General features: G+C 39.3%; 1 protein-coding gene across 1 annotated transcript; it reads left to right on the top strand.

The window, feature by feature from the left end:
* The first annotated feature begins 234 nt into the window (after window positions 1-234).
* LOC116507045 (four and a half LIM domains protein 5-like) lies at window positions 235-28,930 on the top strand. Its single transcript, XM_032214969.1, has 6 exons — window positions 235-363; window positions 16,155-16,333; window positions 20,474-20,648; window positions 23,729-23,898; window positions 26,871-27,057; window positions 28,694-28,930. Exons 2-6 carry the CDS (start codon window positions 16,175-16,177, stop codon window positions 28,843-28,845), a joined length of 843 nt encoding a protein of 280 aa, XP_032070860.1. The 5' UTR covers window positions 235-363; window positions 16,155-16,174; the 3' UTR covers window positions 28,846-28,930.
* The last annotated feature ends 43,159 nt before the right edge of the window (window positions 28,931-72,089 follow it).

Raw genomic sequence — 72,089 nt, forward strand, 5'->3', positions numbered from 1 at the left:
AAATGACTGTTCCACATGATCAGTTATTTTATATGGAAAATACAGGACAAGTTATTTTGCCAATTGTGGTTCCTCAAAATGCCTAGATCTTTGAAATGTCTCCTCCCTGCTTCTGAAATATAAGCCTGTTTAAGACCCTCCTACATGGATTTGCACTCCAATTTGCAAGCTGTGTGTAATGACAAATAGGAAGGGAGTCAGCTGTTTGAGATCTAAAGGAAACAGTGACCTTGGCTGCTTTTTCCAAAACCAAGAGAGTCTTGCAGAAGAAAAACGGCTGGCGGTTGGGGCTTGTTGCTTCAAGATTTTCGTTGTTGTTGTTCTCAGGTCCAAAGATAACAAGAAGCAACTGTTTAAAAAAAGGTGAGTATTGCGACAAGTTTTTCTTTTCTAATCAATTTTTGCCTGATTTCAAAATATTAATCAAATCTGTACTAAGTATCTCCTCCCATAGCTGCCCCTTATGAACCACAGTGTATAACTTTAGTTCCTTTTATTCCTGTAATCCTATTGACAAAATGTCTCGATTAATGTTCACTATGTGGATAGTGGAAAAACGTTTATATAAAAAAAGGTTCACTTTTAAAGAAGTATGCACTGGAAGGACTAATTAATGTTATATGCTTCAGAAGTTTTATTTGTTCTGAGAAAAACTATGGAATGGGAACATATCCAGAAAATTGAATAAGGAATAATGCTGCAAATTGTAAGTTGATCGTGTGTTAAAATTTATGTTAATATGCAGTTAGAAGTCATATTCTATTATGTATGTGCTTATTCAGAAATAAATATCTTTATGATGGTCTTTGACCAACTTATACAATAAAAACAGTATTCTGTGCAGTTATAAATACAACATTTTTAACAAGAGTGTAAGTCCCTTGAGACATTAAATAAATTCCTAACGAATTATTTACTGCTACCAAAAGGGATTTACCACCCTTGTGTGATATATTGCTAAATAAGATAAGTGGAGTACAGTGGAGTAAATGGCATAGATGCAAAGTTCAAGTAAAGTAAGGGCTATAAAAGGGTGAGCAATGCTCAGGTAGGTATAGGAGAGAGATATATTATTTATTTATGAGGGGGGAAGTATAAGATTAGTGTGTTTTACAGAGCACATTGTTCTCACAGTAAGAAATATAAGGGTTTCTTAGAAGAGCTTAACATCACTACATTCCTCTAAAGCAGTGGTTCCCAAAGTGGGCGGTACTGCCCCTGGGGGGATGACTTAGGGGGCGCTAAGAGGCAAGGGGGGCAGCAGGGGGGTACTAAGAGGGTGAGGAAAAAAAGATTGTGTATTGTGTTGGCTGCAGACAGCGTGCCCCTAGGTTGGTAGCTTCCCCTTAGCTAATTCTCAGATGGAAAGGAGAAACTTGCCAACCAGAAGATGGGCTGTTTAAAGGCGTGGGCAGAAGGACGAAATTACCCAAACAAACCTGGAAATAGCTACGGGTTTCCCTTTAAGCAACGTCACCACCCTCCCCTCCAATCACCGCCTTCCTCCCAGGAGAGGGGCACGCACCACTTCAATCACCCGCCCCCCAACACCACCGGCATCTTAACCGACCATCTTGGCTTTTTTCTTTTAAATGGTCAGTGGGCGGGAAGATCGTGCACGGTGTTGTTAGGGGGGGAAACCCCACCAATCAAATTCTAGTTGAGCTTGCGAGAGAGCTCTTTGCCACTGGTTTAAAAAACGGTCACATATTTCGTGCCATCCTTTTCCTTTGCATGGAGACGCTGCTGGATAAAAGTAACTGGGGGGAGGGGGTGATGAGCGGAAGTGTGGTCACTCCCTTTTGGTGGTGTGGATTTTGTCTAGGGAGGTTTGGATTACCAGCAGGAGTGAGCTCGCATTGCAATCTTCTGTTTCTAGCCTTGGAAATACGGGTGTTGTTAAACTCACAGGAGCTTTCTTTGATATAGGTATAATATACTATATGTATATACTACTATAGTATAGGTCAGGAGTCCCCAAACTTGGCAACTTTAAGACTTGTGGACTTCAACTCCCACAATTCTCCAGCCAGCATAGCTGGGAGTTGAAGTCCATAGCTGTCTGGAGAATTCTGGGAGTTGAAGTCCACAAATCTTAAAGTTGCCAAGTTTGAAGACCTCTGGTATAGGTTCTCCTGCTTGAGCAGGGGGCTGGACCAGAAGACCCCCAAGGTCCCTTCCAGCTCATTTATTCTAAAGCTTATAAAACTCTGACACCAGAGTTTCTTGCCATTTTTGGATGGGAACTGGATGAAAACAGTAATACAAATCTTTAAATTGAGATATTTTTTTAAAAAAAAGGAAAAATAGATTATACTTCAGTTTTGTTTAGATGTGTGATGTGAGTCAACCATTTTTGATATTTAGACCACCAAATCTTAAAGACTATGCAGATGGTTTGGAGGGGGTTAGTAGAAAAGCTAGTGTTGATATTGTGGAAATTAATGAAACTGAAAATTACAGTGATGTTATTGCAGGGATGTGACTACCCAGCTAAAGTTGTTTCTCTGACATTCTAAGACTTAGATGTCTGAATGATATCAGGATCTTTTTTTGATGGAAATTCCAGATTGGGTGATAAATCCATTTTCAGATACTGAGGAAGATGGGATAGTGGAGGAACATCTCATAGAGCTGCAAAATGACATTGAGCTGAAGCCAAAGTTTAAGATATCATACAAAGAGTTTTGGTTACAGAAAGAAAATTCTGATCGCTATCCTGCACTATGGAGAGTGGTTAAGAAGCTCCTTGTTGCATTTCCAACATCATATTTAGTGGAACGTGGCTTCAGAGTGGTCATCCAACTTCCCTCCAAACAAAGAAATCGACTCCAGATTACTGAACGTGGTGATTTAAGACTCCTCCTAAGTGACTTGAAACCAGACATTGGGAAACTGGTATCACTTCATCAAGCCCATCCATCACATTAAGAATTTATTGAACAGTGAAGTAGTTACTAAATTTTACTAAATTTACTAAGTTACTAGTCACTAAGGTTCTTGATAAATGACTATCAGACTTTGAAAACCTGGTATCACTGGATCATGTTCAACAATTTTGTTGAATTAACATTAACTAAAAAGGTTTTTAAATTGGATTTTGAATAAATGTGCAATTAATTGTTGCAGTTTTGAATTTTACTGTTACTATCTTCCTTCCGTCATGCAAACTGCCCAATCACATGACCCCCCCAGCCACGCCCACCAAGCCACACCCACAGAACCTGTAGTAAAAGAATTGAATTCCACCACTGGGTGGGGGGGCACTGAGGATCAGTTTGTAGCACCAAGAAGATGGTGGACTGAAAAAGTTTGGGAACCACTGCTCTAAAGGTTTCTGATGAAGCAAACAAAGCACTACTTTAATAAAGTATCTTCAAATTGGACCATATGTATCTCTCTCTGCCTGGGAATTTCACACACTCTGAGAATCCACAGAACAGGCCCACCACTGCCTGAAATCCAGTCATCTATGTAATAGGTGGGTCTATAAATTTATCAAATAAACAGATCCATCAATGTAACTTCACTTATTGATGGACTGTAATCATATCTCGAGAAGATCTCATGGCTTGCTCTTCAATATGTTGCTTTAGGGAGGAGCAGAGGTACAAGCTGGAATTTCTCACATCTGATTCCAATTATTAACAATTAACCACATCAATTCCCCAATACTGGAATCTGCTTCTGAATTTGTGCAAGCAGTGGAGCCAGAAATAGGGACCTATTCCAAATTAATCAAAACAAAATATATATTTTTTTGTTGCAAGCCCCCCTTTTTGACATAGCCATATCTATGTATCTATCTATTGCCTAAGCTTGAAATAATACATCAAATTTCACAGCATGCAAACCTCCTTAGCTTCAGCAAGGTAGTTATTTCCATTGGCCTTTGGACCAGATTACTTAAATCGTTTTAAAAATTATGTTATGGTCAATAATTGTGTAAACCATATGTAATGGTTTCAAACTTTTTTAAAAACAGAAAGAATCCATGTTTTGACTTTCAGAAACCGCATATATTAGAGACAGGCTAATATTTTAAATTTAAAAATGTCTCAATGAGAAGAACCAGCTAGGACCAAGAATAATACCTGGACATCAACCAATGCCTTCTGTTTTCTATTCTGCAATTATTCTGGTTGCATCCATACCATATATTTGTGGCACTGCATTACTGTGCTAAAACTGCTACTTTCATTTTTTGTAATTAGAATCAGAATTGGGCTCTTTTTTGCCCCAAGTTCAAATAAGCGCTGAAGTTCTGAAATGTAAGAGGCTATTTCATCACAAATGGTAGAGTCAGCAGTACAGGTAGTCCTTGACTTACAACAATTCGTTTAGTGACCGTTTGAAGTCATAATGGCACTGGGGAAAGCGACTTATGACCGTTTTTCACACATGGCAGTTGCAGCATCCCCAAGGTCATGTGATCAAAATTCAGCTGCTTGGCAATTGACTCATATTTATGACGGTTTGATGTCACGGGATCACTCTTTTTTGAAAGTGTGACAAGTAAAGTCAATAGGGAAGCTAGATTCACTGTGTGACTAACTTAACAACTGCAGTGATCCACTTAACCATTGTGGCAAGAAAGATTGTAAAATGGGGCAAAAATCGCTTAACAAATGTCTCGCTTAGCAACAGAAATTTGGGCCTCAATTGTGGTCATAAGTTGAGGACTATCTGTATTTCCTAGTCCCTCTCTTGTTATTCAACTTCTGCACAGCAGCCCCATTTCATAGAAGGGATTCCCAAGTAGTTTAATCATGAGAAGCATGCTCCTGAAGCTCTTTGGAGAAAAAGAAAGGAACTCTATAAGTCCTTTCCCATACCCCCATCATTTTGAAAAAAACTTTTTTATTTTTATTTTTTACTTCTGTCAAGCTTGAAAATCCTCCAGAGAGCTTCCCGGATGTGCCTTTTAGGTTGTAATCCCTGTGCTTCAAATTCAGGACTTTTAAATCTATTGCATATTCCCATCATTCCTGATAGGTTTTTCTTATGTAAAAAAAAAGAGAGAGAGAAATGATTAGGATAACCAAAAGCAGTATCTTGTGATTAGTAAAACTAGAAATCAAATATTTAAAATAAATAGTTTTTAAAAATTGAAAGAACCTAACTGTTCCATTTTAGGTATGGATCAGTGGTGGGTTTCAAAAATTGTTCGAACCTACTCTGTGGGTGTGACCTCCTTTGTGGGAGTGGCTTGCCACCCATGTGACCGGATAGGAGTGGCTTGCCGCCCATATGACCGGATATGAAATTATGAATTAGTACTTGGTTTGGTCCAAGTAGCTATTCAGAAACTGTGGCATTGAAGCATGCAAGTCTTAAAGCTGTCAAGTTACAAGACCCTTGCACCCCTAACGCTTTAGAAAAAAAACTAGGGGTCTTCAAACCTGACAGCTTTAAGACTTGTGGACTTCAACTCCCAGAATTCCTCCTCCAGTCATGTTGGCTCAGAAACTCTGGCATTGAAGCATGCAAGTCTTAAAGCTGTCAAGTTACAAGATCCTTGCACCCCTAACCCTTTAGGGAAAAAAACCCAGGGGTCGTCAAACCTGACAGCTTGAAGACTTGTGGACTTCAACTCCCAGAATTCCTCCTCCAGTCATGTTGCGGCGATGTCATCTGCGCGGATCTGCTCCATCTTTGTTTTTTTCACAGGGGGCAGGGCTGCCGCTGAAGATGCCAACAAGCGCCTCCCCCTCCACTCGGAGCACCTGAGCTGGGCTCCGCGTTATCCCTGCCGCCGCCACCTCCTCCACCGTGCTTTTGAGAAGTCATGAGGCTGTTCCACACCCCCCCCCCGCCACCTTCCTACTGGCTCCCGCGGCCTCATGTTTCCTCAAAAGCACGGCAGAGGAGGAGGAGGCAGGGGTAATGCGGTGCCCAGCTCAGGTGCTCCGAGTGAAGGGGGAGGAGCTGCTGCTACGGGCGGGGGCGCTGGCGGGAGCTTTGGCGGCCTCATCTCAGCCGCAGCATCAGGCAGCAAATGTGGTGGTGCTGTTGAAGGAGGAGGAGGAGGCAGCAGCAGTTATTCTAGTGGCGGTGGGGGCTTTGGAGCTTCACTTCAGCTGCAGTGCCAGGTGCAAGCGGCTAGGACTGGCCGCCCACAAAGGACCTCCCCGGGCTTGCTTTGCTGAACACGGCTGGCGCAAACTACCGTCAGTCGCCCAGTGCTCAACAAAACAAGTCTGGGGAGGTCCTTTGTGGGTGGCCAGTTCTAGCTGCCTGCAAAGGACGTCCCTGTGCTTGCTTTGCTGAAAACGGGGCGACTGACGGTAAAGAGCAGCGCAGCCATGCACCTTAGAGGGAACATTGCCGGCGTTCCTGGAAGTTAATTACTTCTGGGTTCACCAACCAACTGGTCCACAAGGACCAGCAAGGACCAGTAGAAACCCACCCCTGGTATGGATCATGCTGTATTTGGTTGATTTAGTCTTGTGGAACAATTCTGGTGTTCCAATGAAGCATATTTTTGCGTACAAATGTAAAACCAAGCTGATAGCCAGGAGACTGTCATGTTAACTGAAAGAGATTAATGTGGTACTATTTTTAAAAAATTCCTGGGTAATCTGACACTTAAAGAATTTTAAAAGGATGCAAGATCAAACAAAGGTTACCATAAATATTTTAAAAGTATTAAATCAACAAACTTCATGCCTAAATGGAATTTTCTCAGAACTAAGAGTCAGGTGGGTTGGTGTTTTTGCCCATCCACCTTCCACAAAATATGAGGGATAAAATTAGGAAATATAAACCTAGATGTTAATATACAGTATTATTATGGGGGGGGGGGATCTGACATGTCACTTAACTGTTTAACTGTTTAATAAATTTATAGGCCGCCCAATCCCGAAGGACTCCGGGATGATGTTTCCCATGTGATGTTTGTTCTAATTTTTTTATTGATATTTCATACCCTTGACATTTAATTTTTTTTATCTCAATATGGATAGAATGAATTTGTCTCTCAATCTGTTGTCATTGTGGTGTGTGAAAGCTGAAAAAATATCTGCAAAGGCAGATAACTTAGTTTTCTTAGTTAAGAATTGCTTTTTTCTGTTTAAAATCATATTTCTGTGCTAGCAACAGAAAACACAGCAAGCTAAAAACCGAGGATGATAAAAAGGTACTCTTTGGTGTTGTAGTTTAATTTCATAGGATACTGAAGAAGGAAGCAGAAGCTAGAATATGTAAAAATGTCAGGAACAGGGTAGTGCAGGGGTATTAAATTCACGGAGTCATGTTGTCATCACATGACGTATCGCAACTTTTTCTCCCCTTTGCTAAAACAGGGTAGGTGTGGCCCAGTGGTGGGTTGTTAACCAGTTTACTATCCATTTGCTTGTGCGAGCACACACGTGCAATGCTTCTGCACATGCACAGAAGCATCCAGGTGGGTGGACTGAGCCTCCCACCCCCACCACTACCAGTTCGGTTGAACCGGGACAAACCAGGAGCAACCCACCTCTGGTGTGGCCAGGACATGACATATCTGGGCCATGGGCTGCAAATTTGACACCCTTAGGATAGTGTGTAAAAAGGGGTCATTTTAATAATACTTGCAATATTGAAGGAATATAGATTGGAGTGAAAAAAGAATGAAGCAGCAGCTTCAAAGTTTGAATTTGGTTGATAACTTCTCTGTTGATATAAAGATAGGAGCTTTTCTTGCCATATACAAAAGTAACAAGTTATTCATGAGAGATATTTTTTCCCTTACAATTTTTTGCAAACCCTTAATCCAGGCTCACTCTGCTCGGAGTGGCTAGGAGCACAGAGATCCAGTTTTGTTGTTAAAATACCATACAAAACTTTTTTTCAGATCTCAGTTGTTGTGGTTTATAGTTCTGTGTCATGCATTGGTGTTTTCCCCATCACATCATATTGTTAAATCTGTTATTTCATTTCATTCTACTTCCATGCAAGTCACTCTAGGATAGTCTAATCTATGGAAGCGAAAGAACATATTGGCAGCATTAATGATGAACAGTGTGACTGAAAAGGGCTTTGGTCAGTACTGACATACTGTATATGTTTTTCTGTGACAGGAAAAATATCACTTAATTACATATTTTAAATGTACCTTCCATGACCAGTATACAACCTTCTTTCTAGCTCTATGGGTTGCTGTTCCCACCACCTTTCTCTCTGACTGACAAATTGGCATAATCTACATGAAGTCATCAGCCATTTATATAGTCCAAGTAGTTCTGTGGGGAGCCCAGACTGGTTTGAGTAAAACTGATCTTAGATTCCACATTTTATATCTGATATCTGATATCTGAGATATATATTGTATATATCGTAGATTTTCACGGGTACAGGTATGCAGGTTTTGGTGTATTCAAGTCTTTTCCCGTGTAAGATTGAGAGTATCTTGGTGACGTTTCGACGAGGTCCCACTCGTCATCCACAGGCTGGTGTCTTCGGCCTCGTGCCTGTGTGAGCAAAGCGTGATCGGAGCTGCTGTCCCTCTATAAATACTGGTGGGGGTGTGTGTCTGTTGCTGCAAGCAAATTGGTTGGCTGTGTTGTAACATCTTGATTAGTTGATGGAGTTGATGTTTGCAGATTAGTCAGCTGTTTCGTAACATCCTGTGTGGCTGAGGTACTGGCTGTGTGCCTATTGTTCTTTTGTATTGTAATGACCTGGGTAATGGGCTGTGTGGTGACCTCCTGAGCTCTATTGTAGTGGTATCCTGAGTCCTCTGCTGAAACCTCCTGGGGGGGGGGGGGTTGGCTGCATTGTAACATCCTGAGCCTTTGTGTTGTAACCTCCTGACATCTGGAAACTAGCCCTAATCAACAAATGAGTCCCAGCCACGAAAACTGACACCGGACCAAGAACAACACAGGAGGCAACCACCAATCACCCTCACCAGACTCAAACCCAAACCCATCCCATAGACCAAATGAAGCCAAACCATGGCGGCATCACCAACTGCTGCACCCCGCTCCGACCCACACACAAAGCAAACTGACACACACCATGAACACAAGGCTAGACCCCAAACTCAGAGCCAAACCAAAGCTCGGGATGTTACACCTCAGCCATCTGCTCAGGACATTACATCACAGAACTCAGGAGGTTACAACACAAAGCCTCAGAATGTTACAATGCAGCCAACCCCCCAGGAGGTTGCAGCAGAGGATTCAGGATACCACTACAATAGAGCTCAGGAGGTCACCACACAGCCCATTACCCAGGTCATTACAACACAAAAGAACAATAGGCACACAGCCAGTACCTCAGCCACAAAGGATGTTAGGAAACAGATGACTAATCTGCAACATCAACTCCATCAACTAATCAAGATGTTACAACACAGCCAACCAATCTGCTTGCAGCAACAGAGCCAGCATTCCACATACCCCCACCAGTATTTATAGAGGGACAGCAGCTCCGATCACGCTTTGCTCACACAGGCATGAGGCCGAAGACACCAGCTTGAGGATGACGAGTGGGACCTCATCGAAACGTTGCCAAAATACTCTCAATCTTACACGGGAAAAGACCCGAATACACCAAAACCTGCATGTGTTTGTGTGTGTGTGTGTGTGTGTGTGTGTTTTGGCTTCTACTGTACAGTGCAGTGGAATTGCCATGGTAACGACTTCACAGTACCCCACAAGAGGGCTCCCTTTGGTAAGGGGGAAAATCCAACATTAGAAATTATGCAATGCTGGGTTATCAGCTAGTTTAATTTAAAATTAGTTGTGGTAGGAAATGTGATGGGCACCAAGAAGATATCTGTGGGCATATGTTTTTATTTTATACTATTTCATAGTAAACATAATGTTAAAATGTAACTTTTTACAGAAGAACAAGAAAAGTGTGAAAAGTATTACATGTTGTCCTTGTAAGCAAAGTTGGGACCAGATTTTTTTTTCTAAGCAAAGAGATTGTCAAATGAATCATGTCTGATTTTACAACTTTTTCCCAGTTTTTAAGTGAATCATGCAGCCATTAAGCAAATCAATTGCTTAATCCCATTGACTTTGCTTGGGAAGGCGGCAAATAGTGATCACATGACCTCCGGCCACTGCAACCGTTGTAAATACATGCTGGTTGCCAAGTGCCAAAGTTTTTATCACATGATTGTGGGGATGCTGTAACAGTCCCAAATACAAGAACCAATCATAAATTGCTTTTTCCCACTGCCATTGTAACTTTGAATGGTCACTAAATGAATCGTTGTAAGTCAAGGACGATCTGTACTGTATCTGTAGGTTTAATATGTGAATATATTATTAATTCTATATTAATGCAGTCATGCAGTTAATAAATCTGCACACTGGGGAACCAAAGAAAATAGGACTTAATCTTTTAGTCCAGCAATGTCAGCAACAGCAGTTCTCTGTCTCTTTATCTGATGTAACCAAACACAAAATCTAACTTCTAATGAAATTAAAGTCAGCATGTTCATCTAAAGATTAGGCTCAAAGGGGCAGAAAAGATTCCTCTTCAACAAAGTAATGCATTCCCATATTTATCTTCAGAGGACAGAAGAAACAGGAGTTAAATCACTCTGATGGACTGTTTTGGGCCCATGAATAAACCTGGATTAAGTCACCCACCTTTTAACTTTTTTGTCATTTCTGGTTTTACCTGGCATTTGCTGCTTTTAATGTGGAGTCAAGATCAAAACATTTCAAAGAGGCCTCTTTTCTATTGATGGTGACAAACGTATAATTTAAAGAGCTGGCAGAAAACAGCACCCCAATGCAAACTTGTCTTTTCCAAGTTCACAAATTTGACTAAAATTTGACAAAATTTTAGGATTGGGAAAATGATGTAATAAAGTTCAAAGGAAGAATATATTCATATCCATTTCCGTTAAAAAAAAGTGTATGTTTATGGGATTATGTCAGTTATAACAAAGCTAACTAATATGGATAAGCACATCTAACTCGTAGTAGTTGTCATTCAGCTCATGATCACTAGTGGATAAAGGTAAAGACAAAGGTTTCCCCTGCCAGCCACTAGGGGATGGTGTTCATTTCCATTTCTTAGCAGAGGAAGCCAGCTTTGTCCCAGACATTTCTGTAGTCATGTAGCCAACATGACTGTACGCCAAGGTGCAAGGAATGCTGCTACCTTCCCATCAAAGTGGTACCTATTTATCTACTTGCATTTGCATGCTTTCGAACTTCTAGGTGGGCAGGAGCTTGGGCAAGAATAGGAGCTGATCCCATCACATGGTACTCCGGTCTCAAACCCAACCTGTCAGCTTTCCAACTGACAAACTCAGCATCTTTAACTGCTGAACCATCATTCCTATTAACTCTGTGGATCTGATAAAGATGCAATTTTTAAAAAGGTTATTTACTTCAAAACTAAAATTAAATTTGGAGAAAGAACTCTGATTTAGTCACCTTCAGTGGAACACCTGGCACTATCAGTTAATATAAAACAGAAAACACTGCATAGTTAGCATCTGTATAGCTTTTAAGTGTTCAAACTACATCACAGGGTTATCTAACTCTGATCCCTATCAGCTATGATAAATCAATGTTTTTAAGTCTCATACTACAGATCAGAGGTGAGTTCCTACCGGTTCGGACCTGTTCAGCCGAGTAGGTAGTAACTCAGTCGGCCACGCCCCTGAACCAGTTCTATTGGCAACATTGTAGGCATCACCATCTATTTTTTACTACTGTGCATGCACGCATAGCATGCACACGTGTGAAGCGTGCCCTGAGCGAACCGGCAGTAACAGAAGCCAAAAACCACCCCTGCAACAGATGTAAGGATTGAGACTGAAAGAACATACCTTGCTCCCTTGCTCTTTCATTTACAGAATTCATCAGAAAGAACAGGAATCAAATGAAAGACATTTTTAGCCAACTGTTGTCACAAATCGGGTATGAACAATGATCTTCCTTGGTCTAGCTAGGATTCGTAATTTTTTAGGTCCATATTGTTAATATAGCTACATGTTCACTAGGACCTGATTTGTTGGGTTCACACATTATGCTCAGACATAAATCATGACTTGCCAATTACAGGGGATGACTTCAACTAATATTCTAAGCCAAAACCAACACACTATGACCTAGAGTGATATGTGAACCCTACTCATTGAATCTGGGTATTTCTGCATGGTTTATTATCCTGTCACTCTCTCTCCATCCTTTAAATCCATAGAGGATAAAGTTGATACTGTTTAAATGATTAACTGGCAAGAATTCTGTGCTAAATGATTCCAGCTATGTACTCTTAATACATAACCATAAAGAGTGGTTTGTTGCAGCAGACTAAATTTTCCCCCATTTAGAATATTTTAACAGTTCTGATAGCCAGAAGATGATTTTTTTTAAAAGATGGTAAGTGATCCATTTTCTACCCAATGTTCCTTTTTAAATATTTATTAAACAAGCCAATGTAATCTATGCATACAGTACACTTCTGGAAATAAAACTCTTGAAATCAATGCTCTTTGAATCACTCTCTCTCTCTATAGGCTATAATACTTCTTTACCAAGCATACAGTAGGTAACAATGGCTATTTGTTTGTTTGTTTATTATAAGGAAATTTTACATAGGAGTTCAATATTCCTGCTTTAATTGTTCCAACGGAGCTGCTGACCACCCCCACAAATTGGATTTCAGTGTTGGAAAGGTTTCTACCACAACATTTATCTCTGTTCTTGGGGTTTATGGTCCTCTTCTCACTTATTTGATCTAAAACAAGTGAACAATATTTGTGAAAGTATGAGGCTTTCACAAATGTTTACACTGTGGCTTGTTTTAATGGGTTGTGTTATGTGTCATTTTGGAGAATGGAGAGCTGTGACACAGTTGGAGATGCAGCAAAGCACTTAAATGCAATGATTTTGAATGCTCTGAGTAAGAAATTTTCCACTGCTTATGCCAAATAAAGCTATTGCTATTTTTGGCCTAAGATAGCATTCCATCCTTGTCATACTCTTCTACTCCCCCACGCTGTCATACCATAAATCCTCCAGGAATAGAATTTAAAACTTCGTTCTCCATCACTAGTTCATTTTTACCAGAGAAATCTGCATTAGTAATAACTGTCATAGATATTCTTATATATTTAGACAATAATATCTGCTATTTGAATACCATTCCCAGTCCAGTTCAGCACAGATCTGCAGGCAGGGAGAACCAAATTTAAGCAGTTTTTTTTCTCAAGCAGATGGTAAACATCATGCAAGAAGTACCCCCCACCATTCCGAAAAAGATAAATTAGAACAATTGACCAGTGGAACGGTTTGCTTCCAGAAGTTGTAGGTGCTCCAAAACTGGAGGTTTTTAAGAAGAGAGTGGACAGCTATTTGTCTGAAATAGTATAGGGTCTTGTCAGAGAAAATGAGATATACAATGAGAGAGAGAAATGCCCTCTAATGACCACCTATATATATAGAGAGAGAGACTTGTGTTGACATCCCATCACAGTCTCATAAGGGTTATACCATAACTGCAATGAATCAGCCACACATTGCATCAACTTACAGTTTATAACCTTTCATCAGCTGGCAGCTATTAAATCCTCAGTACCTTTACAGGTCTGCTAGTTGAGCAGAAGGTTGGACTAGAGCACCTCCAAGGTCCCTTCCAACTCTGATGGCACTGAAAAAAAGTGATTTCTGACTGATCTTTGCACTTACAACTGCCGCAGTGACCCTGTGATCACATGATCAAAATTTGGGCACGTGGCAACAAACACATGTTTATGATAGTTGCAGCATTCCAAAGTCACATGATCACCTCTGTGCCCTTCCTAGAGGGCTTCCAACTAGTTAAGTCAATGCAGAAAGCTGGATTCACTTAATGAGCATGGTGATTATGCAACAACCACCTTGCTTAGTTACAGAAGCTCCAGTTCCCATGGTCGTAGGTCCATGGGATGTGCATGAAAGTTTTTCTTTTCTTCACAAAACATTGAATTATCTGTTCAGGAATAGGCCAACAAGGAATGATTAGAATATAACTTAAAATGCAGGTGAGGGTTCCTTGCATGCCATACCTTTGACAGAAAAAGAGAAACAAAGAAAGAATTGGACTTAACAAGGGAACTTAGAAATGAAATAGTAGTAGTGAAAAACATTGTAAAGTGTTAATTTGCAATAGCAATAGCATTTAGACTTATATAATACAATACAATACAATAGCAGTTTTGGAAGGGACCTTGAAGGTCTTCTAGTCCAACCCCCTGCCCAGGCAGGAAACCCTATACCATTTCAGACAAATGGCTATCCAACATCTTCTTAAAGACTTCCAGTGTTGGGGCATTCACAACTTCTGGAGGCAAGCTGGTCCACTGATTAATTGTTCTAACTGTCAGGAAATTTCTCCTCAGTTCTAGGTTGCTTCTCTCCTTGATTAGTTTCCACCCATTGCTTCTTGTTCTGCCCTCAGGTGCCTTGGAAAATAGTTTGACTCCCTCTTCTTTGTGGCAACTCCTGAGATATTGGAACAATGCTATCATGTCTTCCCTAGTTCTTTTTTCCATTAAACTAGACATGCCCAGTTCCTGCAACCGTTTCACAGTGCTTTACAGCCCTCTCTAAGTGATTTACAGAGTCAGCAGATCACCCCCCCAACAATCTGGGTCCAATAAATACCATACTAAAGGTCATGGCAGAAATGCCCACAAAATGAGAAGAGTTATATATTGTCATAAACCAGGTTAAAAGTTGCTGAATAGAATTATTAAAAGTGAAATAAAGTAGCACTGCAAAAACAGTGAATTTTGACAATATTTAGCCAGCACTAGCATGTGACCAGTGATTTAATGCATGGAGAAAAATATAGAAATAAAGAAGTATCAGTAGAAGACTACAAAGAAGGAAGAAAGGTTTTCATTTGGTTGAGTTCTTCTAAGACGTATTCCAGAGCAAACCCCTTTGAACCAATTTACACACCTATGCTAAAGATGTGAAAGGAGGGGGGGGGGTTCTATGCTATGCTATGGGTGGGAATTGCACAGTGATATTATAGTGGAGCGAATTCAATGAATCCAACAGATGTGTTGGTGATCAGCTTCACTGGGAATTCTTTTGGGTTCTGTTTATTTCTTCATTCTCAGGAACCCGTGACCTTTTAGCAAAGACTTTTAGCAAAGTTCTTCTGGTCCAATGGGCAAATAACGAGACTAAAATAGCTCGCCTACAAACCTCTGAAGATTCTGTCGTATCGTGAAGTTTGAATGTTTATCTAAAATGTGTTTTTCTCAGTTTGAACAGGCCAAAAATATACATGTGTGGGTGTGTTGGGATGAGGAAGATGTGCAATGGACAGAAAATGAATCTTTCTAGAAACACATTTCTGAAAAATATCCAAAAATGAAGGCTGATGTGTTATGCTACTTCTCCGAATAGCAATCTGCCAATCAGCTTTCTTAGAGTTTAGAGTTTTATTTCATTTGTATGCCGCCCTTTTCCCTGAAGGGACTCAGGGCGGCTCACAACTCAAGCAAGGGAAGGGGGATACAGACCGTTGACAACAACACAAAACAATACATAATTAAAAGCGCAACAATCATACCATTCGAGATAGGGGCAATGATTCTTTAGCCCCAGGCCTGTCGGAACAGCCAGGTTTTAAGGGCTATGTGGAAGGCCTGGAGGGTGGTGAGGGTGTGAATCTCCACGGGGAGTTCGTTCCAGAGGGTCGGAGCAGCAACATAGAAGGCTCTCCTCCAGGTAGTATCCAGTCGACACTGGCCGGCGGATGGAATTCGGAGGAGGCCTAGTCTGTGTGATCTAATCGGTCTGGTGGAGGTAATTGGCAGCAGGCGGTCTCTCAAGTACCCAGGTCCAATACCATGAAGGGCTTTATAAGTGACGACTAGCGCCTTGAAGCGTTTTGATCTTGGTTGGTCCTATTGAAGATCATTTAGCACTCATAAAGAATCCTCTGCTTAATGTTAAAAACTGACAAGTTGTTTAATTTTTATATTTTAAAGGGCTAGCGGGGCGGGGGATTGAAAAAGACACTAAATCTGCCAAAATCACCAATGAGAATAGTGAAGATTTATCATTGTTCCTTCTTCAGTATTAGAACTTGGGTGTTTTTCTTAAATCATTGTGACTGTGCAGAACTTCCAAAATTGGGAATCTTGTTCTTGCCGCCATATTATTTCATCGGCATGCACCTTGTCTTTCCATCTGCAGCAGCGTCAAAAGGCTTAAAAATGGCCAGTGATCAGTCAAACTGCTTTCACTGCAAGGATTCACTTTGTGGAAAACGATACATCATGAAAGAAGAAAACGCTTTCTGTGTGAAATGCTATGACAGCCTCTTTGCTAACTTTTGCGAAAAATGTCATAAAGCCATTGAATGTGACTCCAAGGTAAGCACTAGTTAGTTTCAGGACCATCTGTACTCCCTTTGGAAAATGAAAAAAAAAATACCCAGAGCTCAGCTATGCAATTATTATTTGTGATGTGAATCTTTTCTTTTCTAATAATTTGGAGATTCTGCCTAATGCTACTCTTATGTTTATGCAACTATAGAAACTGATCCAGCTTAGATTGTCTAAGGTGGAATCTTCCAGCCTCATGGGTTCATTTTCAGCATGTTTTAAGTCAGCAAGGAACAGAAGGATGCCATTACTTATTTAAAACTTTGGAAACATTTGATTTAATGTGGGTAACGAATTTAGCACCGTAGTACAGAATCATTTTTTGTGTGTGCTATCTGATGTAGATGTACTAAATGAAATGACCTACAGATTAGCAATCTGCTACTAGTGTGACCCGGGATACTTATCTTAGCACCTGGCTAATTTACCATCTGTTCTGACCTAGGCTTCCCAAGAGGATGAAGCAAACTCCTTATCCTGACAAAAAACCCTTTTATTAATTTACTGTGAATTCTGCTCATTCATATCCATCAAAGTATTTCAAGGGAGGATTTAGAGTCACAGACCTTATCTGGCTTGGAGAGCTGCCAGGCCGATATCTGCAAAACTTGGCAAGGAGTCTTGGAGAGTCACGAACCAATTAAGCAAACTAATTGTTTCCTGCAAACTCCATTCCCCTTTCATTCCTCTTTTATTTCTTCTGGGAGGGGCCATTCATTGTCCACCTGTGGCCTTACTCCCAAGTTGACTCCTGTTCTTTAGCTGTTCCCTTTGTCTGGCAACTTTGTGCATGCGCACACTGGGAACAGGCACCAGCTGTTCGTCTGTCTCACTGATGTCTGACACTGAAGGCAGCTGATAACTAGCATACTGCTCTGGCCCCCTCTCTACTTCTGACACAGAGCCCTCATCAGAGCCTTCCCCAGACTCAAAGGCTGGCCCATGTTCCTCCACAACCTCCTCACTGTTTGAAACTGCTGCCACCTCCACTGGCTGCTGGCAGGCCACAATACCATCCACTTTGGTTTTGTCGGCAAAAATTCCTAGCAACCTGATAATTATTAGGGAGTCATGCTTCTAATATCAGCTTTACTTCCAAATGTATCTCTGGACCACAGAATAACATATAGATGTTAGTACAAATAAACAATAAACATGGATGGATGTTTTCTTTGGAAGCCTTCAATCTGTCAACAAAGCAACAGAAAGCTAAAGTTGGCAGAAGTGATAGGGACAATCCTGGAAGAGGACAGGGCCTTGCAGGTAACAATTTCACCAGGTGTCTTTGAGTGAATGTGTTTTCTGATTAGCTACATCACAAAGACTACTGTATTTTGAATAGGCAAGACCTTTATGGCAATCATTCTGTGAGAGTACTGAATATCAACATCATCTTGATATTCCTAAAAGGTTCCCTGACTGCACAAGTCTGCTTATTCATAATTAAGTAGAAATTGGATAGCTGCAACTTTCACCTTTTTATTTCCTAGGTATTGCACCAATTGTCTGATATGATTGAACCCCAACCCTGTGTGGCCAATAATGAAAATAATGAAAGATGGAGTCTTTCAGAAGATCTATATCTAATATTTCTGGCACAGAGATAGGGCCTCATTGAGACCTGATAAAGACGCTTTTATATTCAGTAATATATAATCCAGTGACAGATTACTGTACAAAGAAAGGCAAAGATTACTTCCACTGTATACTCAAACATAGATTAAGATCTCTATATTTTATACAAAGGCAAAGTATGTGATTAAGCTTCTAGAGAGATACTGAGAATTTTAATGGTTTGTAGATTCCCTACAGATCAGATAGGATTGGTTTCATCCATCATCTGACTGCAGAAGCTTTAGAAAGATATTAGTTGTATTAACTTCAGTGCAACATTTTAGTTCCCTTAGTATCTCCCTTTCAAAAAAAAGAGTATTTGTTTTATTCTCACAATTTATTCCATAGTGATAACAGCATTGATTTTCTTTTCTATGCGTTGGCTTCATTCAATTGATAAGATCAACCAAACCTTTAAAATAAATTCCACTGACAAACAGCTTGTGAAAAATGATTTCCTTTCCTCTATATTACCAATGGTCTCCATTTAACTGCAAAGATTTAAAGGGAGTTTCACTAGAAAATAAAATGGCATTCATCATTTTTATGTTTATAATATTATCTAGATGAGCATGATATCTAAGAAAGAGAAAGCAAGAGAAAGGGAGAAAGATTGGTGCCTTTGGTAAAAAAAAATACTGTATTTGCTAAATGATAATTGAATTTTGGGATATATCTCTTATATCTTGCAGTTCCAGGAATAGGGCAAACCTAAATACACTAATTATATCTTTGAAGATATTTTTTTGGTTTCATCTTTCTTCAAGGTATCCTTCAACAATTCCTTTCTTCCTTCAGTCATTCCTTCCTTCTTTCCTTCCTTCTTCCCTCCCACCCTTCCTTTTTTGGGTTTTTGGGGTTAATTATTAGCAGTTATCACCAAAGAAGAGAGGCATCTTCAATAACTCCATTGAGTCTCTCCAAACATAAATGTACATGTGTACACACGTATACATACATTTGCCTCTTTTCTCCCATATGCACATAGACAACAGCCATAGCAATGAATAGCTGCCTTAATAGCCCTCTAAGTAAAAAGTTGGTATCTAAATTGAATAATCATAATGCATTACAATTGCAAAATCATCAGGTGAAATCGGAGGGGAAGAGATCCAGGTGATACTTTGCATGACAAAAGTTGAAACCCTAGAATTTCCTCTTGAAAAAGCACTTTTGGGACAACCATGACTGAATATCTCCGTAGACATTTGTTGAAGATGATAATGTCTATTATTTTGCAGATTCCACTGGAGTCTATAGGGTAAAACCACAAAAAGTGTGTGAGTTTTCCAGATTAGGACTGGAAAAAAAAGAACTCAGCTACTTTACTATCTGAAGCAAGGACAAAAGTCTTATCGCACTCCATGCATTAAAATTGACCAGACCAGCTCTATTTCAGCAGTGTAACAACAAAGAAACCAGAATGAGGGCAGAAGGTTAGATTAAATGGTGTCAAGACACTATTCCCATTTCTTTCCTCTCTTAGCCACCAACCATCTGCTGCTCAAGGCAGAAGATTCAATCTGCCTAACAGCTGACTGCAGATATTTTAGTTCTGCTCTAGCTGTGCCGCAGAGGCATGTGTTCTTCGTGAATCCTTTTCAGAGAAAGTACTAATTTAAAACATAAAACCATAACAAATCTCAAGATATACAGTTCGTCCTCGACTTACAGTAGTTCATTTAGTGACTGTTCAAAGTTACGACAGCAATGAAAAAAAGTGACTTATGACCTTTTTTCACCGCTATGACCTTTGCAGCATCCACATGAGCATGTGATCAAAATTCAGGTGCTTGACAACTGATTCATATTTATGACCATTGCTGTGTCCCAGGGTCTTGTGATCTTTTGTGACCTTCTGACAAGCAAAATCAATGGGGAACCCAGATTCACTTAACAACTGGGTTACTAACTTATCAACTGCAGTGAGTCACTTAACACCTGTGACAATGAAGGACAGAGTAAAATGGGGCAAAGCTCACTTAACAAATGTTTCACTTAGCAACAAGAAATTTTGGGCTTCCTTGTGGTTGTAAGACAAGGATTACCTGCACAGTAAACTACTGTGGTACAAGTGCAATCTTCTTGAGAACATCACAAGGAGAAGCGAAAAAAAGAAGAGGATTAAATAGCAATAGCAATAGCAGTTAGACTTATATACCGCTTCATAGGGCTTTCAGCCCTCTCTAAGCGGTTTACAGAGTCAGCATATTGCCCCCAACAACAATCCGGGTCCTCATTTTACCCACCTCGGAAGGATAGAAGGTTGAGTCAACCTTGAGCCGGTGAGATTTGAACAGCCGAACTGCAGAACTGCAGTCAGCTGAAATGGCCTGCAGTGCTGCATTTAACCACTGCACCACCTCGGCTCTTAAAGGACAGGGAAATTATCTTCTTTCAGGTCATTGTTGAACAATTGGTGTGAAGTCCAACAGCTCATAGTTTTGTTCCGTTGGAATCAGAGTAGCCAATGCTTCTTTTTGTTCTTACTAACATGAATTCACTCTCTCCAAGGATCTTGCTTATAAAGGCTGCCACTGGCATGAAACGTGCTTCAAGTGTGCCCAATGCCATCACTCCCTGGTTGAGAAGCCTTTTGCAGCTAAAGATGAGCGCCTGCTGTGTACAACTTGCTATTCTAATGAATATTCATCTAAGTGCTTTCACTGCAAGAGGACTATCATGCCTGGTAAGATAATAAGGAGCTGGAGACGGGCATTCCTTAATGGGGATAAATAAATGAAAAGGGTAGGATGACACTTGACCCTGGAGACACTGATTCATGGAAATTGGTAAGGGGGAAAAATCTGATGGGGGAAGGTTTTTTCCAAGGCAAATGCTTCATTGTATGTGCCCTGCACAGACCATATGCTGCTGTAGAAATCAGCTATTTCTTTTCCATCCCCTGACCTATTAATAATTCTTCGTCTTTCAAGCATTTGGAATGAGTAAGTATAATGGAAAATGACTGCCAGTGTCTCTGTAACATGTGTCACTGCTGATATAGTCTCCACAATATCAGAATCATAGAGTTTTGTAGTACCTTCTTATAGAACTGTAATAAAAATTATTCTTCATGCATGTAAATGCTCCCCACTCTTCTTTTCCATTGATAGCACTGTTTCTTTCTTGCAGTGCTTTCTCACATTCTTAAGCATGTGTGTATGTATGTATGTACACATGTACATATATACATACATTCACATACTAACTACATTTTAGAGTTGAGTTGTCCAATTGTTGTCACTGAAATATACCAAATAGAAGTGGCTGATACCAGAATGCCATGGGATGTCCCTTCCTTTAAAAAAACTCTGGGAGACTAAACACTGCTTGCTGAAATCTTGGTGGGTGGGTGTGTGCACGGGTGGGTGTGTGCACATGCGCGCGCACCGGTGTGTGTGTATTTAATCCAAATGGTTATGATCCATTCTTTCTGTCCATAAAGAAAAGGCTACTTTGCTCACGTTGACTTTGTTTCAAACAATTCCCAGAGAATCGGAGATAAGAACCCAGTAATTATAAAATATTTCTCATCCTATAACAACCCTTTTCAAAAACTTGCTGGTCAAGAATAGTCTTCAGTGGAAACCTGTGGTTACTAAGAGAGGAGAGGCAAATGGATCTTCAGCTTGATGAAATCCTGTTTTTTGATATTTATAATTGTATTTCCTATTTGTGCTTTTCTCATTGGGATATTTGTGTAGGCTCACAGTTTCACTTAGCACAGCACCTGCAAACGTATCTTCAATAACAACACTCTAAATCTATTCACCGTTGTTCTTTGGCTGAATTTTGTTATTTGCTTTATCACTTCCATGCTTCAATTAAGCAGTTTCAGCCATCCATCAGGTCAGTGATAAGCACATTATTAACTTTTCTTATGTTGATTTAGGTTAGGAATACTTAGGAATACTTGATATATAAACACAGAGGCAGATCTCAGTTCCTAGCATTTCCACAACAGTTCTTCCTCTCATTAAATGAATAAAATTAAGAAACTCCTGGAAATGTGTATTGCCACAAGGTAATACAGTACTGAAGCTAAAATGAAGTCATTCTATACTGACTCAATTTGTAATGCTTGTGTCTAAAAAGGTACTTAATTCACTCACTAATTAGGAACACATTGATTTCACTATGCTTATATTCAAATAATTCTATGTATAAGAAAACTATTCTAATTGTCTTTCTCTAATTGTCTTCCTCTGCTTTGCAAAGACTCCCTCACATAGCAATTTCAAACAATGATTTTGCGATTCCTTGAGGCAATGATGCTGTAAAGTTCCAATTATCTGATGATAAAATATATATTTAAAATACTACTTATTCTATTATTATGACATTACTCACTGGTGCACGGCCCTAGCTCACAGTATTAATAGGTCCAATCCTATGGACTCTTCAAATTATCATTAATTTGGAAATTTTAATTGCCAGCATGGACATTTCAATTGTCGTTACTGTATTTTTGTTTTGCTATGGATTTCTTGTTAGCTGCCATGATTCTGTTTTAGCAGCATATAAATCTCAGCATTAATTTCACCACGTGTCCACACAATTGTATAGACAGAAAGATGAGAGAGAGAGAGAGAGAGAGAGAGAGAGAGAGAGAGAGAGAGAGAGAGAGAGAGAGAGAGAGAGAGAGAGACAGCTAGATGAGAGAGAGAGACAGCTAGATGAGAGAGATAGGAGATAGGAGATAGATAGATAGATAGATAGATAGATAGATAGATAGATAGATAGATAGATAGATAGATAGATAGATAGATAGATAGATAGATAGATAGATAGATATAGATGATAGATAGATAGATGATAGATAGATAGATAGATAGATAGATGATAGATAGATAGATGATAGATAGATAGATAGATAGATAGATAGATAGATAGATAGATAGATAGATAGATAGATAGATAGATGAAAGATAGATGATATAGGTATAGATATAGATGACAGAGGAGAGAGAAAGACAGAGAGATCCACAGGTGATAAAAGAGAGAGAGAGAAATGGATACAGACTTGGGAATCTGTCAACTAAAGAAATTTAAAAGAAAGTTACTAGAAATATGTTGAAGCAAACTTCATAAACTGTAGGGCACTCATATCAACAAGTTATTTGTATATCCTGTGATTAGTTTGTAAAAAGCTTTATAGTGCAAAAGAAAACTTGACAGAGTGTGTTTATTGACAAATTTGTGCCCTTTGTGATGTGGTGCTATATGCAACTGGTAAAAAAAAATGAGTACCTCAGTACAGGACAGGTAATCCTCAATTTACAACAGTTCCCTTAAGTAACCATTCAAAGTTACAACGGCACTGAAAAAAGTGACATGACCATTTTTCACACATGATGGTTGCAGAATCTCCATGGTCATGTGATCAAAATTCAGATGCTTGGCAACTAGTTTATATTTAGGACAATTGCAATATCCTGGGGTCATTTTTATAATCATTTGATAGTCATTTTTATAATCTTCTGACAAGCAGAGTCAATGGGGAAACCAGATTTACTTACTTAACGACCGTGTTACTAACTTAACAACTGCAGTGATTTACTTAACAAATGTGGCAAGAAAAGTCGCAAAATGGGGCAAAACTCACAACAAATTTCTCACTTAGCAACATACATTTGGGGCTCAATTGTAGTCGTACGTTGAGGACTACCTGTACTATATCTTTGTTTCAGTGCATTCAGTGAAAATAATAATAATAATAACAGTTATTTACCAGAAAAGTAACTGGGATTACAATTCCATTTGCAGGTTCTCGTAAAATGGAATTTAAAGGCAATTGTTGGCATGAAACTTGCTTTGTTTGCCAGTATTGCCGGCAACCACTAGGAATGAAACCTTTGATTACCAAGGATGATGACAATTACTGTGTACCCTGTTATGAGAAGCAATTTGCACAGTATTGCTACTCCTGCAAAAAGGTAGTATGGGAAATGAAAATAAGAGCAGGGAGAAGGGAGGAGTCGGTACAGTGGCCTTGCAGGCATTCATTTAAAAAGTGACTTTTACTGGGAATAAACTCTTATGAACACAGTGAAAATGTACTTATTTGTCTCATACACACATAAACACATGCACACACATACACACATACATATATATTATACACACATATTTGGGCATACCAGGGGTTGTAACACTTAATACATACCTATTTCCCTGGCTCAGCTGATAAAGGAGAAGGACCTTGTGGCTTAGTGGTTAACACATCTGCCTAAGATGTAATACAGCACAGGTTCTAATCCCAGTAAGGGTATGGCTAGCTGATGAGAGCTAAATAGCTTGAAATAGATCTATACTAGTCTCCCTTTATTTATTTATCAGCACAAATACAACACACACACACACACACACACACATATATATATATATATACATACATACATACATACATACATACATACATACATATGTATATACATATACATATACATATACATATACATATAAACTTTCTGTTTGGACATTAAGGAAGCACACATTTAAATATATTTATTTAAATATATATCAGAGGTGGGTTCCTACCAGTTCGCACCTATTCGGTAGAACCGGTTCATCAAATCTACCGAACCGGTTAGAAGAGGTTCCACCAGTGGACCCGGAAAGCAGGCCACACCTACAGTTTTGAAACCCACCACTGATATGTGTGTGTGTGTGTGTGTGTGTGTGTATGTGTATGTGTATGTATGTTTGTTTAATAAATGTTCTTCAATAGGTGATTTACAATGAAAGAAATCCAAAGAGATAATTGGAATGCAACCTCATACAATACAATACAGCAATAGAATACAGAATGAAAAGCACCAAACAAATTGAACAATAATACAATCATTCAAAGTCCCAAAATGAATAGGCAGCCAGTGTAGAAAACCAAGAATTGACATAAAGTGTTCATATTGGCCAGCCCCAGTATACAATCAACTACTCTGGTTTGAACTAAATGATTTTTTTCCCAACAGTAATTTCATAAACACTCATTTTTCCAATTTGCCATGGAAAGTTGGCCGGTGAGTTGTCTGTTGCGAATTGGGTGTGATGAGCTGGGCCTCCCATCATTGCTTTGTCTATCAAGGCTTCCTCCTAAAACCTTTTAATAAAAAAATAGAGGTGTGGATTAAATTACCAGCCTTTGTTGCATCTGTGCCATGTGCATAACTATATAAGAGTTTGTCGCTTTATGCAGAAGTTCCAAGTTCTTCTTATTATTTTGATTTGTATGTTGGGTGCTCATGCCTCTTTAGATATATTCCAAATGTTTTCAAATAATTAGATGTGAGCTAAAGTAGCATGGGCTTCAGCATCCAAATCTACTAACAGTGCTATGAAAGACATAGTATATTCCTCATGATAAAGAATCCATCTCACTAAAGCAGTGAAGGAGAACCTGAGACTCCCCTGATCTTGTTGAACTGCTGCTAGATCTCTCACAATGGCCTTATGCTGGTTGAAGCTGCTACGGTATAATTTATCAACCTCTGGAGCATCGTTGCTTCCTCAGCACTGCCCTAAAAAGAAGGAAAAGGGAGATATTAATTGAAAAAAGCTTAGTTCTTCAGACACTCTGATACAGATAATCCTCGTTTAGCAACACCAATTAGCACTTGTCAACAACTGGCAACATAGTTGTTAACTAAAGCAGTTGCTAAGGGAACCCACAATTGTCCTTACTGACCTTAAGCTTACTTCGGCTTTTCTTTGCTTTACAAACCTGCAAAGTCATAAATACAAGAGATGGTTGCAAAGTTACATTTTCAATTCTGTTTGTATCTATAAATGGTTTCTAAATAAGGTGGTCACTGAGCAAGGACTGCTTATAGTGCTTTTCTCAATATTCCCATTATCTCTTTTTGAAATTTAATCAAGCAGCAGTAACAGCTACCCATGTTTCCCTGAAAATAAGATCCTGGCTTATATTTTTTTGCCACCAAAAAAGGCCCCAGGTCTTATTTTTGGGGAGGGGAAAATATTATCCACTGACTCACCTCACTTGTGTGTGTCACCCCCCACCCCTCAGCCTCCTTTTAGCTGTCAGAAGCCTTCAGAAACTTCTTCAGCTTCAGATAGTTGCAGCCAGACCTCACACACCTCGACCCATTTCTTCTGCAGCCAGCAAGGCTTTTCTGAAGGCCTCTGTGGCCAATAATGGCTGCAGAGGCCTTCAGGAAAGCCTTGCTGGCTGTAGAAGAAATGGGCCGAGGTGTGCAAGGCCTAGCTGCAACTATCTGAAGGTAAATAGTAGGGCAGCTCCACCATCCCCACTTCCACCCTAGCTTAATTTTTACCCATGCACCCTGGAGTGGACAAGGTCTTAATTAGGGCTTATTTTGGGTGCACTTGTAAAAATCAAGCTAGGAGTTATTTTCTGAGTACTGTATTTTTGGGAGTATGACGCATCTTTTTCCCTCAAAAAAGAAGGTGAAAATCTGGGTGCATCTTCTACATGGAATACAGCATTTTTTGGCCTTCTGAAACCCCAACCCCTTTGCAAAGATGGCCATGTATAGCCTTTAGGAGAGTTCCAGAGTGGTCCTGGGAGCTGGGGAGGGCAAAAATGAGTGAAAAATGGGCCATTTTTTGCTTGTTTTTGCCCCCAGCCCCCAGCCCGCAGGAGCACTCTACAAGGCTCCTAAAGGCTATGCATGCCCTTTTTTTGACAAAAAACAGGGCTGCTTTTGCAGAAAAACAGGTCATTTTTGAGAGATCTGCAGAGTGCAGAAACTTTTTTTTTAATTTGCCTCTTCAAAATCTTGGTGCATCTTATACTCTGGTGCGTCTTATACTCTGAAAAATACAGTAGGTCATGTTTTCAGGGAAAGATGATATTTAATGTAATTTTGGTACAACCATATGTTTATCCATCATTTTACACTAATGATATTTTCTCATATACTAGATGATCACCAATGGTGGGGTGACCTATCAGGATCAGCCATGGCATAAGGAATGTTTTCTATGTACTGGATGTAAGAAGCAACTTGCAGAACATCAATTCATGTCCAAAGATGAACATCCTTACTGCCTGGAGTGCTTCAGAGGACATTTTGCAAAGAAGTGTGTGGCCTGCACCGAACCCATTACTGGTGACTGTTCACAATCTTCTTACTTATAAGTATCTTCAATTTTGACAGTCCTGGGACAAATAAACTTGTTCTAGGCATAGCTGGCATTTGCATTTCTTACATCATGAAAGCAGTGTCACAATTTTCCATCGTGAATAAGATTAAATGATATTCAGGCTAGAGAGGAACTGATTTGAAATATGTGGTGGCAGTAGAAAACATATTTTTTTCCTAGAATTGTTTTTTTATTTTTTATTCTCTTCTATACCATTTTAAGTATACATTCATATAATCGTTATTTTTCTTTACATTTATCATTCTTATGCATTTATTATTTCATTTAATAGGCTATAATATACAGTTTGGGTTGCTTTATTTACCATCCCTTTCTCCTGTTGTAACACCACCTTATTTTCCATTTCTTTTCTCCCTCCCTCCCTTCTCTACTTCCTTCCTTCCTCCTCTCCTTCCCCTTCCTTCTTCCCTTACCTTTCTCATACTCCTACTCTTCCTCTTCCCTTTCCTACCCTCTCTCCTTCTCTTCCTCTCCCTTCCATCCTCCTCTCCTTACCTCTTTCCCCCATCTTCCTTTCATTCTCTCCTCCTCGCTCTTTTTCTTTTCTATTATTGTAGGTGTCTCTTTCAGATCTCAGTTTATGTTTCCTTGGGATGGTATTTCTGCAAACCCAAATATAATTTGATAACATTTCTTATTCCCTTACCTTTGTTAATCTATCCTAAGTATATTTTCCTTCCCTTTATATCTCGCTTTTGGATATATACATATATTTAATATTTTCTTTTCTGTTAGAAAACACAATTTTAATCTTTTCATTGTATCTGACATCACAACATTGCAGGTTTAATTAACAACAGGTTAGAATTTGGAGTGCAAAGGGATGAGCACATTTGACTGAATTGCTTGCTGGAGGAAGAGCAGAATTGAGGAAAGAAAAAAAATATTGCTTTTTTTATTGGAGGGGGAGGGAGAGGCTGGGCTGGGCGGTTCTTCAATTAACCAGACATTTATTATGTCAGTGCAGGGGGGGGGGGCAGAATCGTTGCTGAGATAGCAAACAGGCTTTTGCCTGTGAATGTGGGGAGTTTGTGGCAAAATGCCTAAAATCATTCCTTTTTCAGAATCTGTGCCCCTCAAAAGAAAAATGAAATAGCCAGGCATTTGAGAACATAGAGATCATGGTTGGATCATATGTTTGCAACAGGGGTGGGTTCCAGCTTCTTTTGCTGCCAGTTCGCTCAGGGACATGCTTCATGTGCACACTTGTTGCACGCTGTGTGCTCATGCACAGAAGTGAAAAAAAATTGTTCTGCACATCCGCAGAAGCAAAAAATAAGATGGCAGCGCCTATGGCACCACCGATAGAACCAGTTTGGGTATGTGTCTGGCCGAGTTACTACCTACTTAGTGAACAGGTCCAAACTGGTAGGAACCCACCTCTGGTTTGCAAGCCAGAAAACCAAAACAGCAAAACAAACATACAAAACTCTAGACTAGTCATTTGTCTTAGCAATGTATCGCTTCTCTCAGATTTTTAACTCAGATTTTTCAGAAGAACTCTGCTTATTAGAGTGTAAGCAAAATCTGCCGAAAGCTGCATGCAATCCCAACATTTCAACTTTTACTTTCTCTTTTTAGTTCTTGGAGGAGGCAAGTTCATCTCCTTTGAGGAGCGCCAATGGCACAGCGACTGCTTCAAGTGCAGCCAATGCACCTGCTCCCTGGTGGGAAAGGGCTTCCTCACCCAGCAAGATAAAGTCCTCTGTGGCAATTGTGGGTCTTCTACATGACTCAGGAGCTCTTCAAGGTTGCTCATCCCTTCCCCTGCATTATTTTAGCCATGCACATAATTGCGCACTAGTCAGAAAAGAATTATAACAAGAATCATAGTGTACAACTACATCCAATATAGCTACGTTCCATAATAGGACCCTTGTTTAAAAGAAATCATTCCGAACATACAAGACCCAGAAAAAGTTTGTGGTCTGTGTGTTTTTCTTGTAGTAGAGTGCACTCTGCTGTTAGGAATGTGAGTCTATACACCATCGTGCTGAAATTCTCAGTGAAATAAGTTTATGCAAGAACTGCGTTGCCGGGGGTGGGTGGGGGGAGAAGCACCTTAAACCTCTTCAACAGTACAATATTTTTTTCATTGTGTAGCACATACCTATAAAAGAATATCCTGGCAGGCAGGTAAGATTCAATGGTTTATTTTTGTTATCTTGCTTAATTTGGAAAAACTAAAATGAGGCGAAAGATTATATTCTGCTGCCACCAAAGGTATCATTCTTAGGTTATATCCCATAACTATCCATAAAAATATATTCAGCCTGTCATGTAGTCATTCAAATCTTTATCCCCCCTCCAAAAAAATACACCACACTTCCATATATATATGATGTATATATGTATATATGTATATATGTATATATGTATATATGCATATATGCATATATGCATATATGCATATATGCATATATGCATATATGCATATATGTATATAAAAAGTCACAACCCCTGGTATGCCCAAATATGGGAGGAAGTTCACTGCTTCCATTCTCTGTCCATCGGCTCGTCATAAGAGACCATCCAGACAGAAACCCAATATTTTTACTGTTGCCTTTGTTACATTTGTGTTGTATTTGTGCTGATAAATAAATAAATAAACAAATAAATAAATAAATAAATAAATGGAGACTAGTATAGATCTATTTCAAGCTATTTAGCTCTCATCAACTAAATTAGCACAGGTTCTAATCCCAGTAAGGGTATGGCTAGCTGATGAGCTAAATAGCTTGAAATAGATCTATACTAGTCTCCCTTTATTTATTTATCAGCACAAATACAACACACACACACACACACACACGTGTGTGTGTGTGTGTGTGTGTGTGTGTGTGTGTATTGCACAGAACTAAAATTGCTATTTTTCTAAGGAACAAAATCTGAGGTTCTTAGACTATGTGTAGTTCCTCAAAGGCTGTGAAGGCGACTTCCCAGACTCTTCCAAAGTTTTCACCAAACTGCAATTTTTAGGGAAACTGAAAAAGAAAATTATTAAATACATTACTGAAGGGCAACCACCTTAAATCAATTAATATGGTTGGATACGGACCTCATTCAACAGTCAATGAGGTAACTTCTCCTGAAGAAAAAATTATTCAGTGCAGAAGTAGCATATATGAAAGCATATTCGAGGTGGTATTCAGCAGGTTCTGACGTGTTCTGGAGAACCAGTAGCGGAAATTTTGAGTAGTACCACCTCTGACTGGCCCCACCTCCATCTATTCTCTGCCTCCCCAGTCCCAGCAGATCGGGAGGAAATGGGGATTTTGCAGTATCCTTCCCCTGCCACATCCACCAAGCCATGCCTACCAAGCCATGCCACGCCCACCAAGCCACTCCCACCGAACCAGTCATAAAAAAATGTGAATCCCACCACTGAAGTATAAACATAACATTGTTTTATTGGCTTTAGCTTAGTTGGTTATGGAAAGGCAATTGCATTTAGTATACATCATTTTTTTTCTTCTAATAGATTTGTCTAACATGAATTAGCTTGATGAAAGAGGGAGTAAGAACACTTACATGAAGAAAAACAATGGATATCATTCCTGAATGTGTAAATTCTGCTGTGATAGTTAGCCTGCTGTATGTACATGGCAAGATCTTAAATTCTAGAGTTTATTCACATAATCGAAATCCAGAACAAATTATTTCTGGTTGTCTTTATTTTAACTGTTTTGTTATGAGTAGCTTGGGCCCTTTAGAAGCAGAGAAAGAGTATTATCACAATAGCTCAATCAGGATATGACTAAGACATGAATGACCAGGAGCAGAGCCTCCCGATTTCAGGAATGGGCACAATTGGTGTACAATATAGATTGGGGTAGATGTCCTCCTGGTCACAGTTACCTTCTGCTTCTCAAGTAGGAGCTGCGAGTACTCCAAATTGCAATGAGTTCTCTCTAAGTAACTCTAAGTACTGCCATCCAGAACTAAAAATGAAGAGTCATCAGATCCAGGGTAGTTTCTAAAACTACAGCCACTAAGTCTTGTTCAGGTTAGGATCCAGATTCTTACAGCTTTCAGACACAGGAAAAAGTTTTTGATGGTATTTCTTGCTTAGTTCATGACAGAGATACTAATGACATTTAAACACATGCTTATGAATAGCATCACCCAATGGTTTTATATAGATGTTAAATAGGAATAGGGAAAAAGCTGAGTTCTGAGTCATCCTGCTTTGCAGAGTATCTAAAGTAGGACCTTACCCACACCAGTGACTGAAGCCAAAGTTGAAGAAGAGAGGAGGATCATTAATGGTCCCCCCATACTGTCCCAACTCCTTAATCTGGTCCAGAAGGATACCATGATCAGAAAACCAGAAAGACAGTGGGAGATCAAAAGGGCCAGAATGAATGCACTTCTTCCACTTCGAACCCTGCAAAGATCATCAATCAGTGTGATTAATGCTCTCACGGTACTATCACTCAACCTGAAACACAACTTAAAATGGTCCAGAGAGTCGGCTCCTTTCAAGTCTTCTACAACTCTAAGCCCACCAACTTCTCAGCAAGATTCTTACCAAGGAAAATTTGCGGACCTGATGGGAATGGATCCCATTTTACTGAATCCACCAATGGTATTGAAAGGAAGGCAAATTACTGCTTGTTTCGGAACTAATGGTTGTTTTCCAAAGGGAAGGGAATAAAGAAATAATAGTTCAAGTGCTGGTATTTCATTTTACACAATTGTATTTTTATTGACAATGCCAGTTTTGCCCGTTAAGCTGCCATGCTTTCTTTTCTGGTTATTTTAGATTGCCTTTCCTGAACACAAGGGCATGCAGAAGACAGCAAGCAGTGTCATCAAAATAGTTCTGCTCCATTTTCTATTAACTATATGAAGTGCATATTTCATTTTACTCAAAATAGCATCACACCTACACCTGTATGCATCACCTGCTCCCCACGCTTTGTACAATCTCTGCTTACCTTCTCCAGCTGCCTGCTCTTCTGTCCTCCCTCAATTTCCCCTTCTTAACAACCCTTTAGTTAGCAAAAAATAGAACTAGGTTGTGAACGCTAAAAATAAAAATCACGGATAGAAGCACGTGTGTACCATCATTTATAAAAATTGGATGTATCAGGACCTGCCAGATGGCTTACAATGCAAGATCATAAAGTAAAAATTAGAACCACTGAAAAAAATGTAGTGTTTAATTCAAATATAGGATTTATGGAAACTTTCCTTAGAACCTAAGTTTTAAAAAACTCAATCCTTTCTAGAAAATAAAAGTATATAGGTATTATCATAAAACTGATTCTACATCCTGAATCAGAATTGACAGCTTCTAAAAATTTATGCGTATTTTTCCAGAGCAAATTTTGAACTAAATTCAAGTTTAAGTAAAGCTATAGGAGTCCCTGAAGATTTTACTCCACTAGTCACTGCTGTCTGCAGATGCTGAAGATACTCCAAGTACTGAGACAAAAATGTGTTATCTACCAGATGCTTCCTAGCTGTTTAATCTGTGGATTCAGTAGGAGATCTTCCTCTGTCTGAGATTTAGTTCTTTCTGATATAAATGTAATTGTGTGTCAAATAGGGTTCATTTCTTGAACAATAAAGTTAAAAAGTATCTTAAAATAATTTGGGAAAAATCTATCCAAAGAGATTTTTCTTTAAAGGAATCTCAAATGTTTTTAATAATGCCTTTTCATTCTTTATTGTTAATTTAAAGATAACAATAGGTTATATACATAAGCCCATAATTGCTGGGATTTAAACATGCCTTTCAAGAAAACATTACAGACACTTTACTTAGCTTATTTCTTCCCTCGACCATGATTTTATTCTTTCTCTGGTTGTGTGGCCAGAGGCATTTCTATACCATGCAATCTGCTCAACAACTAGAAAAAATTAAAATGAAATTGAATCACCCATTATGCAGCGGCCAAGTGATTCCTTTATGCAGAAAATCATTGGAAATAATGTACTGGTTTACTAAAAGGAAGAAATTAAGAGTAAAATTAGAGACAAAAGTGAGGAAATCTGTTTTTCCTCTCTCTCCTTCCATAAATTATTAGGAGATATGAAGCAGCCAAAATCTCCTTTGAGTTATTTCACAAACCAGGCTGTGGTCCCACTTATTTATTTTATTCCTATTTATTTTTAATGAGAGCATCATTATTGATGTTCACGATGACTTGTATTAGTAACTGAACCTTATCGAACCCTGTTAAATTAATGCTTCCTATATACAGAGGGGGAGGTTGCTACTGATCCCTTCCCCTAAGCTGTATTTTCTCTGCAATCTTTGGCTCCTTTTATGAGAAGAAATGCTCCATCACAGTCTTCTTTCAAGGTTAGAGACCCCCCACAAATACCCAACTTATTTTAGTATGAATTACATTGCTGCAGGCAGGAGAAATTGCAAATAAGAACATATAGTAGCTATCAATTTTTGTCAAAGTGACTTTGATTGAGGAACACCAAGAAGAGTATTCTCTTGTATGGCTAGTACTCTACAGCAGTAATAAAAACCATCCCAAACAAATGGACTGTTGTATGCAAATTGAACAAAGATGCTTAAACCCACCAAGTGGAATGGAATGTTGCTTTCAGGACCACTAAGAGGCATAAAATTAGATTAACAGAGTTGGAAGAGACTTTGTAGGTCATCTAGTCCAACATCCCGCCCAAGCAGGAGACCCTATACCATTTTTGACAAATGGCAGTCCAATCTCTTCCTGAAAGCCTCCAATGATGAAGCTCCCACAACTTCCAAAGGCATGCTGTTGCATTGATTGATTGTTCTCACTGTCAGAAAATTTCTCCTTATTTCTATGTTGAATCTCTCCTTGATCGGTTTCCATCCATTATTCCTTGTCTGGCCTACTGGTGCTTTGGAAAATAGCTTGACCCCTTCCTCTCTATGGCAGCCCCTATTGATCCCTTCTGTTTTACATCAGTAAAAAAATGGTAGGAAAAAGAAACAATGAGACAGTAGAATTCATGGAAGAAATAAATTGGCACTGTTGCTTCCATCTATGCTAATATTGACCGTTGCCAACTTTGGGCCTGGCCCAATGACATTATTAAACATTTGCAATCAGCATGGCTCGACATTGAGCATACATTGACATGCATTGAAGAGCATCTGTCACGATTCATATATTGTTTATGCTCCTTGGTCAGGTACCATGGAAACTGATACACAAAACTCTTAAAACTAGTAATTGATATGCTCCCTGTTTCAACAATGGCTACAGCTATTCAAGGTGGAGCTGCTGCCCAAATCTCATCGGTTCTTCCTACAATGTTACTACCAACTTCAATTCCATGAGATAGTGACATGGTAAGCATGGTTGACATTGGTTTATTTGAGAAGTCTCACTCAGTCTCCCCATACATCACCAAAGAGCTACAGTGAGCTTGCATGTGTACAGGGACAAGATTCCTTTTTCTTAAATTATAAGAATTCCCAAAAATCCAAGGTTCCCAGTTCCATAGAAAGAATCAGCTCTTGGTTAAGCTATGCATCTGCAGTCTCTGTACAGAACATTGTCTGAAGTAAAGAGTTACATGTGATGTTTATTACCCTTACATTCTATATGCCCTACAAATCATCTCAATGGAGTGGAATTACCAATTAGCAATAGAAACAAAATGACTGTGGTTGCATCAAAACCTAAGGTAAGTTAGATCATCAATTTCTATTTATGGCCATCTATGGGGGGAAAATCAGCACTATTTTCTAAGCTGATGACATTGGTCATGCTAGTCAAGGATGATGAAAATTTCATTCAAATAGAAAGAAGGAAACAGATCAACATGTTAATGTCTATACCAAATTGGTTGTCAGCAAAGTACCTGCATTGCGTCATGAGGGCCAAAACTGACCAAAAAACAATAACATGTAGTGAAAAGTGGTTGTTTTTTTTAATGACTGGAAAATCATTCAATGCGGTGGACTTCAAAGCATACTTTTTTTTAAAAAATATGAAGGGATATTTTTATAGATGTATCATTGTACTGTACAGTATCCTAATTCATTTGGAGCTGTCCTTGGTCCTGAGTCAAGAAACTATGAATCAAGAAAAAGAAGAGATATAGCTTCTTTCCAGTTCTGCCATCATTTTTAGTATAATACATTTATGCATATTATCAAATACTTAGGAAGTGATCACACACTATTTTGGTATTTGAATGTTTCAAACAACAATAAAAGGAACTTAAAGTGTTTGAGGTTTTTTTTGGGGGGGGGGCGGGCAGGAAAGCTAACAGCCCAGGTTTAAGACCCAAGATCCATGCGATGGAGTGAGCTGCCATTACTTGCCTGGCTCGTGGCCACATAGCACTTCAAAAGCACACAAATGCAAATAGATAAATGGGTACCACTTCAGTGGGAAGGTAACAGTGGTTCGTCTGTCTTGGCATGTAGTCATGCTGACCACATGGCCATGGAAATATATTTGGACAACACCAGCTCTCTCAGCTAAGAAACAGGAATGAACACTGCCCCCTAGAGTTGGACATGAATGGACACAGGAAACGTTTATCTTTTCCTTTGTATTTTGTTACAAAATGCTGCAAACAGAATTGCTCTGCCAGCATTTTGTTTTTAAAATTCAATATATTCCTTTTTACATTATCATTAAAAAATGCAGGATTATTTCTGCTGATAGGATATTCCTCAGATCCAAAAAGAGTGCATAGAAGCAATAAAAATAAACAGATTGTTGTGCATTGGAATTTATAAATAAATGACTCTTGTGATGTAGTTAACTCATTGGCTAACTGATTCATTGACTGAAATAAAATTCAAAACCTTTAAGATAGTAATACAATTCTTTGGAGCATAAAATCAGTTTTCAGCCTAACTACCTGTGAAAATGGCATTGTGTCAAACACAATAGATGGCATTATGCAACAGACAGTTGAGAATTAAAGTTTTAACTAACTTATCAAAGATAAAAATGGTTTTATGAAACCTGCTTTCTGAAAATAGAACTATGAAATGCCATAAGATTTTCCTTTCAAATTACTCCTTATGAGTATTTGACAATTTGGGTAAGACGACAGCATAAGAAAAAGGAGGCAGGGCACTCTAACTACCACTACAAAAAGGCAGATAAGTGCAACCAGACATGTTTATTTGCTAAATCATTGCTTCTAAGTTTTTTGAGTGTGTATGTAAATAAATACTAAAACTCTGTTACCACAACACCCAAATCATAAATGTATAGTTCTTATACTGATGTTATTCTCTCCTATCAGCTCTCTTTCTAATATCTTAGGCTGGCAGAAAGTGGAGGAGAGGTATTATGGTCTATCTCTCCCTTACTGAGAGAATGATTTATCAGTGATGAAAACTAATTATCTAAACAGATGATAGGAAGAATGTTGGTTCTCTTGAAAAGTACAGAACTTCATCCTCATGTACAGAATAAACTTTATTTTTTCATAAGGTCTACCAGTGTTTATTTTTGCAGAAAACACTTACACTTCTGTGCACAAACAGTATATTCTTTTCCTCTTTTCCCTCTTCTCTTTTTATTCTCTTATTTGTCAACCAACCCCTCACAACTGCTAATTGTCTTTCCCTTTAAGTTTCCCCAGCTCTCTGCCCCATATTTGTTATAAATTAGTGCATTTACTTAGTTTAATAAAAAATTCTACTTTTTTTCTGGCTTTTTCTGACTTTCTTGGAAAGAGATTGACCCTATTCCCTATTAGAAGAACTCTGTTGTTTCATAAAGTAACTTTGTATGTTTTGCCTGCACCTGTTTCCAAACAAATACCTTCAAAATTATTTGATTTAGGGCTAATGTAGCTCTGATCTGATGGCCTGAAAGCAATGGAAAGTATACAATCCAGTGGTGGGTTCTTCTGGATCCTGTTGCAACCAGTACACCGGTTGTCCACCACATGCGCCCCGGTCAGCTCAAATAGAGGTAAGGAGAATGGGTAGGCCCACCAGAGCACCATACCAGAATGGTACCTGGTGCTCCCACCAGTAAGTCTATACTGGGGCGAACCGGTCGTAACCCACCAGTGCTACAATCTTTCAAATAAAGATCACTGTGCTCTCTCTAACCAAGAAGCTTGTAGGGTGATCTTGGGCCAATCAGTTGTTGTAAAAACAAGATTAATGATCGAGGGGAACATGTACAATGCCTTGAGCACCTTGAAGGAAAAGCAGGAAAGCAGCACACTAAATAAATTAAACAGCAGCTTAATTTTCACCTTTTAAATTGACTGCAGTCTTTAATTAACTATCACAACTAATTAACTGAATGAAGTGCTGAACACAAGGACGGTAGGGCTTGTATCGAAGGAAAGCAACATCGATGAGGAAAATTAAAGGAAACCAGGATTATTTCAAAGATGGCATCAAAAAAGGTGAAAATGTAACAGTAAAAGAACAAGAAATAACCAAATTGGTCAATCCTGAAATGTCTTTTGAACAAGAGAAACATACAATTTGTAAAAAAAAAAAAAACTTTAAAAGAAAAACCAAAACAACACCAATCCAACCTCCTCCCTGCCACACTAAATGGACAGTATCATGAATTATGAATTTTGAACCGTATGCAGTAGCTTTCCAATGTCTCGTCATACATTGGATTTCCACTCCCATTACCACCTTGCATGAGCAAACTTCTACAGGTAGTCCTCGACTTACGTCCACAATTCTGCCCAAAATTGAAACATTTGCTAAGTTAAATTTGCCTCAATTTAAGACCTTTCTTGCCAACCGTTGTTAAGTGAATCACTGCAGTTATTAAGTTACTAACAAGGTCAGTGAATCTGGCTTCCCCATTGATGTTCTTTTCCAAAAGGTGATCACATAACCTCTGGACACACTGCAACCGTCATAAATCTAAGTCAGTTGCCAAGCATCTGAATTTTGATTGCATGGCCATGGGGTTTGCTGCAACTGTCGTGTGAGAAACGGTCATCGGTAACTTTTTTTCAGTGCTGTTGTAACTTTGGACAGTCACTACACAACTATTGTAAGTCAAGAACTACCTGTATACCTTTACCTTTTACAGGTATGGTTTACCTTTTATAAATGTAGAAGACGAACAAACAAAATGCAAGGAGCAATCTTTAGTATAATTTGGGTGATCAACTATCCACCATTCTTCCAAACTATTGTACTCTTAAGGCGTTGGGATTCCACCTCCCAAAATTTGGGGACACATGTCTCAATTGTCTGGGACTTGCAGTCCCAATGTATTTGGATACTACTACATTGGAGAAGACTGATAAATAGATGGGTTTTTCTTCTTTTAGAATTGTACATATCTTATCTAAATGATTTATACCACTTGTCAACGTATCTGGGCACTTGTTGCTTAATTCTCAGTCTCAAATTGGATAGAGGGTTACTGAGAAGACACTGTTGTTTTGTATCCTTTCTGCTTCACATTCAGCACCACTATGAATCTCCTTTCTCTCCTCTACTATTTCTCTACTATTTCTCTTATAATGTCCTCTGCCTTGTGCCTCAGTGTTGCTGCTCCTGTAGTGCCACTCTCGCCTCCATCCTCCAAATGTCCTTCTGAAGGAGGCTGCCACTTTGTCCCAGTTTAACAGATGGGGTATTAAAATTGGCAGATGGCTCCTGAGACAATCACAAGTAATTGAGATTGTTAGAGAATTCGGTGACTCAAGAAGACTTACTCCTCCTCACAGACATTTTTGGAAATATCACTTCTTTCTTATTCTGTCAAAGGCAAATTAGCAGCCCAACTGTGCCTGCTCTAAAAGAATTCTTGATTGGATGGGGGAGGTTTAGTATTTTTCCTTGTGCTGTCACAGCCCAAGACTTGCCTCTAGGCAATTCAGCTGAACATACACAATTCTCAGCAATGCCAATGCTGAAGAGAAATTTGGGGATTGGAGTCCACACATCTGAAAGCACCCAATTGAGAAGCTTAAGCAAAAATACTAATATCAGGACAAAACTCCACATTAGGTTAAATACACAGAATTACTAAGCAACAAGTACATATGTTTATTGGGGAAATGTTAACAATCAGGATGCTATCTATAGAGAATCGATCTGCATTCATAGACCTCCATTATTTAGCCATGGCTCATTAAACACCCCACAATTGTCTGGGACTACACAGCATACTGAATTGTAAAGCATGGTTTATAAATCTCATTGGCTGGCTTCATCTAATCTACTAACACCAAATCAAACAAACTGTTAGGCCTGCAACCATCTTTTCTTTTGGGCCATTGGCCTGCCACACTTTCTATTATTCTGTTATGCATTTTCTATTGTGGGAAAATGGGACGGGGGAGTCACATACTATGTAGTCACAACAAAATTCTTTCTAGAAAGCCAAGGTCATCCTTTGTCTCTGCACTTCTGCACCTGGCCGGAATTGGATGGGTGGAACTACCAGCATGACAGTGGGAGATTGGACCATGTGATGTACTTGTGGGTCTGGGGGCAAGATCTTGAACTTTCAACTGGGTGGGGAAAACCGGGAAGCTTTCAGATTTGGGTTTTCCCAATTGTGCCAACATGGCTCTCTTAATAAATTGGAACTTTGAGCGATACTTTGCCTTGGACTCTGATTTACTTTTGGATGCTATTTGGAACCCTGACACAAACCATGTTGTGACTTGCAGAAACATGGGAGCCAGTTTTCAACAATTAGCAACGATTATTCCAGTCCTCCAGTGCCAATCTGAATCTAGCCTAAAGGTAAGCAGCTACACTCAGAAGAAGGACATATCACAAGGTATGATGAAGCTTCAAGGTTTGTAGAGGGAGCTAGACAATCCACATCCCATTGATGATTGTTCAAATATATTTCCTTATCCAAACAGGGAAATTGGATTATCACAGGTGAGCAAAAAAGCAGTGAGAGCAGGGGAAAATTTTGACTTCCCCTTGGATCCTTGTGGCAATCTGACAGGGAGAATAAAAAATCCTTCCTTCCTTCCCTCTAAACACACACACAACCTTGAAATGGAAGGACTATATTAGGTTCTCTGGTACATTTGTAATGTCTGTTTGCAAAGGTTGACCAGCTCTTTGACCCGATACCCACAGAGGGAGAAAACCTTTATAATTAGATATCTAAATTGAGCAGTGGATATAAATTAAACTAAGACAGGAGGAAAAGCATCAGATAAATAAGACAGGAAAAATAGTGCAGAGAGTACAATCTCATGAACAATTTTTTTATACCGTACTTAGGCTCTATAGTCTCTCCCTTAACTTTTAAAATTGCAGCTTTTTGTCAGGTCATTGCATATTTAAGGGTGACTTGAATTATTAGGCCAAAGCCTTTGTTTCCTTTTTATTCACACCTCCTCCACAAAAAAACAACTGGTTTTCTTAAAATGATATCATTATAAAGACATGAGAAGGCACTATTTTCTTTTCTTGCCTATAATAGAAAAAAATGGAATAAAAGGGAGGAAATTTTTAATGGCTGCACCAACATTACAGAACATTTCACTTCACAGCCAAGAAGCTTCTTCGGTTCTGACTGAATAATGGGGAATAGAAAGATTTATATTCTTTGCAGGCATCTGGTCATTAGTACTCTGGAGCTCTCTGAAAGTTGTTGAGGCCACTTAATGTGTACCCTCAGGGGCACCTGAATCAGAGTGCAAATGGATGTGCAACCTTTTTGGGACTGCTAAAAGGACTGTGTTGTAAGTAGGAGATGGGTGATTGTCCTTTGACATGACCTGGATGATTGAGACTCTTCTATAGATATTTAAGGAACATCTTGTCCTCTGCAGCTAAAGTGGACCCCTTTCTCATTGACTTGAGCATTTCTTTTTAGTTGCTGCAGGCTTTTGACTTGCTAGACAGATAACATTATATGGAAGCTTGCTTTTCCATGTGATGATCTGATATGGTTTCACTTCGATAATGTGATTTTTACAATGCAATCCGCCTTGTGAAGTGCCTGCGGTTTAGAAAGGTGAGATAGGAATTAAATTAATTTTGAACAATTGATAACAACCATATTAAATCTACACTTCATTCTCACTGCACTTTCTCTAAATGGAATATGACAATCTTACCATCAAAATCATACTGGTAATTTGATGAATGCAGTTTTGGGAACAATAATCTAAATTCATCTGTGTAGGGGAGTTTGGGAAGAAATGCTGTACTGAAAGTTTCAACTACATCCTCGGCTTCAGATTTTGCTGACCGGGTGTTAATCAAAGAATTAAAAAAAATTAAAAAAACACCTACTGGTTGCCAGGTTTTGAGAAAATGTCTCACCTTTGCAGTTGTTAATGTGTGGATTATAAACTAATGCATTCAGAGGGATAGCACCCTGGATAAATTTAGCTCTTGAACTTGGGCTGTGAAAAATGCTGAAATATGCATGAAAGGGTTTGATAACTTTACTCTTTTTGCCCTGGAGTTTTGGCTTGTGCAGGGCAAGTGGAAAATTCTCCTGTAAAAAAAAATTAGCACAACGGCTCTAGCGCCTAATTGAAGTGGTTGTGCATTGGGTCTGAACAGTGCTATTTCAGGATCCCCAGGCTAACAAGAATTCTTATTTAACTTAAGTTAATAGAGAAATTGTATACACTTAGGGAAAGTGTTGTTCTGCACATTGACAACTGCCTTGCACACCAATCTTAGTAATAGATAGCTAAAAATTCTTAAAGCAAGAGTACTACTCCTACATCTTCTCATTATCCAAATGAAAAGGAAGGAAGGGTGGAAAGGTGGAAGGAAAGGAGGGAGGGAAGGAAGGGAAAATTGAGAGAGGAAATAGGGAGGGAGGGAGGGAGGGAGGAGTTCTTTGATCACACAGATCATCAGCATTGTTCAGAAAGTCTCCCTGGATCTTAAAACATTCTGGCTGTCTTGTATAGTGTTATTTCTGTAACCTCAGTCCTACTACCTGAGACTTTTCTCCTGGGGTTCCTGAGGTGCTACTGTGATTCCCAACTCTCCTCCACAGTATCTTCTCAGCATGTTTCATAAAACAGCCTAAGTTTCTTCTTTCATTTCTTTTTTCCCCAATGGTAGAATAAGCAGCAAAAGGCAGCAGTTGAACTTGTAGGAGTCATCACTTCCTATGGCAGGGGAGATACGTTATTTACCGCCCAGGCTGGCATAACCAAGTGGTTGCATGTTCTGGTTTTTCTTTGGATTGTATAAACCTTTTGCCTTTTATCCAACAGATTCTAGCACTTGGGGGAGTTCTGAGTTTTTGGTGAAGCAAAGTTCTTAGCATGGGACAAAAACATAATCCAAAGGAGTAGCTCTACCTTCAGACTGATTGTTTTTAAATAAAGGTTTTAGAAATTTTCTCCCTTTTCAACATATATACTGCCCCCAAGCTCCAAATATAATTGTAGATGCTTGCAAATTCTCTATGTTCTTCAAAATCAGAAATGAAGTTCTTCCTAAGCACTTGCAAGAGAACCTCATATTAACTATATGTTGGATATACATATATTTCTATTAAACATAGTATTTTTCCAGTATTTTTTTCTGCAATTGTGTACACTCAAAATTAAACAGGCCTGATTGAGTCTTCTTGTAGAAGGGAAAGAAAAGATGGTTCCCATCTTGATTGTGGGTTTTACCAAGTAGATTGATAGATCGTTACAGAAATGGCTTGTTCATACTGTATTATTATGAAAAAGCAAAAAGTTGTGATTTGAAGTTGGGAACAATAATCTAAACTCATCTGTGAAGGGGAGCATTAGCCTTATTTTACTGCAACATAAAGTCAGAAGTCAATGCTTCTTTTTCTTTCTTTTTCTTATCCTTCCTAATTTCTCTTCCTCCCCACTGTTTTTCTTTTTACTTTTGTATTTTGTATCTTAGAATATTTTATAATTCAATAAAAATGTTTAAAAGAGAGAGAGAGGAAAGTCTGGGGTAAGATCCATATTTTAATGCAGAAGAATCTTAATATGAATATAAAAATTAAATCAGAGACTTTTCTTTTAAGTTTAATGGACAAACAACTTGGGTGAAAAATCTGGAACCTTATTGTTTCATATGTTGACAGCAACAAGAATATGCACATAAATGAAAATTCTCACAATGGATGAGTGGCTGGAAAAACGGAAAGAACCAGCAGAGATGGCTAAATTAACGGCTCTAATCAAAGAAAAAAAATACATCCAACTTTGTTTCTACTTGGAAACTGCTTCTGGATTTTGTGCTTGAGATGGGTAAAAAATTAAACTTTGGCTTTGGGTTTTCCTGATTAGATAAGTTTGTTGTTATAGAAATGGCTAGTAAATATTAAGCATGTAAAAGTAAAAAACTGGGGCTGTCATGTTATGGTATTCTGCTGTGTTAAAAGGAATCAGAAATCAATATTTCCCCCCTCTCTATCCTACATTGTTTTCTTTCTCTTTTCCTTCCCCTATTTTCCCACAATTTTCATTTGTATTTGTATTGCAGACTTTGATAAGTTTAATAAAATTAAATTTTTTAAAAAGAGAGAAAGAAAAAAGTCTGTGCCATATTGAAGCTTCCCCCCCCCCCCATTTTTTTTTGAAGCAGAGCATTCTCTCTCTTCTATGTGAGTGGTTTCCTAGGGAACTCAAGGTACCAAGCAGTGGGAGAAAGCTGCATGTATTTAATTAAACTGCATTTTCCAAGAACATTGTGTGGACCCAAACTCTCTCACACTCGCAAGCATGCCCATTGCAACACTGGGGTTCAATGAGCACTTCCAATACTGTCAGCACAGAAGGAGTGACCCTACTGGAGAAGCAGGAATAAACGGTGTCCCTGGTACTTCATAATTAAAACTAATTCACACAGCAGCCCCTTGCTGTCAGAACAATGCTGCTTCAAGGCAGCCTCTTACAATTTATTTACTCGCTTTTTGTAGATTAGTGTTGGGAAGGTTTGGTTGCGTCTGTCAAGCAAAATCTGTGGGCCTCTTAGCAAGAAGTTAATGAATTGACAGTTTGTTGTTTGTGCTGTGCTGCCTTATCATGGACATTCCTGCTTGTTTATTTAAACCAATCTTTATCCCATCTGTCAAAGGCACTGGAGGCAGCTGACAAACAATTCATAAACAATTAAAGAAAAACAAGATCCACTGAAATCAAACAAAACCATATAGCTTTGTTGAAGAACAGCTATATTTGTTCAGCTTTTTACTTCAATTTCCCCCTCTTTTCCCTTCATTTTTTTCCCCCTATGGAAGGGATTTCAGATTATAGGATAGCCTTAAACTGAGAACAGCCCAGTAATTGAAAAGGGAAGGCCGCCATCTGGTTTTGCTTCCAATGTTATCTGAGTTGCAGATAATTGGATGCAAAGGTCCCCAAATGTTGCAATTAACAGTTGCAGAGAAGTATGAATTTCAGCAGATACAGTTTAGGGTTTCTTTGAGTCCTGCTGGACACAGTATACTTATTTGAATTTCTTCTTTTTCCCAGCTTTTGAAAATTAGTTCTTTTCTTCTCCAATAAAACATTAAGAGGATGTGTCATCTTTCTCTCCAGTCCAGTAGTTAAGACTATTTGCATTAATACTTAGAGGTTTTAAACATGGCAACTCTTCAAATAACACTGAAAATATACCAACATCAACATTCATGTAGTGTATTTTCAGATGCCCAGAAACTATTTCTAATTAAAGGGGGGTTAACTAGCCTGAGTCTGGTGCTCCGTTATATTTTTTGCATTTTTAATTATAACTTCTGGAGGGTAAAAGGAGATGAACAGAAGACATGTGTTGGGTTAAGCTACTTAAAATTCCAGGGCCTGTTATATTTCCCTCTTAAATGCCTAAGGCTTGATGGAGGCCTTTCTGAACCAAGTCCTATGACACGCTGGCATAGTATTGATTTAAAATAGTAAAATCTGTGTTTTCTATTTATTTGAACCATCCATATGAGATGACTTTTCAGTTTCACACTGCCCAGGAATGGTGCATTACAATGAAACCCACTGTAAAAATGCTAGCAGATACTCACTGGATTCATATGCTATGTTAGGTCATGGATGATTCTTAACTAAGTCTCAGTAATTGGTTTGGGGGGGGGGGTGTTGCAGGTGACCCAAGACATTGAATCACGTTCAGACAAGTCACATTATACAAATGAAGGTATACATGTTCCAGGAATACAGGTGTCCCATTTTGTAGCTACAGGATTGTTGAACAGGCAGGCACAAAAACAGCCTGGGAAATGATTGAAGCCTGGAAATGGCCCCTCATCAGTTAACAGAAGGGCTGATTTACCACCAGCTTATCAAGGAGGAGAGCGATTGGCAGCACAAATAAACTGTCATGCCGGCAGCCGGTTCCTTTTGGGATCCTTGGCCTGCCACACTAATATTCTATTTCATTAGTGGCGAATTGGGAGGGGGAATAGTAAGGAACAGAATGTGATGTTGCCAAAATAAAATTTCTTTCTAGAATCCAAGCTCATCCTTTGGAACAGGATGGGTGGAACTGCCAGCATGGCAATGGAAGATTGGACCATGTGATGGACTTGTGGGTGTGGGGGAAAGATCATGAACTTTCAACTGGGTGGGGAAACCCCAGGAAGCTCAGATTCGGGTTTCCATGATGTGCCAACATGACTCTCTTAATAAATTGGAACTTAGAGCAATACTTTGCCTTGGACTCTGATTTAACTTTGGATGTTATTTGGAATGCTGACACAAACAACAGTCAATGACTTAAAATGAACATATAAAAAGCTTCATACAACAGGTATCATAAAGAAAAAAACATACAGAGACCACCCCAAAGCACACACTCTGCTAGAGAGTCTGAAAACGCAGAAGACTAAACCTCTGGTCCCGGTGACCGACCCAGATTGTATCCTGTCACATTATAATTAAACATTCTGGTAATCCAGCCACCATTTACTAATTGAGGAATAAGTTTATATAAAAATTAGGGTGAGCCTCCATAGAACATCTGAGAAATGACAACCTGTATTATCATTAAACATCCTTGCCAAATGAGAGTCAGTGGGCCATGAATGAGTGGTTCTTGTCCTCTCACTTCAATAAAGCTTCCCTGATTTGATACCTTTAACTTTTCAGAGCCCTGTGAGAAGAAAACAAAAAAATAAAAATAGCCCAAAGAATCTTTTCTTCTTGGCAATCAGAAATGTGCTACCTTTAGATTGAGCATTGCGTTTGAGTTGTATGCTGGGGACCACACTCAAAAAGTAGCACATAAGGAGACGCCAAAAATAAAATTTTCATTAAAAAAAAATGAATTCAATTAAATATATTTTAAATACACAGTTGCTTTCCAGGCATGTATTTCAGAATTTTACCCTTCTGAAAACATTAAAAATGGATAATAACAATATTGAGATTGTGTGCTGATCAGGGGTGGGTTTCAACCGGTTCGCGGCGGTCCCTGCGAACTGGTTGGTCGGCGAACCCGGAAGTAAGTAACTTCCAGGAACGGCGAATGGCCCACCCGCCCGCCCGCACTCCTTACCCGGTTTTGACGAGTTCTGTGCTTCCACGCATGCGCAGGACGCATACAGCGCCTGCGCGATCCTCCAGGAGCAGCTGGAGCATCGCACAGACGCTAGTACGCATGCTTGCGTTGTGCACGTGCACGAGGATGCCGCCGGCCCCGTTCCAACCGAACCGGTTGGAACGGGGCGAGAAACCCACCCCTGGTGCTGATGGTACCCAAACGTTCAGCTGAGTAATGAACTTTGATTTAGTAGGAGAGAGGGAGTTGTGTGTGTGTGTCTTCAAGTCAGTAAAGGACTTCCGGACAACTGCCTGGACTACACCCTAGAGCTTTTTGGCAAGATTTTTCAGTTTGGCATTGCCTGATTCCCAGGGCTGAAAGAAAATGACTGGCCCAAGGTTACCAAGTGGTTTGGTGCCTCAGGCAAGACTGAAATTCACAGTGTCTCTAGTGTGGTGCCTTAATCATGACACCAAATTGACTCTGATTTAGATCCTAAAAGGACTTTAATGGCTAATTTAATGTCTATTAATTTCTTCCTTTTCACATACTGATGATTGTTCTTGGATTTTGGTTGTTCTTGGATCCTTCCAAAAAAAGTTTAGCGAGAGGTACTTATGGTATAGTACATAATAATATTTAAATGAGCTTCCAAATACAAAAAAATATGCACCATAGTAACTCAGTATTTTAAAGAACCTGTCCATATAGGAAACTACAGGTTCATAAAAGTATATTCTGTAGACTCATTCTAATTATTTTTCGGATTGTTTATTGAAAGGTTTAGCTGTAAAACATTTGCTTTCTGGAGTGCTTTGGAAATTGTATTGTTGTAACCAGAGAATTATTTAAAGAACATAAAGGAACAAAATGACCACTGATTGTTCTAAAGAAAAGTAATCTTAATATGGTAGATTGCTTACATGCTATCATCCATAACTAAATGAACAAAGCAAAAGCAGGGGAGGGGGGATAATGAAAGCTTCTTTTTATCTTTTCCTTCTGAGGATTCTACAGAAGTCTTTTGGAATATTTTTTTCAGACTTAATCATCTGCGTGTCTTGAGCTTTTTCATTACTTCATTCTCAGTGCTTTTACTCAGCTAGATTTTTTTTTTATCCTGATTTTCATTTTTATTTCAACAATATGCCTGGAGTCTCAGGAGATAAAATAATTTAATTTCAGTAGAACCAACATACAAGTTCTAAAGCCTTGTGGTTGGGCATTAGATTTCTGCCATAATTAGAACAACACAAGGCAGATGACACATATATAGCATCTATATAAGGAGAGTTACATAGACAAGAAGACCTTCATGGTAAATCAGGAAATAGATTGCATAAATACGCAGATGGAACCAAGCTCTGTATTATTTATACCTCATCCCCTAATCATAAAATGAACTTAGGTTCTGAAAGTCACAGCTAGAAAGCTTGCATAATTGAGAGAGAAGCACATCTTTCTCCTTCTTTCCTGGCCATTTTTTTACAGAAACACGATTGAGAGCATTTTCACACACTGCTTCACTGTTTGGTTTGGTGGCAGCAGTGCCTCAGATAGAAAATCCATACAGAGAGTGATAAGGACAGCTGAGAAGATTATAGGAAATTCGCTTCCTGTTATTCAGGATACTGCTTATAAGCGATATATCAAAGGTGTCAAATTCACTATATCATGTTGCTGGCACGTGACATATTACAACATTTTTTCCCTTCAGAGAGCTGGGATGGGTGCAGCCTGCGCATGACACATCCGGCCTGTGGGCCACCAGTTTGACACCCCTGCTCAGAGCTCAAAGCATTGTTAGAAACCCACTTTACAATCCGTTTCTGTTGCTCGCCTCTGGGAGGAGGTTTCATAGTATTTCTAGCAGGACTATCAGATTCTGTAACAGCTTTGTTCCCTCTGCCATCTGTCTGCTAAACTTGCAAGATTCGTTTTTCTCTCCATGTACATGTATAGATCCAAACTAAATTGTGTTGTTATTCCATGTCATATAACAGTGTTTCTCAACCTTGGCAACTTGAAGATGTCTGGACTTCAAGTTCCAGAATTCCCTAGCCAGCGAATGCTGGCTGGGGAATTCTGGGAGTTGAAGTCCAGACATCTTCAAGTTGCCAAGGTTGAGAAACACTGTCATATAATATATGTGGGCATGTGGGTATATGCATAATTTTGTATTTATTTATTTTGTCATGCTTATGTAGTATATATTGGAGATGGTAACCCTTTGAGAGCTGTATGCCACAAAATTACATTTTAATGTATGCCGATTAGTATACATTTAAAGGGACAATTAAGTATTCTAAGTATTCTATTCTAAGTGCAATACTATTGACTGGACTATAACAAAAGCATTGTTGAGGCTGTTCCAGACATGGGCAGCATCCTTATTAGAAATTTCATGGGCTAATTGCTGTAAAAAATAGAGACAATGATCCAACGACTAAGGAAACAGAAGGGCCACACTGAATCAAATTAACATTCATCTTGTCCGGCCTTTTGTTCCCACTCAGATGCTTTGGGAAAGTCACAAACAGGACACAAACACTCTGATACTTTCCTGTTTCTGTTCCTCAGCAATTGGATTCAAACCAGATTTGATATAGGAGATAGTAGCTTCCAGGAAAGCTAATCATGATGCAATTGTACTGTGTGAATCTAATTCCCCCCACCCAAAGCTAGTAGACATATTTTGTAACATGTTCTATAATTTGATTACCTGCTGTGTGAAGAGATACTTCCTTTATTTGAAAAACCATATTTTCCTGGTCACCAGAGCAGGAAGGCTGGAGATGCTACATGTCCCCTGTACTAAGGAGGGCCACCTAGCAGCATCAAGAAGGATCTCCTCTGTCATGGCTCCTTCCTGGTGAAACAATATTTCTCTCCAGAGATAGGTTCCCCGCCCCATCCCGCTTTGACACTCTTTCACAAGGACTTGCAGACTGTTTTGCCAACGGGCCCCCAGAGTGAGATGAAGGCCATCAAATGGCTTATTTGATTGCTGTTGCCAGGAATTGAGTTGGGCTGAGTGCTTTTTATTGTTTTTAAATTGGGTTTTTATCTTTGTAAACTGCCTGAAGTTATTGAGAGAGAGTCGGGCAGCCACATATTTTTCATATATATATGTGTGTGTGTGTGTGTGTTTGTGTGTGTTATGTTTGTGCTGATAAATAAATAAAGGGAGACTAGTATAGATCTATTTCAAGCTATTTAGCTCTCATCAGCTAGCCATACCCTTACTGGGATTAGAACCTGTGCTGTATTAATCCCAGTAAGGGTATGGCTAGCTGATGAGAGCTAAATAGCTTGAAATAGATCTATACTAGTCTCCCTTTATTTATTTATCAGCACAAATACAACACAAATGTAACAAAGGCAACAGTAAAAATATTGGGTTTCTGTCTGGATGGTCTCTTATGACAAGCCGATGGACAGAGAATGGAAGCAGTGAACTTCCTCCCATATTTGGGCATACCAGGGGTTGTGACTTTAAATATATATATATATATATATATATATATATATATATATATATATATATATATATATATATATATATATATATATATATATATATATTAAATTTCATGTTATTCAGTTTCACTGAATGATCATTATTACGAGACTGATAGGAGTGAATCTTTGTAGCTCAGGGTTGAACTGTGGACATTTCATTACCAAACTAGGTAACTGAATAATGAAATGTATGTAAGAAAATGACATTTTAGGATAGAAAGATAAAATGTCACCAAGTCTAAATGTGAAGAAATAGTGGGACCTGATTCTAGATGACATTAGAATAGGCAGAGAGTAAAATGCCTGATGGGTTACTGTTTTTAAAGCTCTGCCCACACTATCTAAGATAGTTTGCTATTTGCTTTGCTTCCCTATTTACTCTCCAACGTTAAAACAGTTCAAGGTTAGAAAGCAGAATGGTAGATATATCCCCTGCCCCATCCCTCTTGAGTTGCTTGGTTTCGGGGGAAGGCCTTCAACTTGTCAGTAAGAATTCTAAGAGGACTATGTAAACCTACCATCCCATATTGGTGGGATCAACATGTTTGCTCTAGCCTTTCAAGATAGTAGTTTGAATAGCTTGGAACTGCACTGAAATATCTCAAAGAACAGATGTACATACTCTACTAAATAGATAATAGGGATATAAAAACAAAACATTGTATTTATTTGCAAGAAAAGTAAACAGAAGAACTGTTCAAATAAAATATGATTTTGTCTTTGGTAGACGAAAGCTGCTGTTCACACTGCAGCATTTTCTATCCATATGTTTGGCTGGTGAAGCAGTTTACTCTTCTTTTCTAAGTAGACCTATTTGCTGAAATTATGGGCCTGTTTTTTTTAGGAAATGCTTTTAAGATTGAGACATAAAATACATACCAGTGTCCTAACTACTTGCTTTTATTATTCACCATTGATTTTGTGATAAAGGCTCTTTCATTGTCATGAGTAGAATGTTAGAACTGTTAGTCAGGGTTGCTCCTGGTTTTACTACCGCGCTTCGCGCGCACAAAGCTGAGGAAATAGACACCAGCTTTTCATTGCAAGGGGATTTACTGTTGTGACTGTGGAGGTAAGTCAGTAAAAATTGTTATTATTTGGAGAATGTGTTGAACTCAGTAGCTAAAACAAATATAGAAACAGTTTCTCTTTCTACAAAGTAATAAACACACAAGGCTTTGTTATGAGAGAATACGAACAAAAGGCTCTTGGGATCAGTCCAATTTCTAAACTGTTTAGCTAAATCCATTTGCCACTGCAGTTTAAATAACACTCTACTATTGGGGTCCAGTGACTTGGCTTTATAGAGGTTTAGAAAGGTTTTCACATGAAGACTATAAAAATCCAGACTCATACCATCCCATATCCTGTAAATATATCCAGTAAGGGGGGAAAAACATACTCCTTCAAACATCCAACAATTCCACTAATCCCTCTATCAAAGATACTTTATAGTTGTTCTGGTTTGATTGCTAGATTACTGTAGCTCAGTTCAGACATTATGATGAATTATAACATTGTTTGCTTTTGACATTATGTAAAGTATAAAATCCAGCCACTGGGTTGAAAAAATATGGATTATATCTTGGTATTATATGAATCAGACTACTATATTTGTTCAATACATGATTCAGAACCTAAGCCAGGCATAGTTTTCATATGGCAAAAAATAGTCCGCAAAAAAGACTATTTGAAATAATACGTTATTTTGTTTTTGTTTGTTTGTTTCTTCAGTCTTGACTACCACAGTTACCATAAACAGCTTAAGAGATAAATATCTAATATTAAAACAACAGCAGAGACATTTGTGACTGAAATTTGGAGCTGAAAATTAATTGTGCATAAATTGCAAGACCTGCATTTAGCTCTCATCCCTTGCATAGAACAAGAAATAACTTTGTTCATGCATAGAACAGAATAACATTGTTCTTCGTGTTGAAGAATTATAATAACAATGGCAAATATAACTATAATGTTCAAAAACAGGTGTTTATAGATAAGGGAAAGTAAGGGTCTATCATCTATCTAAATGGATAGTCACTGGCATACCTATTGGCAGCTTATCATGGTTGCATATTTATTTTGAGTTGGAGATACAATGTTCAGTGATACTGTAGGTGGCAACTTTAATAGACAGCCCTAGTAATGGTTTTCTTCAGCTTTTTCACTGCAAGGCAACTTACCATTGTGACTGGGGAGATAACCCAATGTAATCATCAGCAATAAGTTGTCTTTGAAAATATCCTCAGACAATGCTGGCTCCTTTGGATAAGAAACAGAGACAAGCATCATCCCCTAGAGTCTGAAATAGCAAAAGTACTTATATATTGCTCCATGGTGCTTTACAGACCTCTTTGAGCAGTTTATAGAATCAGCATATTGCCCCAACAATCTGGATCCTTATTTCACCGACCTTGGAAGGATGAAAGGCTGGGTCAACCTTGAGCAAGTCAGAATTGAACTCCTGGCAGTGGAATGCTGAATTAGCTTTCAATACTGCATTCTAACCACTGTGCCACCATACCACCACAGGTAGGGGAAGCCCTTACGTTTAATTTTAGGAGCAGATTTTTTAAAAAATGTATTTTTTTTCCAACACCAGATGAGATAGTGGAGTATATAATTCCTAAAATAACCCAACATCTCTGTATCAGTCAATGACATAGCCTTAAGACATGAAAAGGATGCTTTAGCTCTTTGATACATGGCAACAAAGAATCCTTTTACACTAAATTGATACCTTTGAGATTTAAATGAGAGTAAGTTTAAGACAGAAATAAGGATGGAAGGTATTTCCTCTTTTTAAAGATTTCATGCATATAGACACAAAGTACATGATACAGGTATTTTTACAGTTTGATTACAAACAATGCAATAAATATTTGAGGAAAAGCAACATTTTAGAAGTAGATGCGAGCAGCAACAGCACAAAAAGCAGTCTCCTCGTGAGAATTAAATATACTTGAATCTAAAGCCATTTTGCCTGTTCTGAAATGAAAAATGCTCCTAGCCATTAATACTTCATTTTTCTATGTAGGTGAAGAATTCATAAATAACTGGGATTTAGGGGTTTTTTTGGGGGGGGGGGGGTCTGCTGGATACGTTCTGCCAGTTTGAACAACATGAACAATAGAGTGTACAAGATTTTCTGCAGGACATCTTGACCTTCTCATTTTATTCCTAAATTGTCATTTCAGTCCTATGCTGTCTTTGAGCTAGGCAGACTTCATGTTTAACCATTCTTAATCAGCAGAGATATTTCTGTACTAGTACTGCTGAGATCCAGTGGTTCATCGGTGCTCCAAGATCTTCAGAAGGAGAAATTCAAGAGTGGGTTCCTGCCAGTTCTAACCTCTTCTATAAAAGAGGTTCCACAAATCTACCGTGCCATTTCGAACTGGTTCCAGCTCCCTCCCCCCACCCGTCCACACCACGCTTGCCCCGCCCGCCGCTGACTGATTGGCTGGCTCACCAATCACCCCGCCCGCCTCTAAGAGTCCTATCTAAACCTTAAAGTCTTAAAGCTGTCAAGTTTGAACATCCCTGGGGGTTTTTTCCTAAAGGGTTAGGGGTGCAAGGGTCTTGTAACTTGACAGCTTTAAGACTTGCGTGCTTTAAATGCCAGTTTCTGAGCCAACATTTTGGTTGCTAAGCAAGAGCGTTGTTAAGTGAGTTTCACCACATTTTACAAGTTGGCCACGCTCACCCTGTCACATGACTGCCAAGCCACTCCCACTCAATCACATGGCTGGCCACCCACCCACCCAGCCACATGGCCAACAAGCCACTCCCCCAAAGCAGGCCATACCTAGAGAAGAGGTTCTAAAAAAATTTGAATCCCACCACTGGAGAAATTTAATAGTAACATTGGAAGTAAGATAAAATAAAAGTTTAATAAAAGTTAATACAGATAACTTAAGAATCAGGAGGGGCTTGGTAAGCAGAGAATTCCTAAGTAGAGGAATTCCTGGGTATCTGATGCTACATTCCCCCCCCCCCCCCAAAAAAAAGAGCCGTAGAAGCAAGTTTAGATCATATAACAATTCAGATCTTTGGCAGATATATATCTATCTAAACTTGTTCCCATTTGGAAATTGCTTCTGGATTTTGTGCTTGTGATGAAAAAATATATATGAAATTTTGAGTTTGCTGATTAGATGAGTTTGCTATCATAGAACTGGCTAGCATTTATGTTTGTGTAGAAGTAAAAAGTTGAGGTTGTAGTGTTATTAAGAATCTTCTCCCACACTAAAAAGAATCAGAAGTCAATGCCTTTTTTTCTTTTTTCCCTTCTACCCCATCCTTTTTCCTTTCCCCCTTTTTCTTCCCTAGTCTCCCATTATTTTCATTTTCTTTGAATTTTGTATTCTGATAAACTAATTAAAAATAATATTGGGCCTTTGGCAGATATATTTAAAAAGAAAACCCAGCATCAGAATCTTCTGCTGAATGTAATCTTCATTTTGGAAGATTCTTGATGAAAGATTCACAGCTTAGGAATATATTTTTTTTCCTTTTGCAAATATACATATAAAGCCCTCTTACTGAAAAAAAATCTTCCCTTATAGGCGCTACCATAGTTTTGCTGCTGATTTTAACAAATAGGATCACACAAAAAAAAATTGCCAGCAAGTTCTCCACCGCCTCCACGAGTACCACCCAGGCATTGTGCGAATGAAATCCCTTGGTCGCAGCTATGTCTGGTGGTCCTCTATGGATGCGGACATTGCTGGTTGGGTCCAGCGGTGCCCGCCCTGCCAGGCTGTCTGGCCTGCCCCTTCCGCCACCCCTTCCCGGGAGTGGGACACCCCCTCCGCACCGTGGAGCTGTCTCCACATTGATTTCTTTGGCACCATTGAGGGCCACACCTTTCTCCTCATGGTGGATGCCCTTTCCAAATGGGTTGAGATTTTTCCCATGCATTCCACCATGTCTGGTGCCACCATTCAAATTCTGGAATCCCTCTTCACAACCCACGACATTCCCGACATCATTGTCTCGGACAATGGCCCTCAATTCACCTCTGCTGCATTCCAATCCTACTTGACCAGCCTTGGCATTCGCCACGCTCAGGTGGCCCTGTACCATCCTGCCGGGAATGGCATGGCCGAGCGGGCTGTCCGCTCGGCCAAGGATGCCCTTGCTCGCCTCTGCCATCTTTCCTGCCGGCCAGGCTCCAGACATATCTCTGGGCCCAGCATACTACCCCCTGCCAACCTTTCGGCAAGTGCCCTGCCAAGATTCTTATGGGCCGCCGACTCCAGACCACTCTGGACCGCCTCCACCCATCCTACGCCCCCTCCAGCCTTCCACTCTGAAGGCCCCCTTGGTCCTTTCTGGTGGAGGAGGGGGTCTTCGCACAAAACTACGCCGGAGATCCAGGTGTCATAACAGAACTAACTGGGCCCTTTTCTTACAGGGTCCAGCTCAGCGACAGAGGACTTTGGCGGCGCCATATAAATCAACTGCGCCGCCGCAAGACCTCTCTGTTACAATCCCAGCCGGCCATCTCAACACCCCGACTTGCAATCAGATGCTGCACATCAGCCGGCCTCTCCAAAGCCGCAATCACATCAAACGCGGCGCACCAGATCCAAACGTTACTTCCCGCTTCTCCACACCGCGTGCTGCCCACTGACGTCACAGACGGGAACTTACCTTTGAACATTTGCGCTGGTCATTTAAATTTAATTCTATTCTACTAGTAAATTTTCTTTATTTTCTCCTTTCAACCATTTTCTCTTAGTTTCTCAGGAACTTCATTTCTCTTGTTCTCTTCTCTCCACCCCCTTTGCCTGGGATCACAAAAAATTTTGTGTCATTTTGATTAAGATACACCCAAGCACTAATAGACATAGTTATATTTAGTTTGCATGAGCTTGCCACGTAAACAAATCCACTCTCACTGCTTTGTAATTTAAAATGCTTAGCATGGAACAGGAAATCAGAAATTACAATATTTAAATTTGCTATCTTCTTTACATTTCCCTGTACATACAGTTATCCAATCTCTCTTTCTAGAGACATTTAATTTCTCTTAACAATTTTTTTTCTTACGGTTGGCTGATTTTATAAACAATACAAAAATACTGAATTACAAATGGATGGTTTGAGGCAGGTACTCATTTACTCAGGATACAGTCAAGTCCCCACTCATGTCATTCTAGCATGGTGTTTTATCAATTTCACTTTTCTAGTTTGGGATTTAATAGGATGGGGAATACCAGGGGGAAAAAAACTGAGGTTATCTTCTCTAATATAGCGCAAGCTTACCAATTACTTCTAAGTTGATGAGCATGTCTCAGTGTTGCTAAGCAACCAGTACAGGTTTCTTGCATCAAAATGGCTTTCTGGTATCAGGTTGATGGTAGAATTGACTCATTTAAAATTATTAATACAGTCTGCATGAAGCATTATTGCATGTTTTAAAAAGATCGTGTATAGTTTTGCAGTCCTAACATCAGATATGGGTGGTTGATAGTAATCAATCAATCAATGAATCAATCAGAATGGAGCTGGAAGGGACCTTGAAGGTCTTCTAGTCCAACCCCTGCTCAGGTTTGACCATTACCATCCTATACTATTTCAGATACTTCAAATAATCTCTATTTCAGATAACTTCCAGTAAGGAAGCATCTACAACTTTTGAAGGCACGCTGTTCTACTGGTTAATTGTCCTCACTGTTAGGAAGTTTCTTTAATTCCAGGTTGCGTCTCTCCTTGATTAGTTTCCATCCATTATTTTTTGTCTTACCTTCTGGTACTTAGGGAAAAAAATTGACCCCCTCCTCTTTGTGGCAGCCCTTCAAATACTGCTATCATGTCACCCCCTAGTCCTTCTTTTCCCTAAACCGACCATGTCCAATTCTTGTAACTTTTTTCATATGTTTTTGTATCCAGACTCTTGATCATCTTAGTTGGTCATTGGTCTCTGGACAAGCTTCAAGGTGCTAGTCGTTACTTTTAAAGCCCTACATGGTATTGGACCTGGGTACTTGAGAGACCGCCTCCTGCCAATTACCTCCCAAAGACCTATTAGATCCCACAGACTAGGCCTCCTCCGAATTCCATCTGCCGGCCAGTGTCGATTGGCAACTCCCTGGGGGAGGGCCTTCTCTGTGGCTGCTCCGGCCCTCTGGAACGATCTCCCCGTTGAGATCCGAACCCTTACCACCCTTCCGGCCTTCCGCAAAGCAACTAAGACCTGGCTGTTCTGGCAGGCCTGGGGCTGTTGAATTTTCCAGCCCCATCCGAGGTTACGTCTGTTGTTGTATTTTTAAATTGTCTGTCTTTCTATTTTTTATTTTGTACCCCTTCCCCCTCTGATTGTTAGCCGCCCTGAGTCTCTCGGGAATAGGGCGGCATGCAAACTGAATAAACTGAACTGAAACTGGTCTTTTTTTTCTTAGTTTGCACTCTTTTACCCCAAAGTCTCAATAACTTTTTGGGAACATGGTGACCAAAACTGGATGCATATTCCAGGTGTAATCTTGCTAAGGCTTTATAAAGTGGTACTAATACTTCACATACTTTTGATTCTATGCCTCTGTTTTTACAACCCAGGATTGTATTAGCTTTTTTACCAGCTGTCAAGCACTGCTGATTCATGTTCAAATGAGTCAGGGCCCATTGTTCAAGCCTTTTAAGATTTCTTTGAATCCCGAGCTTGTCTCCTGGGGTGTTGACTATTCCTGTCAGCTTAGTGTCATCTGCAAATTTGATTAGTTCCCCTTCTATTTCCTCACCCAAGTCATTTACAATACAATACAATAGCAGAGTTGGAAGGGACCTTGGAGGTCTTCTAGTCCAACCCCCTGCCTAGGCAGGAAACCCTATACCATTTCAGACAAATGGCTATCCAACATCTTCTTAAAGACTTGCAGTGTTGGGGCATTCACAACTTCTGGAGGCAAGCTGGTCCACTGATTAATTGTTCTAACTGTCAGGAAATTTCTCCTCAGTTCTAAGTTGCTTCTCTCCTTGATTAGTTTCCACCCATTGCTTCTTGTCCTACCCTCAGGTGCCTTGGAAAATAGTTTGACTCCCTCTTCTTTGTGGCAACCCCTGAGATATTGGAACACTGCTATCATGTCTCCCCTAGTCCTTCTTTTCATTAATCTAGACATGCCCAGTTCCTGCAACCATTCTTCATATGTTTTAGTTTCCAGTCCCCTAATCATCTTTGTTGCTCTTCTCTGCACTCTTTCCAGAGTCTCCACATCTTTTCTACTTCGTGGCGACCAGAACTGAATGCAGTATTCCACGTGTGGCCTTACCAAGGTATTATAAAGTGGTATTAACACTTCACGTGATCTTGATTCTATCCCTCTGTTTATGCAGCCTAGGACTGTGTTGGCTTTTTTGGCAGCTGCTGCACACTGCTGGCTCATATTTAAATGGTTGTCCACTAGGACTCCAAGATCCCTTTCACAGTTACTACTATTGAGCAAGGTACTACCTATACTGTACCTGTGCATTTCGTTTTTGTTGCCTAAACGTAGAACCTTACTCTTTTCACCATTAAATTTCATTTTATTAGATAGTGCCCAATGTTCAGGTTTGTCAAGATTCTTCTGTATCTTGAGCCTATCTTCTGGAGTGTTAGCTATTCCTGCCAGCTTGGTGTCATCTGCAAATTTGATGAGTTCCCCATTTATTCCCTCATCCAAATCATTGATGAAGATGTTGAAGAGTACTGGACCTAAAACGGAGCCTTGGGGTACTCCACTGCATACTTCCCTCCATGTAGATGCAGTTCCATTGAGGACTACACGTTGAATGCAGTTGGTCAGCCAGTTACAAATCCATCTGATGGTGATGCTGTCTAAACCACATTCTTCTACTTTATCTAGTAGTAGGTTATGGTCTACCTAATCAAATGCCTTACTGAAGTCCAAGTAAACTATATCGATGGCATTCCTCTGGTCCACATTACCAAAGAATACAATAAGATTAGTCTGGCATGATCTGTTTTTGACAAACCCATGTTGGCTTTTGGCTATTACTTTGTTTGCTTCTAGGTGTTCGCTAATTCATTGCTTGATTATTTTTTCCAGAATCTTTCCTGGTATTGAAGTCAGGCTGATAGGTCTGTAGTTTCCTGGATCTATTTTTTTCCCCTTTTTTGAAGATGGGAACCACATCAGCTCTTTTCCAGTCCTCTGGTAGTTCCCCAGTGTTCCAGGATCTCTGAAAGACATAATTCAGTGGTTCTGAGATCTCATCTGCCAGTTCCTTCAGAACTCTGGGGTGTAATCCATCCGGTCCTGGTGATTTGAACTCGTCTAGGGTAGACAGATGCTCACTTTACCCTTTTCTTCCCTGTTTCAATTTGTGTTCCTAATCTGATTTTTGTGGTGCTGTTTTTGATAGATTGAACTGTTTTATCCCTTTGTGTAAAGACAGATACAAAACATGAGTTAAATAGTTCTGCTTTCTCCCTGTTGCTTGTCACCTTCTTGCCACTTTCTCCTAGCAATGGACCAATTGTTTCTTAACTTTTTTTCTTGTTTTTAACATGTTGGAAGAAGCTTTTTTTAATTAATTTTTACTTTTGTGGCAAGCCTTTCTTCATTGTGAGCCTTAGCTTTCCTCACTTCATCTTTACAGGCTCAGGCTATTTGCTGATATTCTGCCTTAGTTATGTCCCTCTCTTTCCACTTTTTATACTTATCTTTTTTGTCTTTCAATTTGTCAGAGAGTTCTTTATGCAACCATGCTGGTTTTTGGGGGGAGCTGTTATTTTTCGTCTTCATTGGTATTGTGCTAGACTGGCCTTTTGTAATCTCATTTTTCAAAATTTCCCAAGCTTCTTGGGTTGTTTTCCCCTTAAGGATTCTCATCCATGGAAGTTTTCCCAAGCTCTCTCTAAGTTTATTGAAATTAGCTGTCTTAAAGTCCAAGACTCTAGTTTGACTTTGTTCTACTACTTGTGTTTGCATAATGTTAAATTCCAATATTGCATGGTTACTTGCCCCCAGGGTTCCTGTGGCTTCAACACCTTCTATCATTTCCTCTCTGTTAGTGAGAATTAAGTCCAATATGGCTGATCCCCTGTTCCCTTCTCTACTTTTTGGGAAACAAAGTTGTCTGCTAGGTTTGTTAGGAACCTGTTGGATCTTTCACTTGGTGCAGAGTTTGTTTCCCAGTTGATGTCAGGGTAATTAAAATCTCCCATTACTATTGTGGTGTGCTTCCTACATACCTTAGTTATCTGACTAGCAAAAAGTTCATCTACTTCCTCTGCTTGGTTGGGTGGCCTGTAGTATAGACCTATGGCAATGTCATCCCCCCCCCAACCTTTAATATTGACACAAATGCATTCAAGATAGTTCTCATCATTGTTGTGCTCTATTTCTGTAGAGATGTAGTTATTTCTTATATATAGTGCAACTCCACCTCCTCTTTTATTTGGTCTATTTCTTTTAAATAATTTAAATACTTCTACCTGTATGTTCCATTTGTCAGTTTCATCCCACCAAGTTTCTGTAATGGCAATAATATCGTATCTGCCCTCATTTACTTGAATTTCTAATTCGCCCTGTTTATTCCTCATACTCTGTGCATTGGTGTATAGACATTTGAGTCCATTTTGATTGACCTTGTGTTTACTGTCTACATAACTGTGTTATGCCTGACTGCCCCTATTTTCTTGCCACTTGTATGATTCATGCACATGGTATGGCAATCACTATTAAATGCTTGCTTTTGCTTGACAGCAGGTGTGGTAATCTCACCCGCACAAACATCTATGTTACATGCACTTATAACCCTATGAATTTTAGTTTGCTGGGGACAGAAATGTTCTGTATCTATTACTTCTCTGTCCCTGCTGTTCAGTTTAAATGTTTATCTGGAAAATCTGTGAATTTAATGCCAAGTAACTCAGTCCCTTTCTTGCATGGGTGCAAACCATCTCTTTTGTATAGTTTTTCATTGGACCAGCTACAGGCATCAGGACTAATAAAACCAAAGCCATCCCTTTTACACCACTCCTTTAGCCACACATTAAACTCTGCTACATGCTGGCCCTTCCCTTTTTGTTCCTTATATACTAGTAAAACCTCTGAAAAGATAAGCCTACAGCCTATACTATTAAGTTCATACCCCAAGTTCTGGAAATCATTCTGCACAGAAAGTACATCTTTTGGGGACAGATCATTAGTGCCATGATGTATAATAGTATCAACATCACAGTTCCTTACTTGCATTCTTGACTATCTTAAGAATATGCCTCTTGTCTCTGCTGGCAGTAGCACCTGGCAGACACCTGACCTCTTTTAAAACTTCCATATCCTTTCCTAAATTTAAATTTATAAAGATATTGAAGAGTACTGGACCTAAGACAGAACCTTGTGGCACCCCACTGCTTACTTCCTTATATGTAGATATAGTGCCATTGAGGACTTCTCATTGAGTGTGGTTTATCAGCCAATTACAAATCCATCTGGTATGATGCTGTCTATCCCACATTTTTCTAGTTTACCAAGAAGTAGATTGTGGTCTACTTTTTTGAATGCTTTGCTGAAGTCTACATATACTACACGTCCCCAGCATTTTGCTGGTATACTAATTTAGTCACTCTGTCAAAGAATGAAATAAGATTGGTTTGACATGATCTGTTTTTAACAAACCTGGCTACTAGTTATAACTTTATTTGCTTCTAAATGTTCACAGATCTGTTTCTTTGATTATCTTTTCCAGGATTTTCCCAGGTATTGATGTTAGGCTGATTGGTCTGTAGTTCCTGGATCTTGTTTCTTTTTTCCTTTTTTGAAGATGGAAACCACATCAGTTCTTTTCCAATCCTCCGGTAGTTCCCCAGTGCTCCAGGATTTTTTAAAGATATGGTACAGTGGTTCTGAGATGACATCTGCCAGCTCATTCTGAATTCTGAAATGTAATCCATCAGGTCCCAGTGATTTATATTCATCAAGATGAGACAGATGTTCTCTTACCATTTTCTTCATTATTTTAAATTTTATTTCTATTCTGTCTTTTATAGATATGTATTTGGTAGGTTGGACTGTGGTTACTTTTTGCATGACGACTAATGCAAAGAATGAGTTAAGCAACTCTGCTTTCTTTATGTTACTTCTTTGCCATCTTCTCTCTTTAATGGACTGACTGTTTCCTTGACCTTTTTCTTGTTATTTATATGTTGAAAGAACATTTTTATTATATTTGACTTTTGTTACAAGTCATTATTCATTCTGAGTCTTTGCTTTCCTGACTTCATCTTTCCAGATTTGGGCTATCTGCTGATATCCTGCCTTAATTATGTGTCTTTCTTTCCATTTTTTTTTTTACTTATCCTTTTTGTCTTTCAGTTTATCAGAGAGATCTTTATGCAGCCATGCTAGTTTCTTCTTGGATCTCTTGTTTTCTTTTTCAGTGGTATTGTGCTAGATTGGGCTTTTATGATAATACTTTTCAGAGTTTCCCACACTTTAGGATTTTTATCCATGGAATATTTCCTAGGCTCTGTCTGAGTTTGTTAAAATCAGCTCTGTTAAAGTTTAAGATACTAGTTGGATTATATTATATTATAAGCTGTTCAGATGTTTTGTGACAGGCTGGCAAATTGCTCCTGCTGAGTTGATGGATGGATGCGGGTTGCTAACCTCACCTCTATTCTAGCTGTATAATAAATAAATCCAACCTAATCTACATCAGTATAATTGTTTCACCAGTATAGTACAACTCTTCCACACCAGTACAACCTTGTTTTTGGAAAGAAACACATTAGGCAATAGGATTTGCAAACTATTTTTCCATTTGTTGATGGACATGGCAAGAAATAGTCAACTCTTAACATGTTGGACTGAGCTTGTAAAATGTTTTTAACTTTGTAGTGATTAAATTGTTAACTATATAAGAACACAGATTACTAAAATGCATTTTATTTGTCCTATTTGTACTGTTGTACTGTTTTTTGTTGTAGCCAGAGACAAGTTACACTAACTTTTTGTTAACCTCCTATAACAGCATGAGAGCCATATTTTCAAGCCCTATACAGTGTGACAGTTGTATGTTTTCCAAAGATGCGGCATCCCACAGCATCAAAAATAATTGTATGCAATCCTTATTATAGCACACATCTTCCCCAACATTATACTGTTGCCCTGACTACTTGACACCCTCCAAGGCTTTACAATTTGACATAGTCAAATAAAGAAGCTGTTTAATGGAGGTGGTGGGTGAACGAATAAAGAAGGCACACCCACCTCTTCCCACAAACCCATGTGTTTTTTTAGTTTATTTTAATTTTTGTAATTTTAATCTGTTTTTATATTTATGATGGTCAGATATTTGTTTTTTTTTTCTTACTATAAGCCACTCAGAGTTGCCTTGAAGCGTGAGAAGGCTGGCAAATAAATTTGATAGCAATAATAAATAGATATTTGATGCTCGGTTCTTGTAATACGTTCAATCTTAAAGTTTGTAAAGTGTGATACAACCTTTGCTTCACTCTAAAGGTTCTGGCATTTTGGGGGATTAGGTGTCTCAGCATGGCTGCTTTTTTTCTGATTGCTGCTGAGCTGCAAAATCTGCTTTTAAGCAGTGCTGCTACTGAACACTCCAGCTGAAATATCAAATCACGCTCCTAGCAGGAATCATACCAAGATATGCTGCTCACTGTATCTTGTGGTCCTGGCTGCCTTTTTGCTGCCTGTCATGGTTGTAATTGGCCAAACATTGCTTCCTTGTCTGCTAGTTATGAGTTATGAGAGTTTATTTATATGCTGCCCTTTTCCCTGGGGGGACTCAGGGCGGCTTACAACTCGAAGGGGGGGCGGGAAACAAACATTTAACACGTAAAACAGTACATAATTAAAAGCACAACATTCATACCATTCGGGTGGGTTACAGTCTTTAGCCCCAGGCCTGACGGGATAGCCAGATTTTAAGGGCTGTGCGGAAAGTCTGGAGGGTGGTGAGGGTACGAATCTCCACGGGGAGATCGTTCCATAGGGTCAGAGCTGCCACCGAGAAGGCTCTCCTCCACGTAGTTGCCAGTCGGCATTGACCGGCAGATGGAACTCGGAGGAGGCCTAATCTATGGGATCTAATTGGTCGCGTGGAGGTGATTGACAGTAGGCGGTCTCTCAAGTACCCAGATCCACTACCATGAAGGGCTTTATGGGTGACAAGTAGCACCTTGAAGCGTATCCGGAGATCAACAGGTAGCCAGTGCAGCTCGCGGAGGATAGGTGTTATGTGGGTGAAACGAGGTGCACCCACAATCGCTCGCGCGGCCGGATTCTGGACTAGCTGAAGTCGCCGAATACTCTTCAAGGGCAGTTGTTTTCTCCTCGTCCCCTACAATAATAATAGCAATAACAGTAGACTTATATACCACTTCATAGGGCTTTCAGCCCTCTCTAAGCGGTTTACAGAGTCAGCATATTCCCCCCAACAACAATCCGGGTCCTCATTTTACCCACCTCGGAAGGATGGAAACACACCTACACATGCCCTGTGTTTTTCCCTTTTTGTAGACTAAGAGCATGAGTGAGGTGAGGTGACTGCAGACACAGCACAATCTTCAAAATGCCCAGGTGTAGTTCAGTGGCTAAGATGCTGAGTGTGTTGACAAGAAAGGTCGGCAGTTTGGCGGTTCAAATCCCTAGTGCCATGTAATGGAGTGAGCTTCCATTACTTGTCCCAGCTTCTGCGAACCTAGCAGTTCTTTAAGCACATAAAAAACTCAAGTAGAAAAATAGGGACTACCGTTGGTGGGAAGGTAACAGCCTTCTGTGCACCTTTGGCATTTAGTCATGCTGGCCACATGACCACAGAGACGTCTTCGGACAGCGCTGGTTCTTCGGCTTTGAAATGGAGATGAGCAGCACTCCCTAGAGTTGGGAACAACTAGCACATATGTGGAGGGAAAACTTTAACTCAACTAGGCAGACAAGGGGGATGCCATCACTGATGCCTGTGAGTGAGATTATGTCATTTCTCTTGGCAAACTACCGTATTTTTCGGAGTATAAGATAGACCTTTTCCCCTCAAAAAAGAGGCTGAATATCTGGGTGTGTCTTATACACTGAATACAGCCTTTTTGCCTCCCGAAATCCCTCCCCCTTCACCAAAATGGCCATGCAGAGCCTTTAGGAGCCTTGCACAGTGCTCCTGGGGCCTGGGGAGGGCAGAAATGAGCAAAAAATGGGCCGTTTTTTGCTCATTTTGCCCCCCTCCCCAGCCCCCAGGAGCACTGTGCAAGGCTCCTAAAGGCTAGAAATGCCCTTTTTTGATTTTAAAAAAAACGGCCTCATTTTTGCGAAAAATGGGCCGTTTTTTGCTCATTTGGGGGGGGCTCCCCCTAGGAGCAATCTATAAACCTCCTAAAGGCTATTCATGCCCTTTTTAAAAAAAATGGACCCATTTTCACAAAAACGGGCCATTTTTGGAAGGTCTACAGAGTGCAAAAACTTTTTTTTTATTTGCCTCTTCAAAACCATGGTGCGTCTTATACTCCAAAAAATACGGTATATAGTGGGGTATAAATGAGCCCACTTTCTCTCATGGTTCTGAGGCTGTAGACTTTCAAGAAAATGGAATTGGGAAATGTTTCTACCCGCAGCATGTTTTCCCAAATAGAACACGGAATAATAGGGTTGGGAAGGGACCTTGGAGGTCTTTTAGTCCAATCCCCCATCAGTGGCAGGTGATCCTATACCATTTTGAACACTCTTTTGGGCTTGATGAGATGGATAAATGTGATCACAGAAAGAATAATAAAATAACAGAACAGAATAATAGAATTGGAAGAGATGCTGAAGGTCCTCCAGTCCAATCCTCCACTCAAGCATTAACCCCTATATCATTTCAGACAATGGCTGTTCAATCCCTTCTTAAAAACTTCCAATGAAGCTTCCACAACATCTGGAGGCAAGTTGTTCCACTGGTTAATTCTTCTCACTGTCAGGAGATTTCTCTTTAGTTCTAGGTTGCTTCTCTCCTTGATTAGTTTTCATCCATTGCTTTTTGTCCTGCCTTCAGGTGCTTTAAATATTATGTCGACCCCTCTTTTTTATGGCAGTCCCTGAAATATTGGAACATGGTATCATATCACCTGTACTCTTTTTCCCTAGATTAGATGTACCCAATTCCGTTATTAGTTTTTTTTAAGGTGTCACATTAAAGCATCTAGATGTATTCCTAATGCAGTACTAAGTCTAGCTCTTCTATCACTGGAGCCATAGGTCTGACAAATATTATTTTCATCTGTCTCAGAATCAATATCATTCCAATGAGACTCTTTTAATATTAATAAATAGTTACATTTAAATAATGGAAAGTAAAGTCCCTATGTCACTCTGTCAAGATAAAGCCAAAGTGGTGAGTAAGCAGAGCATCACAGGGCATCACTTCACCATGAAGTGCATGAAACTATAAGACTATTATATTTTATAAGAGCAAATCTTAGTAAGTGTCCTGCAGACTGTCTAACTTAATTTATGTATCCAAGATATTGACTGACATTTTCCTGGGATCACTTTGACACTCTCACATCAGCTGGCTTCGAGGGCAAAATTTAAAGAGGAAAAATCAATCAAATGCATTATCTTAAGACACAAAATTTATAGCAAAAATGGAAAGCTTTATACAAGGTGATTATTGATGTTACTTACAGAAGGACAGGCTGTTTGGATTACTTTGTGATGTCTGAAACAAACACAAGAGTGATTTATTCAATTGCGAAATTCTGTAATCTAGCAATATGAACTTCTAGCAGCACAGTATTTATTAAAGGCATGAACTAAAACAGTGGTTCCTAAGCTAGGGCTAATTACCCACAAGGGGATAATTTAGACCTGCCCTGCGGGTAATGGAGTAATTTGTAATTGCTTGTTTGTGTATTGAGGATCCAGTCTGGGACTGCCATTGCCAGGATTCTTGTATAAAAGAACAGAATCTGGGTTGGTTGGTTTGTTGACAAGATTATGATTATCAAGTTCAGAAAAAAAAGTCACTGGGTTAAATAGTTTAAGAATCCCTGGACTAAAGTAATCAACAAATATTGCCTATTGTGGAGTTATTGGTCATTAGCTGTTATGTTTTGTGGATAACTATATTTATATAAATTCTGTAGTTTGATCATAATAAATATCAACTCAGTTGTTCAACTCAATTTGAGTCACATAGTTTGAGAAGGATTTTTTTCAGGGTTATTTTGAATAGCCCTTATTACAGTCTTTAACATCATCATGCTTTCTGATACTCCTGTTATGTAGTTTATTTTTAAATTTTACCTGCAAGTGATACGACTTCCTTTAGGATGATATTTTATGTCTAAAACGTAGTCCATGTGCAGTGATAGCCAGAGTTGAGATATGAAGGCAAACTAAGAATACTGAAATATGGATTGATTAAGCAGTTGTTTATATGGATTTCCTAAACAGAAATCATGCTTTGGCAGGTTTATAATTAAATGGATTTTTAAATGCACTTAAAAAATAATTACTTGGTATGTATTAGCAACCACACTAAATTTGGCAGTGACAAATCTATTTGCATTGGACGCCCACACAGAGTGGCGTAATAATTCCTGGCCTTCAAGTTTGCCATCCTTTTGGATCAGCCTGTTCTCCAGGAAAAACAGTTGTCCTAATTTATTGGGGTGGATTTTATCTTTGCACATACGAATATTTGAAACCCTAAATAAAATTCCACTAACATATGTGCTAACTTAGCTTCTGGTTATGAATTTATATCAGAGGTTATATACTTTTTTCAATATATTACCAAATTTCACAGTGTGGATACAATAGAAGAGTATCATCATCATCATCATCATCATCATCATCATCATCATCATCATCATCATGATTGCCATTGTCTATCCACTGCAGGATGAAGACCTCTTCCGCATGTTTGGGGCAAATTACTGCCTTGGTCCATCTGCCATCAGTTCTTCTTCCTATGTGACCCATCCATTTCCATTTCAATTATTTTATTCTCTTGATGATATTGTATACTTTCATTTGTTCTCTAATTCGTGTTGTAATGCTGAGCATGTATCTTTCTGCATAAAAATCAATGGTGAAATTCATTTTTTTTTACTACCGGTTCTGTGGGTGTGGCTTAGTGGGCGTGGCAGCAGAAGGATACTGCAAAATCCCATTCTCTCCTCACTCCAGGGGAAGGATACTGCAAAATCCCCATTCCCTTCCCACTCTGGGGCCAGCCAGAGGTAGTATTTGCCGGTTCTCCGGATTACTCAAAATTTCTGCTACTGGTTCTCCAGAATCTGTCAGAACCTGCTGAATTTCAGCCCTGATAAAAATTTATAAAATGGCTGTATATTTTAAGTGATAGACAATAGAGATGTCTGCATGAAATATGTTTTAGTAGACTGGCAATAAGTTGTAGAAAATGTTGTTATAAAACAATGAACAGCCAAGAATATATAGAAAAATGAAAAGTCAGAGCTGCACAGAAAACATTGAAAATATTGTACAAATGAATTAATCGTCCCCAATTGTTGTTATGTAACTACATCAAAAATACTGTGTATGCTGTTTTACAAATCATTAAATGTAACTGAATATTTTTTAATATTTAAGTTGCTTTCTTCGGTGGCATATTAGCAATTGCAAATCAAGTTCCTCCTGATGAATTTGAAGAAATGATAAAAACCTGCTCACCAAATAGCAATGCCAGAAACCATGATCTCTTCAAATTATCCTTCCTCCCCCATGAAAGTGTGGATTCCACATGAAATGAGAAAAAGCACCAGCTTGTGATAAATATTCATACACATACATCCTTTCCTTCAGAAATGCTTAGAGTCTAATTGATGCAGATCTTCAAAGTATCTATATCACTGCATACAATCAAGCTTCATCTTCCCACATCAGTGCACCAGTTTTCTCAAACAAGAACCTTAAAGGTAATGAAAGCACGGGGGGGGGGGGGGGAGAGACACTTCTGAAAATCCAGATTAACTTTTGAGGTTTAAACTAGACATATTCTTGGAAATGAGTCCCCAAAAACGGAATGCTTAGTTGTTCTTCCTCACAAAGAATATATTTTCTGATGCTAAGAATCCTGTCTTAATTGTAGATATTTGAATACTGGAAACAGACTAGAACCTGAGCAGGAATTTTCATGTATTATTTTGTCTTGCACAGGAGACAAATACAGTACCCAATTATGTATAAATAATTTCACGGTTTGAGAAAATTAATGTCCTGCTTTTTTATGTGTAGCTGATTTTGTGCCTTTATGATAGGCGTCCATATCCTACATTTGTCTACACAGCACATGTGGACAGCCCACCACCCTTTATTGAATAGATTTATATGACTAGTATATGACTTAAATTAAAAAAATAATAACTATGGAGCACTTTGGGCATCAATACATATACAGATATCTCTTTTAGTGCCATCTAATAGTTAATCTACTTCCATGAGATGTCCCCCTTAGATTTTCAATAAAGCTCAGGTCTATGGATTGTGTGTAGACTATTCCAGAATCTTTATCTTTGTGTGTATGTGTATGTGCACTTCATGATTAACTTCAAGGTATGTGTTGAATCTTGTTAAAATAGTCATATCCTTTCAGCTTGTTTCTTCAGTGACATATGTTGAGGTTTATTTGAATCCATCCCTTCACTTGCCCAATATTTCCTGTCACCACACAACCACAAAATATAAGGTGGTTAATGACTGACAAGTATTCTTTTTGCCACACACTGCACTTCTCTTTCTCCAAATGTTTCTTTTGCGGCTGTAACTGAATAAGCAAAGGCAATAGACAAAGATTCAATAAAAATCCTTATGGTGTCCATATCACCATACTTTTATGTTGCTTTGTGATCTCAGCTAATCAGATTGTGATCTCAGATAGGTTGGCCTGATACGAATGTCAATTAGTGCCTGCTTTGATTATGGTGTGTTATATTGATAAAAGGTCATCCATTCATTCATCGTTCCTGTTCCCCATTGGAATCAGCTGGATATAAATAATTCTTCACTTAGATATGTCAGCATTGCTTCTACCTTATTTAGCACAGCACTAGGTACAAATAGCTGATATGAGAGCATTTCAGGCGCACAGTGTTCTACAGCATGGGCTATATTTAGTTCCCTTATGTACAATGTCTGATTGCAGAAGGTTCATTCATACATCCAACAGAGTGTGGGAACCAGTCTCTGTGTGACTGGTTTGCTGATTCCATCAAGGGGAAAAAAAAACTATGATTGGTCATAATTTGGAATGTGAAATTCACAATAATGCTGAGTGAAGGTTACATTTGGGCCTATCTTTTGTTGATTTGTTACCTCTAGATTAAATTCTTAACTATACTCCTTTGGCAGATTACGATTTGATAGATGAAGTTTCTTGGATGAGATGCAAAACATCTTCTTTCTCAGGGAAAGTCCAGTTCAGAGGTGGGATTGATAAAGTTTAGCAACCGATTCTCTGCCCAGTTGCTGGATAGGCATGTCAAGGGGGGGCGTGGCCTCCTCGTGGGGGGGCATTTTCACCCTCCCCAGGCTCTGGAGGCTTTTCCCCAAATTTCCGGAACTTCCGGTAGGCTCATTTTTTGCCTTCCCAGAGCTTCCATGCAGGCCCTGTACTTACCTGACATGATGAATAGGCCATGTGGAGACTCCTGGGATGGGCAGGGTACGAGCGGCCAGCTGGTCCTTGCAACAACCGGTTCAGTGAACCGGATGTAAAATTAGTCCAAACCGGCTGAATTCCACCTCTGGTCCAGTTGCCTTTTGAAAAGCACCTTTGAGACTATTTGGTGAATAGTTCATACACAAGAAAGAGAGGGGTTATTCATTCTGTGATTTAGCATATACTATTCTATAAACCTTCATGTGTGATTTACCTGACTTTAGCACTGCAGTTATATGCAATCACCAAGCTTATAAGCCATGGTTTGTGGCTTAATGCATAATGTGAATCTATCCCAGGGTTGTCAAACTCAAGGCCCGCGGGCCAGATTCAGCTCGCTGGGTGCTTAGATCTGGCCCATGGGGCCACCCTGGAAACAGTGAAGAACTGGCCCGTGATGTCTCTGCCAGTGAAAACAGAGCTCAGAAGGCCTGCACATGGCCCTCCCGAGCTCCATTTTCAGCTGCGACGACCTCCTGCAACCCTCTGCCAGCAAAAATGCAGCTTGGGAGGGTTGCATGCAACTCTCTTGAGCTCCATTTTTGCTGGGAGAGTGCTCGGGCCACCACAGGTGCCCCCAACACAAGTGACACTGAGCTTGCCACGCCCACCCTGGCCACGCCCACCCAGTTCTGGAATTCAAACACAAGCCTGATGTGGCCCTCAATGAAATTGAGTTTGACACCCTTGATCTATTCTGTAAACACATTTTGCCTTGGCTTTGCTTTTTCTGAAACATCATCATAAACTCAAAATTCCTTGTCCAGAGCAAGATGAAAGGTAAGGGAAATAGTAAAACAATATGCCCTAAGGCAGGGTTTCTCTGCACCACTACATTCCTGTCAAATTTGAGGGAATGGCCTTGGGAAAAGGGATGCAGCCAAGAGACTAGTCAGATAAAAAGCAACTTAGCAGGTAACAGGAATGTGGGTGGGGAAGCAATGCAGAAAGAACCCTCTCTAATTTCTTGGGCTGTAAAGAGGATGGGAGGAAAAATATGTTTTCAGACCAGCAGGATTCTGTTAATATAATCTTACAGTAAAGCAGAATTAGGCCACCTGACAATGTTTCCCATCTGGTCCACTTTGCAAAGCTGACAGTCAATTAGCTGGCCTGCAGATGTTGAGCAGCCCTGCTAGTATAGCCAGATGTTTCACATTCCCAGAAGGTCATGAACCATTTGGGAATCTGCTTGCTACTTACTCCCAAATATAACACCTGCTTACCTCTCTCTTAGGATATTCAGTGGATGAAAAGTAGTTCATGTTGCACCTACTAGCTCTCATTGTGCAAGCATAACCTCTTTTGTACGAGATAAAGAGCTACTACTGTAAGCCTTCCATGATGTTTCACTTTAAATAAATATATATTGCTTAAAGGGACGCTAAGATGCTGAGCTTGTCATCAGAAAGGTTGGCAGTT

The sequence above is a fragment of the Thamnophis elegans genome, chromosome 4 (assembly GCF_009769535.1).
Source record: "Thamnophis elegans isolate rThaEle1 chromosome 4, rThaEle1.pri, whole genome shotgun sequence".
Classification (NCBI taxonomy): Eukaryota; Metazoa; Chordata; class Lepidosauria; order Squamata; family Colubridae; genus Thamnophis; species Thamnophis elegans.

Coding starts and splice junctions, on each gene's coding strand:
- LOC116507045 (XM_032214969.1), top strand. CDS start 16,175: ATGGCCAGTGATCAGTCAAACTGCTTTCACTGCAAGGATTCACTTTGT. Junction 20,649..23,728: donor CAAGAGGACTATCATGCCTG/GTAAGATAATAA, acceptor TTCCATTTGCAG/GTTCTCGTAAAATGGAATTT. Junction 27,058..28,693: donor CTGCACCGAACCCATTACTG/GTGACTGTTCAC, acceptor TTCTCTTTTTAG/TTCTTGGAGGAGGCAAGTTC.